We start from the raw sequence: 72,089 nt of genomic DNA, 5'->3' as shown, positions 1-72,089 counted from the left end.
AAGTGGAGAATGGTATAATAACAGGGTGTGTTACAAATGTGGTTTTGAAGGACACATTGCTGTTAACTGCCAGAGTCAGAGATTTGAGACAAGAATATGCTATGAATGTCAAATCAGAGGTCATATTGCCAGAGATAGTCCAATGAGATCAAATAAAAGATCGAGGGCTGAATCTCATAAAATGATGAATAACTCAGTCAAAATTGAAGAAAAGCTCAAAGAACAGAAAGAGAAAGAACAGAAAATGAAACTTTCACAAGGGCAGAAAGATAGACTGAGAAAGAAAAGAAAGAAAGCGAGTGAGTATCTTGAAAAGATTTTGTCCTCGGGTACAACTGGTGATTCAGATAAAAGTTCTGATGAATCGATTTGCTCAACGAAAAATGGACAGTCAAGCAAAATGAATTCATCAGATACAAATCTGAGGACAAAAGAGAGGATAAAGAAAGAAAAATTGACTAATCAAACTGATAAAAAATCAAAGAAAGTTTATTTTTCGGATAAAATCTTTATCAAAGTTTTTGAGTATAAAAGAAACTGCGAAAGATCATTCATGTCACAAGTTAATAAATTTGGAAAACCTAAATCTTGTAAGGATTGGGTTCGAATAAAGAATGACGATGAATTTGTTTCTGCAAAAATAAAAGAGCCATCTTCTGGCAATGAATTTGTTTCTTCGAAAACAAAAGAGCCACGTTTTGGCGATGAATTTGACTCATCAAAGTCAAAGGAGCCACGTCCGGGCAATGAATCTGACTTGTCAAAGTCAGAGGAGCCACAAGTTGACCTAAAAAATGAGAAGTCGGTTCTGTCAATTGATGATGTTAATTTTCCATCATTGCGGGCTGCAAATTTGAAAACACCCAAAATCGTCAGGATTGGGTGAATCTCTTTAAATGAAAAACCTGACTTGCCGGAACTCCCAGGTTGGTAATTGGGGAGTGGGAATCAGCATCTTTCTTGAGAAATTCACAGGTTGGTAACTGTGATATTTCGACTTACAAGTGGTTAATCAAGGACATTAAGTTGTACTTGTGTTAACTTTCTTACAAGAGATTGAAGAAAAGGAAAAGTGAACCTACAAGTGGTTGAAAAAAACAATGTGATGAAATAAACCCCATGTTTGTGAAATGACAAACAAAACTAATTTTACGGAAAAACCATTTTGATTAAAACAAACTTAAGTGTTTTGAAATCATAATGGGAAAATGTTTTGTTGTCAGGGGGAGTTCTGATTGTTTACGCCAAGTGGATAGAGAATTGAGGCAATTCACATCAGTTTGTCACTTTGTTTGAAAAATTTACTGCTTTGTTTTTCAAATTATCCCAGAAAATCAAAAATTGAAACATATTTTTGATTTTAGGGGGAGTAAAAATTTAGCAAAATTCGAAAATTTGTAAAATTCAAAAACATTGTAAAACTGAAAAAGAGATTGTGTAAAAAGGAAAAATGATAGTACATCAGCTAGACAGTTACAGTACGCTAAAGAAATGTAAAGCTTAAAAGCTTTAAGCAGTCTCGCTGATGATATGCCGGTAGGTTTTTACACACTCAGTAAGTTTGTTCGGGATATAAACCTAAATCATCACTTGCTTATTACGTGGGGAACATCTCTCAGATATATAGGTAACCCCTGAAATCCTGTTTGAAAGACTCTATTTCTGACATACTAGGTCTTTGTACGTGATGATATCTGGGGTATTATACCAGGACTTCTGATTTTGCGGAAGCAATAGCCTAGTCCTCGTATAATGCTCTGCACTCCTTTATTCTTAAAGCTCACCCTCAGCATAAAAATGATGAAACATTGAAAAATTCTAATCATGTGCTGTTGTAAAGAAGATCCCCAAAGGGGACCCACCTAAAGTCGAGCCATCATCTCTCTGTACGAACGGAAGTTCTAGCCTGAGCTCTCATGGCCTCGCATTTACCCCTTACAGATATCATTAGTGTGCACTCACCTGTAAGACTGAATATAGTAGTCTGGATACGGGAGTATATTCTGAGGTGGTACACGCGTATAAGTAAAAATCATAGAACACTAAATTCGTATCCTGAACAGATTGAAATTTGTGTGAAAATTTAAGAGGATCAGTATATCGACAATCTAAGCGAATTGTTTAATTCCTAATATGAAATCAAAGCTTAACGGTGCTAGTAACTTGTCAATAGCTGATATGATTCCCTAACACGCTCACAAAAATATTGTCTGTAAATAGTTCGTTATTGTTTTTCATTAAAATCAAAAACCCAAAAATATTGTGTTTTTAGCATAAATATTTGAAAAATTCAAAAAGATTTTTGACAACTGATGTTGGAAAGCTGATTTTCAAAATTCCAAGTGCTAAACATGATGAACAACAGGGTTGGGAAAGTTTTGTTTGAGAAGTGAAGTGATTTTGAAATGTTTAATTGGTTCATTAATTTGAATCAAAATATTAAAATTTACAAGTCTAAGAAGCTTATCGATGTCAAAATTGTTTATCTTACAAATGGTAGAGGATTATGCAGGTTAAAGCCAGGTTTCTGATCCTGTTGCTACAGAGAGCCAGGAGATGTTTCAGATCCTGTGAAAGCCTGAGTAGAGTTTGAGCCAGGATTCGATCTCAAGGTGATAGCTAATTCCAGACTGCGATCCCAGCTTGATGAAAGGGGGAGTCTGACGATGTTAGAGCCAGAGTTAGATCCTGGATCAGCGTTCGAGAAAGAAAATTCGCAGATGCTGAAGATCTTAATGAATCAAAAGACCTGATAAAGTTTTTGGAGAGCCAGGTTGTCATCCAGGAATAGTCAGGGTGAGATTCTAGAGAAAAGAATTGAAAGAGATTGAAACTTATTAGATCAACATCCAAGGGGGAGGTTTGCTGATGAAGACAAGAAATAGAGAGTTTGGAGGATGCTTCAATGTCAAATATTTTGGAAAGAACGAGAAGACTGATCAAGACTGAAGAGTCGACATGCTGAAGACTCGTACCGAAGACTTTGTCATCATCCAAGGGGGAGTCTGTTGGTGCATATGTCTGTTGACATCGTCTTGTATCGAGTCTTGTAATAGATTAGATAGATCAGGGCACGTTTTACGAGAAAAATGAGAAACTTATAGGATAAGGCCATTTCGCACGAAATGGAACATGTCCATTTCGTACGAAATGAAGTTGGTCATTTCGCACGAAATGATGAATCCATTTCGTACGAAATGCCATTTCGTGTGAAGCCCATTCCACGCGAAATGGTGTGCCTATAAATACCTGTCCTGTCATTTCATTTGTAGACTTCTTGATTCCGGTGCCGCGGTGCTGCTGAAGTGTCTCTAGCCTGTATAACGCTTTCAAATCAATAAACCAGACAGTTAATGTGTATATCAAGCTGATTCAACATCAATACGTTTGTTTCCACCACTCGTATTGATCGAGAACTCTTCTGAATGACTCGTTTGGTCGTGCCAACGATCCTACAATTTCAAACGACCAATAGCTTCTGCAGGGAGCCTTGTGAAAATTTCATCAACGATCATTTGAAACCCAATGTTTTCCATTTTATGATCTATATGTTCTACAATAAAAAAAATACAGCAAATAAAATATAATTGTATATGTAAATGTTTATAAATAAGAAATAAGGATGTTACTATATATAAATATACCAAAAATTTAAAAAACAAACATCATATTTGTAACTACAAAACCGATCATAATTTTGATGAACAAAGTAACTACAATGTTGTGGAAGTAAATTTTAATCAATATTCTTGATTAACTTTAGGATTCATAATTTGATTGTAAAATCTCAAGAGAATCATAAAAAATAGACATTTTTACAATTGCCAAGTGACACTAACTTACTGTTAAAGAATATGATGTGACGATGCTTCAGTTTGTGTCTTGATTTTGCGGTGAACAAATGTGTGTTTGAAAGCCTAAGAGATTGTAATGATATTGATAAACAAAAAACTTTGAAGATGATTGAGTAGATGGATGAAGGCGGTAATGATAAAAGCAGTTTCCCAACGTAAGGCAAAAATATATATTTTATATACCCAATGAAGGCGGTAATGATTAAATAGATGGTGAGACTAACTTACTGTTAAAGAATATGATGCGACGATGGTTAGGCTTTTAATGCAAAACATTTCAAAAATAAATTTTCATGGGAAAACTATAAAATTAAATATCAAGAAACCCAAAGGACAAATTTTAAACCTTAAAAAAACAGGTTATCATAATTACAATTAACCTCTTCATTTACCATAAGACGCATTTTAAACACTATAAATGATTATTTACCATATCCGCATTTCAAAACTTCAACAATTGTCTTTCAAAATTTTCACATTTGTTGACTTACGAAACATCTGTTCAGGCACAATTCAACATCCACATAATCAAAATCAAAATCAGAGACAATGAGAAGAATGCTTTCATCATCATGCTTTTATAAAGACTGCAATTACATCTAATAGCCTAACAAACTCCTTACATCTACTATTAGCCTAAGCACTGGTGTGCGTTAGGTGTGATATAATTTTTTTTAATATTTTGAGCCCATTTTACGTATTAATCAAGTTTTAAATTTATAAAACACGATATTCTACTAACACTAAACACACACTTGGGCAAGTGCACACATCGTAAGCGTAGAATAGCGTTGGTAAGATACCGAGGTCGTCCAAGGACACAAGAGCTTTTAGTACGGGTTTATCCTCAACGTCTAATCAATCTAAACTTTTGAGAAAAGGTTAGAAACATGAAAAATAAAAACTAAAAATGCAGAAATAAAATAAAATAAAAACAGATAGATAAGATGAATCACTTGGATCCGACTTGCCTTTAATGTATCCTTTGATGATTTTTGCACTTTCGGACTTTTTAAGAGATTATCTTAGTTATAGTAGTAGGCCCCTCTTTTGAAGGTGACGTTACCCTCAACCCAGTGGTTTGAGTCAGCAAGGATACAATCCCAAAGGGTTAGTGTAACAACTGTCACTAAAATCAATAATTAGGACGATAATTAGTCAATAAGAAAACCCTAATTGAGACACCCAAGTAATTCTGCATTAGCCCTAAATTTTTCAGAACAATCAGAAACAGGATCAGGGCCCCTAAAACTCAAGGGGGCAAACCCTAGTTGGACGTTTATCTAAAATAAACGTTGCTAGCATCTGATTGGCTGAAATTTTGAATCACCCAAGCTATACCCGAGCCTAGGCAGCCTATGAATTAGACTGCTTAGCTTACGGACCGCAAAGGAAATGGCTTACGGTCTGTAAGGGAGTCCCAAAAATTAGTATAAATAGCCGACCTTGGGACTTGAACAGAGAATTGAAAACAACGCACAAACTCTCTGTGTACGTCGAGATATCTCAGAATAATCACAATAAACACACACACGATCACGAGGTGCTGCCGCAATCAGGGTAATAACTCGATGGCTATTACGATTCAACATCCGATCGATTATAACTATCCAACGATTGTCTGAGTGCTGCTCAAATTGAGCTGATACTTTGTTATTCATTGTGATTTCGACTTGAATGTTTGAGTGCTGTTAGAATTCGGACTATGCTCTGTCATTCGTTGTGAATCCATTGAATTATTAAGTATTGCACTTATTAATTGTAGTGAGGGTTTAATCTCGTGAATTGACGTAACTGCTGAATTAGTTACTAACCCGTTTGTGTGTGCATTGTTAATTAAATTAGGTTAATCACAGGCAAATCAGTAAGGCTTAAACTCTGCTCGTAAAATCTGCAATGTGAGTCATTCTCTTTTTATCAACTGTTTTACAAAACTACAAATTATTTTCCAAAGTTATAATTACAGGGATTAAGTCTATGTAATCACCAAGTTACAGCCGGTATGTGGGGTTTTGTATACATTACTTATTTCCCGTCACACTTGGACAACGAGTTAGCCAAGGGGTGATCTGACCACAGTCACAGACACCATTTGGACAACGAGATAGCCAATGGGTAGTCGAGTGACAAATACTGTGGGTAGTTGGTTTGATATCAGAAACATTGTAATTCCCCTTAATACTGTAAATTATAACAAATGTGTCGTTTTAATAAATTGAATGATTCACTCAGTATTTCCCGCTGACAAAACCTTTTTCAAACATGTTTCAGGTGATCTGTTATGAGCAAGGAAAAGTGCCGTGGAGCACTCTCAGCTTAGAAAAGTGGCTCAATTTAAATAAATAAAAGAAGCATGTTTTGAAAAATAAAGATTTCCCTGAGAAATCACATTATTGTAAATTACGGGAATTTATCCCTAAATTATGAAACGGGCAGTTTAAATTATTGAAAGATCTTGTTTTAAAAGTCTTCCGTTGTCGCCTAAATTAAATACCACGGGATTTCTGTCCCGCGGCTCCTGAAACGGGTCAAACCGGGTCGGGGGCCGTGACAGAAATAAGGTGGTATCAGAGCCACTGTTTTAAGCTTACTGATTAAGCTCACTGTTCTAATTGATTTAAGCCTATTACAATTAGGAAAATTTTTATTTGTCATTATGTGAATATATGTGCATTAACTTATTAATTGTTGAAATTACAGTATGGGTAAACAAAAGATTTCTGCTATCTACCGCAAATTAGATAGTACACCTAAAAGAACAGGAACCTCTTCCTCCAAATCTCCCATCGAGTTAGAGGAAGGAATCTTTGTTCGTAAGGCAAATTATGAAAATCCACTTACACCGGAGAAAAGGAATTTGATTATTAGGAAGGGTCAAGAGAAAAAGAAACCCCAAACCAAGAGAGTGAGATTTAACCCAAAGATTCAGGAAATTAGCAATAATCCACCAGAGGAAAATAACCTAGATGAAAAATGGGCAAATCTGTATCTGCTCGCTACCGTAGCAGAAAATGCAAATCTTTAAACTCTAAATCTAGAAATAAGTACTTCCCAGTAAATAAATAAATAAATCTGAGTGTGTTCTGTTTGCTATTATGTTGTACAAATTGGTGTGCAATAAAAATGTTTATTTGTTAAACTTTGTTCCAAAGTTTTAACTTAGCATTTTTGTGCATTTTGCATATATGCTACACAGCATGAGTGAGCTATCCGAGGCGTTTCAGAACCTCAACCTCTATCCTGTGCCAATGGAAGCCTCCCACAACTTCACTGGTTACATTGCTGACATAGAGGAACCTCTGGAATTCCAAGCTCCACCGCTGGAAAAAGCAAAACCTAAAAAGAGGAGAAGATATGTAGGGTGGCGAAAAGTGCGCAGAAGGAAACCTAGGAGACTCCCTAAAATAGAAAATCCTGTAAGTGTGAGAAAGGGAAAGGAAATAGAAACCGGAGAAAGTTCCAAACCAGTAGGGACAGAAATAGGGATAGACCTAAAGAAAAAGGGAATAAAGATCGGAGAAAGCTCTAAACAGGCAGAGGAGATCACATTCCAGGACGAAATAGACCGTCTACTGGCCAATTGTGACATCATAGAGCCTGTCAACAATAATCTTTTCTCTTATCCTGCCACAGCCCAATTCCCAATAAACCTAGAACCAGTTATTCCAGACCCACTAGTACACACACGACCATTAGGTCAAATGGAAGAATGGTGGACCAACGACTGGCAATTCCAGAATATAGTCAATAGCCCCTATAGTTTTCTCCCACAGTTTGACCCAGAACCTATCCCTAATCCGCCAATGAGCTATGAAAATTTAGTTGAACTGCATCAGTTTGGTGAAGAACTGATAGGCACTGGGAATAGGATCAGGGAAATTGGGGAGCAGATTTCCTGGAAGTATGACGAAAGGGAACGTCACTACTGAACTGCCAGTAATCCAAGAATAGGGGGAGGGTTTGGAAAAGTTTGTTTGTATTATAACTAATACAGTAAAACTAACTCTGTAAAATGGGCAATAAAACAATGTAAGATAAAAGGTGTGTATTGAAGCAGGTATAATATATAAAACAAAACAGAAGTCGAGGCATCGACAATTTTGGTTATATTTGTATGTTGTAATAATCTATGTGTTATCTGTGCTGATTTTGTTACCAATGATTAGATACTAATAATCCCTATCAATATAAATTAGCAGATGGAAAACGCTAGTAATGAACCAGTTAACGAAGAGAATCAATCTGAGCAAAATCAGGAAAACCAATACATGACTAGACAAGATATTGAAAATATCGTCACTCAAGGGATAGCCAATGCTATTCCAGAAATCATGGCTGCTGCTAGGAAACCTGTTGAATCACAACAAATCATTCCTAGTAAACGTACTCATGAAGATAATTTTAGCCATAGTGTAAATGGAGGCGGCAATTGTGACACTCTAGGTTTTTCCGAACGAACACCTTGTAATATTTTGTGTATATATATGTTATTAAATGAAAACATGACTTTTTGCATAATATGTGTTGTATGTATGTATTATATATATATATATATATATATATTTATGAGTTATGCTAGTGACTCGAGACCATGACTCGCAACCACTCGGTTGCGAGTGGGCCACTCGGTCTCGAGTGGGCCGTAACCGGTTTGGGCCGAAACCCCTTAGCCTATTTTTGAACCTTGTATAAAATCCCAACTTTCCCCACTTCCCTCATTTGTTACACAAACATAAACACTCCTCTCTCTCACTAGAAACCCCAAACAACATCCCATTCTCTTCCAACTTTCAGACCAAGCTCGGATCTCACAAGGATCTCGGTCAAGGAATCTCGGACAAGATCATCATCATTCGGACACTCTACTTTCTCGGTTCCTTTCCTTTGTTTCGGCTCCTTCTTCACAACCGGTTAGTGATTATTTTTATGTGTATAGGATTTATGTGTATTGAATGAACTAGAAAGTGTTTAGTTAAAATTGTTATGCATGATTTTTAGGTTGATTTGTGAGTTTCACTATATGTGTAAACCATTATGTGTAAATACTTGATAACATGTTTAAAAATGGCTAGAAAATGGTAGTTTAAGAGTATTCATGGCCAACCAAAGTATGCATCATTGTTTTTGCAAAATGATCTTGTTAAAAGATGTGATTTTGGTTCATAAAAATGTATGATTATGTTAAGATGAAAACCCTAGAAATTGATCAACTTGTAATGAACTTGTTGAAGATGACTTGAAGGTTTAAAAAGGGCAATGTTTGATCCATGTTTACTAATGGTCAGATTAGGAAAAGTGTTAGTTGAAACCTTATTGGTTGTTTCTCGATTTGGGCCTGATTACATAGTACAATTTAGCCTGATGTATCTGAATCTGCACGTGAACAAGAAAAGGACAGCATTGCGACTCGAGACCACACGGTTGCGACTCGCAACCATAGCGTGACAACTCGAAACCACAGCGGTTGCGACTCGTAACCATAGCGTAACAACTCGAAACCACACGGTTGCGACTCGCAACCACAACGTGACAAGTCGAGACCTCCTGGTTGCGACTCGAGACCATCTGGTTGCGACTGGGCTGTCCACTTTGGTTATTGGGCCATTACGTGTGTAATATGGGCTACCTGTTGACTGGACTACGTGTTACTGTTTGCTTGTGTAAATGTTAGGGCCGGCCCAATAACCCACTGTCTATTTTTATGCATGCTACGTGTTAGTTATGTGTAGATTTTTACGTGATTGCTTGTACACCAAACCTGACCTATACCGGTAACCATGTTAGGACGTGGTGACCAGCGTGTTTGACAAAGTAACCTAACCTGCCGAGCAACCCAAGGTGAGTTCACACACTAAAAGCATGCGTCCCGCGGAGGGACACGAACAAACTACCAACTTTGGGAAAAACACTTTTGACCCATTATTCCGGGGGAAAACAGAATGGGTAATTACTATCTCCGAGGGAGATACGTTTGGATATTATTTATAAATCACAACTAGCCATGCTAAACGAAACTCTATCACTTTAAGTCCCTGCTTACAGTACCGATTAATCGCCGGGGGCGAACGGGTTATTAGTTGATAGCGCTATTAGGTTTGACAACCTCACACCGTGACCGGGGGAGATCGGGCGTGAACTAGTAGACCTTGCAACATGGTCAATGACGATAGACATTGACTAGGGGCACAACAACTTTCCGTCAACAGTTTCGGTATCTACAGTTTAGTGAGCTTACAGATGGGGTAGCTCCCCACAACGTGATTATAAATGCTTTATCTAAACAACTTAAGCTTTTGGTAAACTAAAACTGGACAACTAGTGAACTCACTCAGCATTTTTGTTGACCCCTTACTGCATGCTTTGCAGGTAACCAGTGACTGTGGAGCTGCTGCTTGGGGATGTGTAGTGTTCATCAAAACCCGTGTGTTGGGTTTACCTATCTTGAACTAAGAACTATCTTTAAACTATTTGGTTTATGCTTCCGCTGTTTTGTTAAACTAATTATCGAACTTAAACTACGATGTTGCTATCTACTTGGGATATTAAATATTTCTTCTATTAAATCAATGCTCAGTATGATTAGTGGCTGGATCCTGGTCGGTCACGCCTCCAAGCGGTGGTGTTCCGCATGTGGATTTTGGGGGTGTGACAGATTGGTATCAGAGCCATTGGTTATAGTGAACTTGGTTTTAGAAAGGGGAAAATCTTTTTGGGAAAAACAGACTATAACCTGTGACTCGCAACGACACTACACTCCAAGTGCAAGGCTCAACACTTTTGACCTCATAGCTCGGACTAGTGTTTACTTGTTTGCTTACCTTATGTTTCCTGTTTTACTATACGTACTAGTGTGCCTAATTAGATAGATACACCTCTCTCTTCTATCTCATTCTCGCTACATTACGACCTCACACTCATACTATGTTTTCTGATTATGAAGACAATGAGTGGACGTGGAAGAGGAAACATCAACATGACTCAGGCTCAATTCACTAACCTGCTTAACACGGTGGCTGCAGCTTTCGCAGCTCACCCTGGAGGTCAGCATGCACCTGCGCAACCACCCGTGTGTACTTTCAAAACTTTCATGGATTGCAAGCCTCTCCCTTTCAACGGCACTGAGGGTGCCATAGGTCTTCTGCATTGGATTGAGAAAGTTGAAGCTGTCTTTGCTGTCTGTGAGTGTCCCCCTGCGAATTGGGTGAAGTTTGCTACTGCTACGCTTGAAGGAAACGCGCTTTCCTGGTGGAAGGCGCAAATTCAGATGTTTGGATTGGAAACTGCTAATGCTACTGCGTGGGAGGATTTCAAGGACATGATTAAGGAGGAGTACTGTCACCGGGATGACATCCACAAACTTGAGAACGAGTACTATGCGCTTAAGATGGTTGGGTCAGAGATTGAAACCTACACCAAGCTGTCCAATGACTATGCTGCTCTTTGTCCAAACATGTCTCGACCTATGTATCGAAGAATCGAACTGTACGTCAAGGGTTTGGCTCCAGAAATTCGAAGCCATGTAACTTCAGCCAACCTCACTACCATTCAGCCGATCGTTCGACTTGCTCACAAACTCACTGATCAGGCCGTGGAGGAGGGCAGGTTGCCCAAAAGGATCAGTGCTACAGTCGGAACTTCTAGTGACAACAAGCGTAAGTGGGAAGGAAATCAAAGCAAGGATGCTAACCCCACTCAGGCCCCAGCACAGCAAAGGAAAACTGAAAACAACAAGGGCACTCAACAACAGGGTGGCTATCGCGGTAACCACCCCAAGTGCAACAAGTGCAATCGACATCACAGTGGGCCTTGTGGGAAAAGTCAGTGTCAGCGATGTAACAAAATGGGGCATGAGGCCAAGGACTGTAGGAGTCCACGTCCCGCGGGGCAGAACCAGCAACAACATCACGGGAATGCTAAGGGTTGTTTCCAGTGCGGAGCTGAGGGGCACTTTAAGAAGAATTGCCCTGAACTAAACCAGAACCGCAACAACAATCAGGGAGCTGGAAACAACGATCAGAACAACAACGCTGGGAATGGTGCTAGAGGAAGGGCTTTTGTGATTGGAGCTGGAGAAGCAAGGAATGACCCCAATGTCGTGGCGGGTAAGTTCCTACTCGATGATCGTTATGTTTCTGTATTATTTGATTCTGGAGCCGATGCTAGTTATGTGTCCCTACGTATTAGTAAGAAGCTTAAGCGTCCGCTTTCGTTACTAAGTTCTCATCATATCGTCGAGTTAGCTAATGGTAGAAACATCGAGGCCTCACATGTTATCAAAGGCTGCAAACTAGAATTGTCGGGTCAGACGTTTAGCATCGATCTTTTCCCTGTTATTCTTGGAAGCTTCGACGTCGTCATCGGTATGGATTGGTTATCCAAACATCGCGCTGAGATCCTCTGTCAAGAGAAAGCAGTTCGTATTCCCCGCCGTTCTGGCAAACCCCTCATTGTACAAGGTGGCAAAGGCGGAGAAATCTCCGGCGTTATCTCATTCTTGAAGGCCCAGAAGTGTTTACGAAAAGGACACACCGCTATCTTAGCACTTGTCACCAACACGCAGGAAAAGGAAAAGAGGATTGAAGATTTTCCAGTAGTGCGTGACTACCCCGAGGTATTTCCTGAGGAACTACCTGGACTCCCTCCCCACCGTCAGGTCGAATTCCAAATCGAGCTAGCTCCCGGAGCAGCGCCAATAGCTCGTGCACCTTATCGACTAGCCCCCGCAGAATTGAAGGAACTCTCTACTCAACTACAGGAACTATTGGATAAAGGGTTTATCCGTCCTAGTTCATCACCCTGGGGAGCACCGGTACTCTTTGTTAAGAAGAAGGATGGCACGTTCCGAATGTGCATTGACTATCGTGAGCTGAACAAAGTTACCATCAAGAATCGTTACCCTCTCCCGCGAATCGACGACCTATTCGATCAGTTGCAAGGATCGAGCTACTACTCTAAGATTGACCTGCGATCAGGCTATCATCAGCTAAGGGTCCGTAATGAAGACATCTCCAAAACTGCATTCAGAACTCGCTATGGTCATTATGAATTCCTTGTTATGCCCTTTGGAATGACCAACGCGCCCGCGGTATTCATGGATCTCATGAACCGAGTGTGCAAACCTTACCTCGACAAATTTGTGATCGTGTTTATAGACGACATCCTGATCTACTCGAAAAGTCAAGAAGAGCATGAACAGCACCTACGCCTTATCCTCGAACTCCTTCGCAAAGAGCAACTGTATGCCAAGTTCTCGAAATGCGACTTCTGGCTTCGAGAAGTCCATTTCCTTGGGCACGTGGTTAACAAGGATGGAATTCACGTCGACCCAGCTAAGATCGACTCTATAAAGAATTGGCCTACCCCTAAGACTCCGACCGAAGTCCGCCAATTCTTGGGACTAGCGGGATACTATCGAAGATTTATCATGGGATTCTCAAAGATCGCTCAGCCTCTCACGGCTCTTACTCAGAAGGGTATGGCTTATAAATGGGGTGAAGCTCAGGAAACCGCGTTTCAGAAACTAAAGGATAACCTCTGTAGTGCTCCTATTCTCTCGTTGCCTGAAGGCACTGACGACTTTGTGGTTTACTGCGATGCATCCATCCATGGGCTCGGTTGTGTGTTAATGCAACGCGACAAAGTTATTGCTTACGCCTCTCGACAACTTAAGACTCACGAAAGGAACTATACTACGCACGACTTGGAACTAGGAGCAGTGATCTTCGCGCTTAAGATATGGAGACATTACCTCTACGGTACCAAGTGCACCATTTACACCGATCACAGGAGTCTCGAGCATATCTTCAAGCAAAAGGAATTAAACATGCGGCAACGTCGATGGGTCGAACTCCTGAATGATTATGAATGCGCCATCAAGTACCATCCGGGCAAGGCCAATGTCGTGGCAGACGCCCTCAGCCGAAAAGACACTACGCCCAAGCGCGTGCGAGCATTACAACTTACCATCCAGTCTAATCTCCCTACCCAGATTCGAAATGCTCAGATTGAAGCTCTGAAACCGGAAAACATCAGGGCTGAGTCCCTGCGAGGATCGAGACAACGACTAGAGCAAAAAGAAGACGGCGCCTACTATGTGGCAGGGCGCATTTGGGTCCCACTCTACGGAGATCTACGAGAGCTTGTGATGGACGAAGCCCATAAGTCCCGTTATTCAGTACATCCTGGTTCAGATAAGATGTACCACGACTTAAGGACCACTTACTGGTGGCCTGGCATGAAGGCCCACATAGCAGCATACGTTAGCAAATGTTTGACCTGCGCAAGAGTCAAGACTGAGTATCAGAAACCAGCAGGCCTACTCCAGCAACCAAAAATCCCGAAGTGGAAATGGGAACAAATTTCCATGGATTTTGTTACGGGGCTACCTAGATCCCAACGCGGGAATGACACCATTTGGGTGATAGTAGATCGATTGACTAAGTCTGCACACTTTCTGGCCATTAAGGAAACAGACAAGTTTTCTACCTTGGCAGAAATCTATTTAAAGGAAGTAGTCTCGAGACACGGGGTGCCAACTTCTATTATTTCCGACCGAGACGCTCGTTTTACTTCCGAGTTGTGGCAAGCTATGCACAAATCCTTTGGCTCACGTTTGGACATGAGCACCGCTTACCACCCACAAACGGATGGGCAGTCTGAACGCACCATCCAAACCCTGGAGGACATGCTTAGAGCATGTGTGATCGATTTTGGCAAGAACTGGGAGAAGCATCTACCGCTGGTGGAATTCTCCTACAACAACAGCTACCACACTAGTATTCAGGCGGCACCTTTTGAGGCATTGTACGGTCGTAAATGCCGATCACCTCTTTGCTGGGCGGAAGTCGGTGACAGTCAAGTCACAGGCCCAGAACTGGTGGTAGATACGACGGAAAAGATTACCCAGATCAGGCAACGCATGGCGGCAGCTCGTGACCGTCAGAAAAGCTACGCTGATAAGCGTAGGAAACCGCTAGAATTCCAGGTCGGGGACCGGGTTCTACTTAAAGTTTCACCCTGGAAGGGTGTGGTTCGTTTCGGTAAACGGGGCAAGCTGAATCCGCGATATGTTGGACCATTCGAAATTACCGAGAAAATCGGTAAGGTTGCTTATAGATTGAACCTGCCTGCAGAGCTGAGTGCAGTGCACAATGTTTTTCACGTGTCTAATCTGAAGAAGTGTCTGTCAGATGAAACACTCATAATTCCCTTCAAGGAACTCACTATTGATGAACAGCTACACTTTACCGAGGAACCGATTGAGATCACGGATCGAGAGATCAAAACCCTCAAACGTAGCCAAATACCTCTCGTGCGAGTTCGTTGGAACTCACGGCGTGGCCCAGAGTTTACCTGGGAGCGGGAAGACCAGATGAAGTCCAAGTATCCCCAGTTGTTCCCAAACGAAACCCCCAGCACTGAAGCTACAACCGAATTTCGGGACGAAATTCCAAACTAACGGGGGGATGATGTGACACCCCGTTGAAACATGCTAGCTTGGCAGTGGCTGCCTTAACTTTCGGGACGAAAGTTCTTAAAACTTGGGGATAATGTGACACTCTAGGTTTTTCCGAACGAACACCTTGTAATATTTTGTGTATATATATGTTATTAAATGAAAACATGACTTTTTGCATAATATGTGTTGTATGTATGTATTATATATATATATATTTATGAGTTATGCTAGTGACTCGAGACCATGACTCGCATCCACTCGGTTGCGAGTGGGCCACTCGGTCTCGAGTGGGCCGTAACCGGTTTGGGCCGAAACCCCTTAGCCTATTTTTGAACCTTGTATAAAATCCCAACTTTCCCCACTTCCCTCATTTGTTACACAAACATAAACACTCCTCTCTCTCACTAGAAACCCCAAACAACATCCCATTCTCTTCCAACTTTCGGACCAAGCTCGGATCTCACAAGGATCTCGGTCAAGGAATCTCGGACAAGATCATCATCATTCGGACACTCTACTTTCTCGGTTCCTTTCCTTTGTTTCGGCTCCTTCTTCACAACCGGTTAGTGATTATTTTTATGTGTATAGGATTTATGTGTATTGAATGAACTAGAAAGTGTTTAGTTAAAATTGTTATGCATGATTTTTAGGTTGATTTGTGAGTTTCACTATATGTGTAAACCATTATGTGTAAATACTTGGTAACATGTTTAAAAATGGCTAGAAAATGGTAGTTTAAGAGTATTCATGGCCAACCAAAGTATGCATCATTGTTTTTGCAAAATGATCTTGTTAAAAGATGTGATTTTGGTTCATAAAAATGTATGATTATGTTAAGATGAAAACCCTAGAAATTGATGAACTTGTAATGAACTTGTTGAAGATGACTTGAAGGTTTAAAAAAGGCAATGTTTGATCCATGTTTACTAATGGTCAGATTAGGAAAAGTGTTAGTTGAAACCTTATTGGTTGTTTCTCGATTTGGGCCTGATTACATAGTACAATTTAGCCTGATGTATCTGAATCTGCACGTGAACAAGAAAAGGACAGCATTGCGACTCGAGACCACACGGTTGCGACTCGCAACCATAGCATGACAACTCGAAACCACAGCGGTTGCGACTCGTAACCATAGCGTAACAACTCGAAACCACACGGTTGCGACTCGCAACCACAACGTGACAAGTCGAGACCTCCTGGTTGCGACTCGAGACCATCTGGTTGCGACTGGGCTGTCCACTTTGGTTATTGGGCCATTACGTGTGTAATATGGGCTACCTGTTGACTGGACTACGTGTTACTGTTTGCTTGTGTAAATGTTAGGGCCGGCCCAATAACCCACTGTCTAATTTTATGCATGCTACGTGTTAGTTATGTGTAGATTTTTACGTGATTGCTTGTACACCAAACCTGACCTATACCGGTAACCATGTTAGGACGTGGTGACCAGCGTGTTTGACAAAGTAACCTAACCTGCCGAGCAACCCAAGGTGAGTTCACACACTAAAAGCATGCGTCCCGCGGAGGGACACGAACAAACTACCAACTTTGGGAAAAACACTTTTGACCCATTATTCCGGGGGAAAACAGAATGGGTAATTACTATCTCCGAGGGAGATACGTTTGGATATTATTTATAAATCACAACTAGCCATGCTAAACGAAACTCTATCACTTTAAGTCCCTGCTTACAGTACCGATTAATCGCCGGGGGCGAACGGGTTATTAGTTGATAGCGCTATTAGGTTTGACAACCTCACACCGTGACCGGGGGAGATCGGGCGTGAACTAGTAGACCTTGCAACATGGTCAATGACGATAGACATTGACTAGGGGCACAACAACTTTCCGTCAACAGTTTCGGTATCTACAGTTTAGTGAGCTTACAGATGGGGTAGCTCCCCACAACGTGATTATAAATGCTTTATCTAAACAACTTAAGCTTTTGGTAAACTAAAACTGGACAACTAGTGAACTCACTCAGCATTTTTGTTGACCCCTTACTGCATGCTTTGCAGGTAACCAGTGACTGTGGAGCTGCTGCTTGGGGATGTGTAGTGTTCGTCAAAACCCGTGTGTTGGGTTTACCTATCTTGAACTAAGAACTATCTTTAAACTATTTGGTTTATGCTTCCGCTGTTTTGTTAAACTAATTATCGAACTTAAACTACGATGTTGCTATGTACTTGGGATATTAAATATTTCTTCTATTAAATCAATGCTCAGTATGATTAGTGGCTGGATCCTGGTCGGTCACGCCTCCACGCGGTGGTGTTCCGCATGTGGATTTTGGGGGTGTGACAGCAATCATGATAATCATGATAACAATCCGCAAGAGGCCCCACTCCCTAAGAAAATGAAAGCTGCAACGCCTGGTTGCACTTACAAGGAATTTCTTGCTTGCAAACCCACAGAATTTGCAGGTAATGAAGGGGCAACTGCAACACTGCGATGGTTAGAGAAAACCGAAGCAGTAATTGCAATAAGTAAATGTGCTGAAGAAGATCAAGTGATGTATGCGTCAAACCTGTTCAAAGAAGGGGCGTTAGAATGGTGGAACACAGTGCTACAAGCAAAAGGAAGAAGAGTGGCCTATGCGATGAATTGGGACGAATTTAAGAGTCTTGTCGAAAGAAAATTCTGCCCCGAATACGAAAAGGAACAAATGGCAAACAAGTTTCTGAGTCATCGTATGATAGGCGTTGACTGTCGAGGATATACTACGACATTCTTCGAATATGCGAGAGTGGTACCTAATCTGGCTTCGCCAGAACCAGTACTCATTTCCCGTTATATTTGGGGGTTAATCGGAGAAATCCGTAACATCGTTAAAGCTGCAAGACCACGCACTATTGACGATGTTGTAGAGTTAGCCAACACCTTAACCGATGAACTGGTGCGCACAAGAGAAGAAGATCGAAAGAAGGAATTGGCTCAGAAGATTACCCAGGGATTTCGTATGGGTAATAATAACCGCTTCAAAAGAAGAGGAACAGGGCAATCCTCATCACCTCCTTTCTGCAGAAATTGCAATAAGAAACACTATGGGCAATGCAATATAATTTGCAACTTTTGCAAGGCAAGAGGACATCGTGAGGAGGATTGTAGGAAAAAAACCAGAATTTGCTATAACTGCGGAGAAACAGGGCATATCAAACCCGACTGCCCTAAGCTAGTCAAAACCGCAGATAATAAAGGCAAACAAGCTGAAGGGACAACTAAGAAAAATGCTCGCGCATTCCAGCTGACCACTCAAGAAGCCGAACTCATTCCAGACGTGATAGCGGGTACGTTCTTAGTGCATAACGTCTATGCAAAAGTATTATTTGACTCTGGTGCAAACCAAAGTTTTATTAATACTGCATTCTGCCAAGCTCTTAACCTACCTTTAACTACCCTTAGGCAGATTTTTACAGTCGAAACGGCAGATGGAAATTCTGTCAACATAGATAAGGTATTGCAAAAAGGAAAGATAGAACTGTTAGGTCATAAGTTTTCTACAAACCTGTTACCTATGAATTTAGCCGGATTCGATGTAGTATTAGGAATGGTTAGTCGCCAACCATGCTCGAATCCTGTGTGATAAGAATTCCGTAGAAATCCGTACCCCCACAGGAGAAGTAATCTTAATTACAGGAGATAGACCTCGGAAGCCATTAAAATTCATTTCAGTAATGAAATTGGCTAGTTATTCAAGGAAACAAGAAATGGTGTATATGATTTCTGTAATCATTAACACTAAAAGTAAGGAACTCCAGGACATCCCTATAGTTTCAGAATACCCAGATGTCTTTCCAGAAGAATTACCTGGGTTACCACCAGATAGGGAAGTAGAGTTTAGAATTCATCTAATTCCAGTTACTACACCAATAGCTAAGGCACCTTATCGATTAGCACCTACTGAAATGCTAGAATTGAAAAAGCAATTAGATGAATTACTAAGCAAAGGATTTATACAACCTAGTTCATCCCCTTGGGGTGCACCAGTGTTGTTTGTGAAAAAGAAAGATGGGTCGATGAGAATGTGTATCGATTATAGGGAATTGAATAAGGTTACAATCAAGAATCGATACCCACTACCTAGGATTGATGATCTTTTTGATCAATTACAAGGAGCTAAGTATTTCTCTAAAATAGATTTAAGATCCGGATACCACCAGTTGAAAGTACAAGAGGAGGACATACCTAAAACTGCTTTTAGAACTAGGTATGGTCATTATGAGTTTACAGTCATGCCCTTCGGATTAACAAATGCTCCAGCCGCATTTATGGACATGATGAATAGGATCTGTAAACCATACTTGGATAAATTTGTAATCGTATTCATTGACGATATACTCATTTATTCCAAAAGTCAGGAAGAACATTGTAAGCACCTGCATGCACTCTTAACCTTGTTAAGAAAGGAAAAGCTTTATGCCAAATTCTCGAAGTGTGAATTCTGGCTGCAGGAAGTACAATTTTTAGGTCATATGGTGAATCACGAAGGAATTCACGTAGATCCTGCTAAAATAGAAGGAGTCACCAATTGGAAGGTTCCACGAACGGCTATGGAAGTTAGAAGTTTTCTAGGATTAGCTGGATATTATAGACGATTTATTAAAGACTTCTCTAAGATAGCTGTACCTTTGACTAAGCTAACCTGTAAGGCAGTTAAGTTTGAATGGGGACCTAGACAAGAGGAAGCTTTTAGGATTCTAAAACACAAATTGACGAACGCTCCAATCTTAGCTTTACCCGAAGGAACCGAAGATTTTGAAGCATAATGTGATGCTTCAAAATTAGGATATGGATGTGTGTTGATGCAACGCAAAAAGGTAATTGCGTATGCCTCTAGACAGTTGAAAAAGCACGAAGATAATTATACAACTCATAACTTAGAGTTAGGAGCCATAATTTTTGCCCTTAAGATTTGGAGACATTATCTGTACGGAAATAAGTTTACTATCTATACAGATCATAAAAGTTTAAGGTATATATTTGGGCAAAAAGAGTTAAACATGAGGCAAAGAAGGTGGATGGAAATCCTAAGTGATTACGACTGTGATATTCAATGTCACGAAGGGAAAGCGAACGTAGTAGCAGATGCCTTAAGTCGTAAGTATCATGAAAAGCAAAAAACAAGTCCGTGCTCTTAGGTTAAATCTACAATTAGATTTAATGGAACAATTAAAGAAAATTCAGGGAACGGCAATCAAGGACGATGCCGAAGGAATGAAAGGTTACCTAAAGGAACTAGAACAAGGAAAAGATGGAATATGGAGATTCCACAAGAAGCGAATTTGGGTACCTAAACAAGGAGAATTAAGAAATAAGATTTTAGAAGAAGCACATAAATCTAGGTATACTGTACATCCAGGAAACAATAAGATGTACCAAGATTTAAGAAATAATTTCTGGTGGATAGGAATGAAAAAGGACATAGCTGAATATGTAACCAAGTGTCTTACTTGTTCGCAAGTTAAGGCCGAACACCAGAAACCTTCAGGACTACTACAACAGTTAGAAATGCCTGTATGGAAATGGGAACTCATAACAATGGACTTTGTTACTAAGTTACCCAAAACCAGAAAAGGTAATGATGCTATTTGGGTAATTGTGGATCGATTAACCAAATCAGCTCATTTTCTACCAATGAAGGAAACCTTTAGCATGGAAAGGTTAGCCAAGTTGTATGTAGATGAAGTAGTATCCTTACATGGAGTCCCACTCTCCATTGTATCGGATAGATATAGTCGTTTCACTTCCCGTTTCTGGACAAGTTTCCAGGAAGCAATGGGAACTCGACTCAATTTAAGTACTGCATATCATCCTCAAACGGACGGACAAAGTGAAAGGACGATACAAACCCTAGAAGACATGCTCCGAGCATGTGTAACTGATTTTGGTGGTAATTGGGATAGCCATTTGCCATTAATTGAATTCTCCTATAACAATAGTTATCATTCGAGCATCGAAGCTGCTCCATTCGAAGCACTGTATGGACGCAAGTGCAGAACTCCCGTATGTTGGGCAGAAATAGGAGAAAGTCAATTATCAGGTCCAGAGATTGTGCAAGAAACTACTGACAAGATATCTCAAATCAAGGAAAGACTGAAGACTGCTAGAGATCGTCAGAAGAGCTATGCAGACAATCGCCGCAAGCCGTTAGAATTCCAAGTAGGAGACAAAGTACTATTAAAAGTATCTCCTTGGAAAGGAGTAGTACGATTTGGTAAGAAAGGAAAACTGAGTCCAAGATATGTTGGACCATTCCCAGTGATCCAACGCATAGGACCAGTAGCTTATCGTTTACAACTACCAGAAGAATTAGCTGGAGTACATGATGTGTTTCATGTATCCAATCTCAAGAAATGTCTATCAGACGAATCCCTGGTAGTACCTCTTCAAGATATAGAGGTAAATGAAAAGCTGAAATTCGTAGAGAAACCCCTACAAATAGAAGATCGGAAGATTAAGTTTCTCAAACACAAACGACTAGTGCTAGTGAAAGGCAAATGGGAATCCAGGAGAGGACCAGAGTACACTTGGTAACTGGAATCAGAGATGAAGCGAAAGTACCCTCATCTGTTTCAGTAAATCTCGAGGACGAGATTTTTCTCAAGGTGGGGAGGATGTAACAACTGTCACTAAAATCAATAATTATGACGATAATTAGTCAATAAGAAAACCCTAATTGAGACACCCAAGTAATTCTGCATTAGCCCTAAAATTTTCAGAACAATCGGAAACAGGATCAGGGCCCCTAAAACTCAAGGGGGCAAACCCTAGTTGGACGTTTATCTAAAATAAACGTTGCTAGCATCTGATTGGCTGAAATTTTGAATCACCCAAGCTATACCCGAGCCTAGGCAGCCTATGAATTAGACTGCTTAGCTTACGGACCGCAAAGGAAACGGCTTACGGTCCGTAAGGGAGTCCCAAAAATTAGTATAAATAGCCGACCTTGGGACTTGAACAGAGAATTGAAAACAACGCACAAACTCTCTGTGTACGTCGAGATATCTCAGAATAATCACAATAAGCACACACACGATCACGAGGTGCTGCCGCAATCAGGGTAATAACTCGATGGCTATTACGATTCAACATCCGATCGATTATAACTATCCAACGATTGTCTGAGTGCTGCTCAAATTGAGCTGATACTTTGTTATTCATTGTGATTTCGACTTGAATGTTTGAGTGCTGTTCGAATTCGGACTATGCTCTGTCATTCGTTGTGAATCCATTGAATTATTAAGTATTGCACTTATTAATTGTTGTGAGGGTTTAATCTCGTGAATTGACGTAACTGCTGAATTAGTTACTAACCCGTTTGTGTGTGCATTGTTAATTAAATTAGGTTAATCACAGGCAAATCAGTAAGGCTTAAACTCTGCTCGTAAAATCTGCAATGTGAGTCATTCTCTTTTTATCAACTGTTTTACAAAACTACAAATTATTTTCCAAAGTTATAATTACAGGGATTAAGTCTATGTAATCACCAAGTTACAGCCGGTATGTGGGGTTTTGTATACATTACTTATTTCCCGTCACACTTGGACAATAAGTTAGCCAAGGGGTGATCTGACCACAGTCACAGACACCATTTGGACAACGAGATAGCCAATGGGTAGTTGAGTGACAAATACTGTGGGTAGTTGGTTTGATATCAGAAACATTGTAATTCCCCTTAATACTGTAAATTATAACAAATGTGTCGTTTTAATAAACTGAATGATTCACTCAGTATTTCCCGCTGACAAAACCTTTTTCAAACATGTTTCAGGTGATCTGTTGTGAGCAAGGAAAAGTGCCGTGGAGCACTCTCAGCTTATTAAAGTGGCTCAATGTAAATAAATAAAAGAAGCATGTTTTGAAAAATAAAGATTTCCCTGAGAAATCACATTATTGTAAATTACGGGAATTTATCCCTAAATTATGAAACGGGCAGTTTAAATTATTGAAAGATCCTGTTTTAAAAGTCTTCCGCTGTCGCCTAAATTAAATACCACGGGATTTCTGTCCCGCGGCTCCTGAAACGGGTCAAACCGGGTCGGGGGCCGTGACAGTTAGAATATTGAAAGATAATTAATTAAGTTATTAATGCGAAAAATGGTAGGCCCTCTTTTGAAGGTGACGTTACCCTCGGCTAAGTGGTTTGAGTCAGCAAGGATACAATCCCAAGTAGCCAGTTTAATGTATTAATAGTAGTTTACATATGAGGGGTTTAAGCCATTCGCACCCCCGCCATCCAATACCAGTGGGTATTGAAGGAGGTTCTAGTAAGCTTGAACCAAGTCCTTGCAGGATCTATACACTGAACAGGGCAAAAACCTTACTAAACCATTCCCTTAACCCCCGACCAGGTAGCCAACATATCTCTATATAGACCGCAGAGACATGAATGATGCAATCTTTTACTTTATATAGACACTAAAGTAACGCCAAGACACCACAAAAAATGATAAAGAAAATTCACCTTCAACATAAGAAACTACTTATTAAAGTCATTAATACAAAACCAAATAAAACGTGCCGAAAGATTAAAAATCTAAAGTAATACATAAAAGACTTGTCTTCACCAAGTGATGTAAGAGGCTTAACCAAACATGGTCTTTGATTGGCAAGAACTCTTACGATCAATCTTGGATCCCGAGACTACTACACACTCTAAATATGGATGATGGATGATGGTGGTGGGTGTTGGTGGTGTAGTGGTGGTGGAGTGGTGGCAAAGTGGGAAAGTAGTGGTTTGCCAAGGGATACCTTTGAAGTGAACCAAGCACCCCTATTTATAGCCTGCATAGAGCCCTGGCCACGGCCCCGTGTCCAGTGGGCACGCCCCCGTGGCCAGCCTTTTCCCTTCCTTCATTAAATGCAGTTGTCAGCAGAGGGTCCTACACGGCCCCGTGGTCAAAATCGTATCTGTACTATCAAGATTTTGCAAGATTCTGCATATTTTAGCGTTAACCACGCCCCGTGTTGAGTTGGGCATGCCCCCGTGGTGGGCGTAGAAGCTTCTACAGCTTTGTCTTTTCTGAAGGCTCCTAACCACGCACCTGTGTCCAGTGGGCACGGCCCCGTGGTCAGTCCTCTGTTATCTTGTTTTTGCTTTGGGGATGCTTCTGAGGGGTCAGACATTCACGTTTATTCCTTTTCTTTGTATTTATGTTGGTTTTGGCTGTATATTTGTTCCTTTTGCTCATTTAAGCTCATTTGGTCCTGTAAATTCAAAAGGAAGACAAAAATACACTTTTTCCAACATTAGTACTAAAAAGGGTTAGTTTTATACCTCATTTAATGTAATTTATATGTTACATTTTGCACACATCAAATACCCCCACACTTGAATCTTTGCTTGTCCTCAAGCAAAACTTCTTAATATGTGGCTTTACACACCCAAATGGAAGATGTGAAGAGAAGTTTTGGGCTTATCTTGAGTGTCGGGAATCCAAGATCTTTATTGGGTTTTATTTTTATTTTATTTACAATCCTATTCGTCATGATTTATTTAGAACATTTTATAAGAAAAATTACTTATTTGGGCATAACATGCCTCTTTAAAATTCTATTTATATACAAGTTCACATACCTCACGAGAGATCACATACATAATGGGTTAATCTTTAAATTTTGGAATATCAATACCTTAATATTTTGTGGATAACACCAAAGGTAACACTGGCTATGGACCCGTGCACTCTGGTGGTGGATGGGAACTTGCCCGAATGGCTCACTGGCTTACCGGAGGTGTGAGAGAAAGAGAGTAAGCTTTAAGAGAGAGAAAGAGAGAGAGGGGTAATTTATATTTGTTTTCATAAGTTTTTAATTGTTATATTCTTTTATTTACTAAATGACTAAACTGCCCTTATATAAATAGACTTGACCGAAAATTTTAACTTGGTTAGGGTCAAAGGACGTAAAATGTAATGAGTTTTACAAATAAAGGATTGTGATTATAATTATTGAAGTTAAAGGTCATCCATTGCAATCCGATACAAACATAAAGGACGAAAAGTGTAATTTACCCAATCATTAAAAGATACATAAAAGAGGAGTCGGAATCAAGTGATTCCTTCTTGTCTATTTGTTTTTTCTAATATTTTATTTTTGCTTTTTAGTTTATCTTTTTATAGCTCTCAAAACTTTTCATCAAAATTTGGTTAGATTAGACGTTAATGATAAGCCGGTACTAAAAGCTCTTGTGTCCTTGGACGACCTCGGTATCTTGCCATCACTATACTACGTCCGCGTTGGGTGCACTTGCCCTAACGTGTGTGCAGAGTGATAGTATTATATCGTGTTTCACAAATTTAAAACTTGTTTCGCGAGTAAAAAGAGCTAAAATATATCTAAAAATTATAACCTCACACGCACACGTCACTGGTCAACTTCAAGCTTCAGGATTGAAGAAGTTGAAACGTCTTTCACTCCAGTATCTAAAAGAAGACAGGGAGATCAATCTTCCATTTATTAGAGTTGTTCAATTTTGTGTGAAGAACAAGGTCAGAGTGGGAAGCGACTACCCAATGATCTGATGAAGACCTTCGCAAGACTTGCAGATCCCGCATATATCAAGGGGGAGTCTATAAGTGCACCTTTTGATGATACATGCTGGATTCTGCAAAGAGAATATACTTCAGGGTCTGTTGTGTAAATTGAAGAATAGTTCAAATCTTATTAGTTGTGTCCGAATATGTAAGTTGTAAAGGAGTCCGAATTTGTGATAAATTCAGACCTCTTTGTATTGTTTTGTTTATCCGAATTTAAGATTAGGGTTTGTTATATGATATTCGAATTTGATGTTATATTCGGACTAGGTTGTCAGGGCATGTTGGTCCGTATTTGTTATATATATCCGGAACTTAGTGTTCCGAATTTGGTCATTGTATAAATTCTCAATGAATGAATGCAATGATTATGACTTATGAGAATTATCTTTCTGTGCAAGCAACTTTCTAGTGAGATAAACAAAACCCTAATTACTGTGTGCTTACTGTGTGTGGATGATCTGTAAATACTTGGTGTATTCACAGATTGATTCTCATCTTTGTTCTTTTACACCTTCTGTCTCGTGACCTACGTAGCGGTACGCTTCGCGTGTTGGATTTCGCGCACCACGTGAGTCGGTTGTTGGAGAGAGAGATCCTATTCGAGTTTTCGAGGTACGTAAGCGGCCTTACAAAATGTAAGTGATGAAAGACTTATCTATAAAATTTAGGGTATGATTCAAGCAAAATGAACTGACCAACTTCATCACCCATTACATGCAAGTATTGATTATTAAAATTTATATTTGTTAGTATAAAATTGAATTAATATAATCATTTAGTTTAATATTAACTATTTATTTAATATGTTGAAGCTAGATATTACTTGAACCCCGCCATTTTATATGGGGAAACTTGAAAGATATAAAAAAGAACAGGGACATTTTGACATGACTTTATGAGGCTATTGACCGTCTTGTGCCCAATGAAGATTAGAATGATAAAGTGAGACATGACTTGAATCTATACATTGATTCAGTTGGGCGATTTGGATCTTCGGCTGTTATAAGGGGTAGATCGAAAGTTGCACCATGTAAGTATATAGATAGTTTAGTTTTCTTTTTATTAAATCACTCTAATTATTTATATAAATGATTAAATGTAGATATATGGTGGCTTACATATGGGATCGACACACCTTTATTCTAAACATTTGCTATTATTGTCCTCAATCAAACTTGCAGCGCTTCACCTTGTGAACACAATTGGAGTATATTTGACAATGTAAGTTCTTTCTATTAAATTACATTTAATTTAACTTATTTACCTCGTTAAGTATTTTTTTATTCTTTATGTTCAATTACATTCAAAGAAAAGAAATTGTCTTTTGCAACAAAAATTCAATGATCTTCTATTCATCCAATACAATACAAGGTTACAAAGGTGCTTCAAGTCATTAAAAGCCAACATATCTTTGGATCCTATTTTGTTGAGAGACGTAGAGGACAATGATGATTAGGTTACACCAACACAAGATGAGCTTCAAGATTTTGTTGATGGTTATGGTCTTCGTTGGTCGGATGCACGAGAGCCGATGGGAGGAAACGAAGAAGTTGGGCTAAGTACCAGAAGCAAAATATCGTGCTATAGAGATGATGATGATGACGACGATGTTCCAATTCAAGTGGAAGATGATCTTAATGAACAATTAGAGGTTGATTGGACTCGAAGGCATGGTTGTAGAAATCGCTAGTCGCTAGTCAGTCGGTGAGGTGGGGACTAGCGATTAATCAGGATTAACCGAGGATTAGTCGGATATAATCGGGATTAATTGTAATTAATCGAAAATTAATCGAGACTAATCGGTGATTAATCGGAGATTAATCGGTTCCTAGTCGGGATTTTTACAACCATGCTCGAAGGAAGATTTTATGGCTAATGATTATGTTTTAGTGCTTTAAGTTATGATGAACAAATAAACAATTGGATGCCTTGGTTGATCTTGATGAACACTTTTTATTTTACTATTAATATTATATAGGTTCTAGTATATATATATATACATATATATATATATATGTATATATATATATATATATGTATACATATATATATATATATATATATGTATATATATATATATATATAGAGTAGGAGTTGGGTAGAAAGTGTGTTTTTCCTAGAAAGTCTAGGAAGCAATAAGAACGCGACATGTGGTATTGAAGGATTTTAACTAAAAGGGCATTTGTGTAATTTGAATATTATTTTAATTATCGTTTATATTATTAGGATAACTAACTAATTAGAAAACTATGGAAACTAAATATCTCATTTAATTCAAATTGACAGTTTCTATTTAAATCATAAAACATCTTTTCAGCAATGATTTTTGATGCAGGATTTCTTATTTTCTTGACATTGTGTTTTACCAGCAAACAGACTAATCGGCATTGTGTTTTACCAGCAAACAGACACGTTGTGTTTTAACAGCAAGCAGATTTCTTGACGCTGTGTTTTAACAGCAAGCAGATTGCTGGAGGATTCTTGACATTGTGTTTTAACAGCAAGCATATTTCTTGAAGCTGTGTTTTAACAACAAGCAGATTTATTGACGCTGTGTTTTAACAGCAAGCAGATTTCTCGACATTGTGTTTTAACAGCAAGCAGATTTCTTGACGTTGTGTTTTAACATCAAGCAGATTTCTTGACGCTGTGTTTTAACAGCAAGTAGATTTCTCGACGCTGTGTTTTAACAGCAGCAGATTTCTTGACGTAAGAGCAGCAGATTTCTTGACGCTGTGTTTTAACAGCAGCAGATTTCTTGACGTTGTGTTTTAACAGCAGCAGATTTCTTGACGTTGTGTTTTACCATCATGCTTTTTGAATATCTTCCCTATAATGTAAAACACAACACCTTTTAAACAAAAACGTAACGACAAAGACACCGTTCAAGTTCTCGTATAACACACTTGGATAAACAGTGTTTATAGCTGAAAAAACAAAGTTATGAAATCTAGACTTGAAATATATACAAAAAACACACCTTTCCCAGTCGATTCCTTCTTTTAAGGTTTTTTTTGGGATAGATCAGAGTGTAATTCTTCTCCATTGTTTTCAGTATTCTTGAATCTTGTTGCTATAAAAGAAATCACACAAAAAAAAAAAAAACACATTGATGATGAATAATCGAGATCTAAAACACAATTATCAAGTTAAAAAGCATCTTACGCTTGTATTGGAGTCCATATTTCTTATCTACATCCATGGATTCAAGCTAATTTTGGTATGATTTAGGTTTCACAGAAGTGGGTTTTTTGGAGAGAGAGAGAGAGAGAGAGAGAATCACATGAATAATGGAGAGAGAGAGAGGGAAAACCGTAGATTAGAATGGGTGGGGGTTTGATTGACGGTACATTGACAAAATTGCCCCTAGTCTTTTAAAACAATAAATTAAATAAACTAAAAAATTACAAGATTGCCATTGACTTCATCTCAACCATTAAACGCACCCATTGGATGGCCCAGATCGCTTCCTAGACTTTCTAGGAAAAACACACTTTCCGCAGGATCCCTACTCTCTCTCTCTCTCTCTATATATATATATATATATATATATATATATATATATATGAATTACCGATATCCCACCGTGATAACTGATATCTCAAATATCGATGACCGACAGTCGATATTTTCCGCATTAACTGCATAGCTGGCAACGAACAATGAGCAGATATATTGACGAAGGCACTGGCGAAAATCAAGTTCAAGGAGAGGCGGGATCTACTTGGCGTTGAAGACCTCCCGTAGAAATTCAAGTGGTGGATGTTAGGAATTCCGAGCTCGAGCTGAACCCTGGCCTTGTGCGTGAAGGAAGGACGGGAAGTTTACCTCGGTTTATAAGTTATGAATTAAACATTATTAATTAATTAGTGGATATTATCTAAGGTTCCTAAACGTGTTAGGTTATTAAGTGTATTTAGATAAGTATTATGTAATTAATTAATTGGTGTCCTAGTTATAGTCTAACGTGTCTAGGTTAGCTACATATACCAATTCATTGGTAGGGATTGCAACAAGGTTTTGAGAGAGTTTCCTTGATTAATAAAATTGTGGGTTAATCTCGTGAATTCTTTTCTTCCTACTTGTGTTCTCTGTTTCCATTTAACGACCAACACTGGTACCAATTCCTTTTAAACTCATCAGACATCACAAACTTCAGCCCTTACCCTTGCGGCTTCCTCTACCCGCACAACTTACCCTCAACTCTTAGGCTAGTGTATGTGAAGGTGGTCCATCACTTGGTGATGGACCGCCAAGTAAGCGGCCACGTCACCGGGGGCCCATCACCTCACCTAAGATGGGCCTGGGGTGTGGGTGATGAGTCTCTCCCTTTTTTGTTAATTAATATTCAACATATATAAAGCCATTCGGTGTCGGGAAAATGTGTTGTATATTCAACATATACATTTTACGTAACTTAAAAATTAAAAACATTACATAACTTAAAAAACATTACGAAACTTAAAAGAAACACCATCACATATTTAAAATCAAATATTAACATGCTTAACCAAACAATCGTATTAATTGCCACGCCTCGAAGTGTTTGAAGTCACGACTGTACATGGTATAGCACTCGACGAGGGCGACTTGGATGGCGTCGTTTTCATTTAGCTCACCATCGTCGTTGTCCACAACGTTGACAATCATCTCAAATCTCGTACTATCAATACGAATAATCCGAAAACGTGAACAAAGTGCGTCCACGGTTCGAATGGCTTCATCCCTACGCATGCAAAATTGTTGGAAAACTCTTTTCCAAATGGGATGCATGGGTAACGGAGCCCCGTCGTCGGTCACTGTTGCGATCCACGATTCACATAAAGCAATGTCTTCTTCTACGGTCAATGGATTAACCGCCATTTTGAAGAGATTTGTGAGAGAGCAAGATGAAAGTTGATAGATTTTGAAGGTAAAAAATGAAATTAATTGTGAAGATTATATATAAGAAATTGAGAGAGTATGCATGAGTTTGTGTAAAAAATGGATATGAAAATATGTATATATAGTGATAAAATTTAATTTATTATTATTTAAAAAAAACCAGTCGAGTAATGGCTATGTTGCACAAAAGGGCTCGTTACCTTCGTGGTAAGGCGACGAAAGAGATGACAACGGCCTGAGGGACCAGGGGCGTAGCTTTGTGGGGGTGGGCGAACCCCCGAACTTTTCGCTCGTTAGTCGAGAGTATGTAGTTTTTGTATAGAAATTTTTGGATATATACGTTTTTGATCTCCCGGTTTTATGGAAATTTCTGGTATGTACGTTTTCAACCCCCTGTCAGAATTCTTAAGCTTCACCACTGCGAGGAACGGTGTAGCCGGTCCTCAATGGGCCAAGCCGACCCGGGACGGCCACCATACCCACCATCCTTACCTGTGAAGGGTGGCAACCGAGCATAGTGGCCAGAATGGTATATGTCCACGCGCCAAGAAAGAGCGTGAAAAGTAGAAACACCCATTGATTCTCGTGTAGAGAAAGCATCACCACCATTAAACTCATCGCTTCATTCACAGCCACCTTGACCACACTCACAGTATCCCTCCCTACCAACCCATTTTCATCTCTCTCACCTAGGGTTTACTCCACTGCAACAACAACAATGGCGATGATTTCTACTTACCTAAATCCATCTTCTCAACTTTCCGGCCCTAAATCCTGCACCGCCGCTTCTCCGCCCCTCTTCTCCGGTCTCCGCCGCTCCTCCGCTTCACTCTCCACCACTCAATCCTTCTTTCACTCCGTCAATTCTCACACTCTCCGTTCTTCCTCCTCTTCTAATCGAACTTCCAGAGGCATCGTCGCCATGGCTGGCTCCGGGAAGGTATAACTGTTTATCAATCCGGTTATTGTATTCTGATCATAGATCTGTTGTTTTGTTATTGATGTTACGGTTTTGCAGATTTGTTAGGAATGAAAATCATGCATTTAATTTTATTTGCAGGAGTGAAGAAGTTTAAGTAATATGATTGTTGATTTTTTTTTTTTTTGTCTGTATGATTTGGTAGTCTGAGTGAATTTATGGTGGAAAACATAAAAGCAGGTTTTTGTCTGTTGGTGATGTGTTGACTTGAAACTAGTGTTTAATCAGTTTAGGTGTTTTGTTGATAAAAAATATACTTTTGATCTGAATATTGTTCAAAACATATGCTATGTTATGGTTTTAGAATATTTATTATAGGTCAAAGTGAATATTTCTTTTTTTATTTTGGGACTTGCACATGTCTACCTTTGTACCTTGAGGTTTTTTATATAAGGAGTTGGAATTGGAATAATATGTTAAAGCTCCTTGATTTTTAATGCTGTTGAGATTTTGGGGAGCAAATTGGTAAAAATAGGTTGGGGGTTGCATACTTGCATAGGCTGATTAAGTCGAGATTTTTAAACAAATCTAATTAGTTGCATGCATAGTTGTCAATAGCGGCTATAGCGCGCTATGTAGCGAGGCGACCAATTGTCGCTATTTGGGTCATAGCGACCAATAGCTTGTATAGCGACCGTTGTTTTTTTTTTTTTTTGATGTAAATAGCAATTAGATACAGCTATAAAATAGTTGGATTTATAAGTTTTTGTTAAATATAGAGTTAATTACTGTTTTCGTCCCTGTGGTTTGTCAAAAATCACTATTTCAATCCATTAGTTTAAAAATTGCGATTTCAGTCCCTGTGGTTTTACTTTCGTAACCATTTCAGTCCCCGTGTTTCACTTTCGTAACCATTTCAATCCATAATTCTGTTAAGTACAGGGACTGAAATGGTTACGAGGTGGACCGAAATGGTTACGAAAGTGAAACCACAGGGACTAAAATCGCAATTTTTAAACTAATGGACTGAAATAGTGATTTTTGACAAACCACAGGGACGAAAACAGTAATTAACTCTTAAATATATATGTAAAATAGCATATATACCAAGGTATTTTGATATAATATAAATATAAAAATTTTCAAAATTCTTTTTCTAGTTATAAAACAGCGGTCGCTATTCGCTATGTAGCATATAGGTCCCTTATCGCTATTAACAAGTATGGTTGCATGTTGTCACCACTTGAAACTTATTTATGAATTGAATGTAGTTTGACTAATGGACAATAAGTAAGTAAAAAAGTTACATTATGAGAACACCTGGTGCAAGTGAATCTTGTTCTAATTCTGAATGTTGGTTTTTAGTGTTGTAACAAAGATGTTGTTGGAGGTTTTGAACTAGGCCTTTGAATGGTCAAATGGAAGACGAATCTTTGTTCCACGCAGCATGTTCTAGAATCTAGATTATGTTCGAGTCAGTCCTTAATTGCCTCATTCACTGTTTTCTCAATATTAGTGACTGACAAGCTTCATTTTTTCTTTTGTTACAGTTCTTTGTTGGCGGCAACTGGAAGTGTGTAAGTAATCTTGCCTTCTTATTTCCTTGATTATAGATTAGAAATCTGAAACACCACAGATGGTTTCCATCAACAAAGTTATGATTGCACATTTGCACTGAATATTTAATACCTTAATGAACATTAATTATGTAAGGCCTTTATGTCTTCTGCTTGATTTATACCTAAGTCCAGCTCACAGAATTTATGAAACCGTTCATCTTTTCTCTATAGCTTTTGTTATTCTTGTCTTGTCTAGCTGTAGTTTCTTCTAATGATTTGTTTTGTAAATTCATTCATTCTAGAATGGAACAAAAGATTCTATCAAGCAGCTAGTCTCAGACTTGAACAGTGCAACTTTGGAGCCTGATGTTGGTTAGTTTGTTCTTTCTTTATTTTTATTTTACTAAACTGGAACATAATCCATCATGTTTTTCATACCAACTACTCAAGAGGTGTATGTATAAATCTGTGAGTCTCACACTTTTTAAAACCAAGATCTTTACGAAGCCTGTTATTATGTGATCGTTTAAGTTTTGAATTTTTTGTCAAATTTGTGTAAAGATATTTGTTCTGGTGTTCTTTGTAACTTTTGGTGTTTCAGTAAATTTTTATTCATAATTCATGGACTTTCTGATCTTTAGTGTATACTGAGCAGATGTTGTTGTGGGACCCCCTTTTGTTTATATTGATCAAGTAAAGAACTCATTAACCGACCGCATTGAGATAGCTGCTCAAAATTCTTGGATTGGGAAAGGTGGAGCATTTACTGGAGAGATTAGGTATTCATCTTCAGTTAACATATTATTTTACTTGATAGATGTTATAATCATAGTTGTCAATGCTGATCGTAGTGATCGCTATAGCGCGCTATGTAGCGTATAGGTCTAGTGTCGCTATTAGGGTTGTAGCGATGGGTAGCAAGAATAGCGACACTTTTTTTTTTTGTTTTTTTAATATAAATAGCAATTAAATATAGCTATAAAATAGCTGGATTTTAGATTTCTGTTAAATGTACATGTAAAATAGCATATATATATCAAGGTATTTTGTTAAATATACATATACAAATTTTTCTAGTGTATCGCTATTTATAAAATAGTGCCCGCTATTTATCGCTATTCGCTATGTAGCATATAGGTACCTTATCGCTATTTGTCGCTATTCGCCATTAACAACTATGGTTATAATCTATAAACTATAGTCAAAACTGATGTGACATAACTTTACAATCCTTTTAATTGCAGTGCGGAGCAATTGAAAGATATTGGATGCAAATGGGTGATCCTTGGGCATTCTGAGAGGAGACACGTGATCGGGGAAGATGATCAGGTGATTTTTTTATTAAAATTTCGATTTAACTTTTGCTGATTGCATAGGTAATTAATGTAGTTCGAATATCAGTTTATAGGTAAGAAGGCTGCTTATGCGTTGGGTCAGGATCTTGGAGTAATAGCTTGCATTGGAGAACTGTTGGAAGAAAGAGAAGCAGGCAAAACCTTTGACGTTTGTTTCAAGCAGTTGAAAGCCTATGCAGGCATGCTTTCTTTGCATTTTTCTGCTTTTATATAGCACATTTCACTTGGCTTACTTTAGTTTTTTGTTTTTAGGTAGTTTTGTTTGCCTAAAGACAAATACAAACATATTTTATATCATATTCTAGGGGCGTTCATGGTCTGGTTTGGCCAAAAGTCTTGACCGAATCGCTAACTATGGTTTCGGGAAACAACAGACCAAACTGACCGGCTTGGGTGGGTGGCTGCATTGACCCTTTTTTGCAGTTTGGTGGTTTGAATCAGATCAAGATAGTTCATGAATAAAGTACAAATAAATCCATATTAAAAAAGAAAACCTAAATAATATTATCGTAAAAAAAGTTTGTGTTTATGGCTGGTTCCAAATTCCAAACCGTCGGATGATCTATTAAACCGCCAAACGCCAGAATCGGCTGGCTTGATTTAGTTTGGACGGTTTAAACGGTTTTCTTAACATTATCGATAGTATAATGCCTAGGTAAATGTAACATGCATCCTTAATTTGTGCAGATGCTGTGCCCAGTTGGGATAACATTGTAATTGCATACGAGCCTGTATGGGCTATTGGAACCGGTAAAGTGGCTTCACCTGAGCAGGCTCAGGAAGTACACGTGGCTGTTCGTGATTGGCTTGCTAAAAACGTATCACCCGAAGTTGCATCTAAGACACGTATCATCTATGGAGGTATCACTTATATTTATGTCTCTGTGTGTGTATGAAAGGTATAATGCACTTTAAAACTTACAATGAGTGATTAATTACCTTCCCAGGATCTGTAAACGCCGGCAACTCAGCTGATCTGGCAAAAAAAGAAGACATTGATGGATTTCTTGTCGGTGGTGCTTCTTTAAAGGTATAATAAACTAATATATATTTGCGGTCAAAATGGATTACAATCAAATTTGATGCTTGTAAATTTAATGCAGGGTGCTGATTTTGCAACCATCATTAATTCCGTGACTGCCAAGAAAGTTGCTGCTTGAACTTGATGATCACGTCTTGTTCGGTTTTGGATTCAGGGTAAGTATCTTAGAGTGTATCTTTTTTTTAGTTAAAGATTATGATCCTAAAAGCCGGGTGCATATCTGTGCAATATTCACAATGTGCATATTTTTGCACACAAGATTTGTAATAGATATTATAACCCCAAGTCCACAGGACTCTTGGTCATAACTCTAAACGAACAAAGAATATGAAATAAAGTTTATGTGAAGTTGCTTTTGTTTGTGGTAAAAACACTGATTAACCGAACTGAAATAACAGGAAAAATTATATACTGATGGTTCGGTTTTAATATTTTTCATAACCAACTATTATCGGTATGGTTTTGGTTACACTATCGGTATGTTTTGGTTACAAATTAAAGCCGATCAAATCCAAAATATGTATTTAATTTGTTTTAGGTTTTATATTTTTGTCATAGCCGAAATCTGTATTAAACATGGTTTGATGAAAGCCAAGCCCAAAAATGAAGTAATGGGTCACCAACGGATAACGAAACCAAACCGATTGGTAACTGTTACATTTTCAATTACATCTGTCCGAAAAGAGTACTTAGCTTGTGTTTTAGTCTTTAGATAAGCTCACTTTAGTGCCTTGTAAAACGTGCATTACAAGTTGTACATTGTACCGGATCAACTGCTTGAGTGGGAATTAATCCAATGTTAAATTAGTTAAAATCACAATTCATACTCAAAGAATATATACCCTTGATCAACCCATCTGCAAAGCAATCTCACCCTTTATGCATGTATACATACCCGTGTATATTTGATGGGGGTCGTCGAAAGAGATGGATCAACTCGATCTGAACCATAGAAGTTTGGAGTCGAAACATGAACGGAGATACCAAACCATCTCTTTGCCACCACTTCCTTTGGTTGCGTTTTCTGGCGTTGTCATCTTCTTGCTGTCTCTCTCACAATACTCCAACTTCATGTCTTGGTCAAGTGATGTAGGAATGTATCTCCAGCTGTTCCTGATTTTAATACCGGTGATTTGCGTCCTTCTCTTGTCTTCAAGCTCGATCGCCCAACGGTTGTGGGTTAGTTTCAGTTCGCGGAAGCGGAACCACACCGTAAACATGAACCCTCTTGTTTATGACCCTTACGTTGACTGAAGAAAACACGCCTTTGAAATGATATTCTGTTAGCGTTCGATATAGTTGGTACCTACACTTATCTTTGATGTACCACAAATTTCATTAAAGTAAATAAAATTCATGCAGTGTTTGTGATTGTGTTTGTTGAACAACGTAAATTACTACTATGTACATGTTTAACAACCGAGCTAAATAAAGTTCGAATCAACTTGGGTTCGAGCTCATAGTATTTAATTTGAACTAGAAGTTGAGTTCGTTTTGACTTGGACTCGCTTGTGGCTCGGTTATTTGATTTGTGTTTGTGAATGGTGATGAAATTGAATGCATTTCTTACAATAAAACCAAGTTAACAACAATCTCATATTATTCAAGTCTTAAATATCTAAGGATACAATATGAATATCCAAGAAAAATCAATGATGAAGTTTATTTGAACAAGCCATCTTTAGCTCAATCTTGACTTTATTTTTTATGAGTCGAGTAGTAAGGTTGTTCAAATTGCTCAATGCTTGAAACTCGTTCGATGCTTGATCGAAAAGTGTTTGGAATCTGTTCGTTCGATTTAAGCTCGATTGAAAAGGTGCTCGGTTCGGATCGGTTTTGTTTGTAAACGAACTAAGTACGAGCAAAGGTCCTGTCAGTTTGGTTCGACACAGTTGGCAACCCAACTCAATCTTCGATACACATAACAACCCAACCCAAGTTTTTATTAAATAAATGTAATCCATGGTTATTTTTTATTGTATATAAATTGTTATGAATTAATTTCTATTTATTGTGTGACTATCCACTTGTGTTTATTATTATATTATAACTCTCCATGTACTTAACTCCCATCTCTTTATGTACTTAACTCTCATCTTGTAAGCCTATAAATAGAGGCATATGTGATCCATATTTTACATCAATAAGAAATCCATCTTCCATTCTCTCATTCTTCTCTATACATTGCTAGTAGGTCGTTGTTTCACAACACGTTATCAGCACGAAAGTGCTAGGTCAAAGAGTCGAAAATTGTCGATAAGCATTCGCATGTAAACTATTTGTTGATTTAGATTTGACATCCGTTGATGCGATTCATATGTGGATGCTTGGTGTGTATGGCGGCTATTGAATGCTTCTTCTCGATCTACCTTCTGTGACTAAATGAGGTAGATCTCATCTCCATCTAGTAACCATCTAATCTCTATTTTTTTTATATAATCTGGTCCACAAAAAGAAAATAATAATAATAATAACAATAATAATAATAATAATAATAATAATAATAATAATAATAATAATAATAATAATAATAATAATAATAATAAACACCATGTTAAATCATCTTATTAGTAACTTTTCGGTTATTAGCTTATCATATTGAATTGATGGAGAAAGTGAGAAACTGATTGGTATCCATTGTGTGTTCATGAATTTTTTTTTATTTATTTAATAATTATTTTTTTTGTTATTACCTTTTAAGTTTTGGTTCATTATCTCTTAATTATTACATTTAATATATGTCATGAAACTTCATTCATAATTTGGTTAATAATAAACATAATTTTTATTATTGTTTATACTACCAATAATAGTATACATATTTCATTGTTTGGATCTTAAGTAATAGAAAAATTCTTGGATAAGTTGATTAAAATAAATAAAGATTGTGAACCTTAAGTAAATTATTGATTTACAGGTACAAATTCTATAATTATTATCCTTTATATATGTTAATCTTTTACTGTTCATTAAGATTTAAACCTTTTCATTGGGTTTCTGTTGAAAAACTTCAAACATTTTCATTATAAAATAACTTACAACTTATGCATGGAAATTGAGATGAAAGATGCTTTGTGTAATTTGAAAAACTTGAAAAGACAGAATATTATGTGCTATTATCTAAACCATAACTTTTATAGAAATCATGCTTATATACAAGTAATAAATGAGCGCATGTTAAGTATAACCTAAAATAAATTCATGGAGATATTTGTTTATTTTCAAGTTAGAGTGACAAAACCATGTATATGGATATTTGTGATTGGTTATATCGCGATGAGTTACTACATAATATTCATATTTCATAAATAAATACATATTTTATAAAACTGATGAACGCATGTTATATCATAAGGTTGTGTCATAAGTCATTTTTTATAGTGACATAATATAAAGTGATGCATTGTATAATCATCACATTTACATATTACCATAAACCTTTTTAATAGTGTTCTTGATATATTTTAATATTCAATCATGACAGTATGTCAAATTAATTATATGTATTTTATTATACTTGATAAGAAGACATCTTATCAATTACATATTGTATAATTTGACTTTATACAGTATATTTAATATGTTATCGCTTATGCATATAGACAATATTGAATAGAGCAATTGCATTAAAATTGTGGTTTGTTATCATTTTTATGAAAGCTTATGAGCATGCTTAGTCACAAAGTGTGAGACTCCATAAAGTTTATTATAAAGTTATGGAGCTTGTAAGATTTTAAAACCGATCAATCTAAATGACTCGGTCATATAACCACTTCTCAATTTATATCATGTGATGAGAAGATTATTTATAAGAAAAGTTTGAATAAAAAATTTCCATTCTGGAGTAGCAAGATCATTAAAGAATATATAAGTTTTAAAACAACCACATGTGAAAGTTGTATGAATCTAATCCATGAAGTGAATGTGATGATATAATGACCAGTGTAAAGGTGAAGATCATGTACACAACTAAGAAAATTGTAGTGATGTGACCATGATATGTCACACCCCGACCGCGTAAAACAACAAACCGCGGCGGAAACGTAGGGGAGTGGAGCGACAAAATTATTGTTTCACAACCATGGTAATTAAAGTTTTGGTTTTATTAGAATTAATGTTTACATTGTCTTGGAATTAACGAAAACATAACATAATTAAACTGTCTTTTAAGTCACTAAGGCTGAGTCCGCCTACGTGTAGCACAATCAACATCATACATTAGCACCTGAAACACATGTGAAAATAGGTACGTCAGCATGAAAATGCCTGTGAGATACATAGGTTTTGTTGATGACGATTCATGACTTGTAGTTAAAAGAAGTCTTTAACAAAAAGTAGTCATGAACCTTGTAAAATGTTTTCTTTTATAAAATCATGTGAAAATCGATATGAAAATCAGATGATATAAAAGAATAATGCATGGTTAAATAAATAACCAAGTAAAAGTGAGTTTGTATAAAATATGTCATTTGTAAAACAATGTCGTGTCTTTGTATAAAATGTATCATGTCTTTGTTGAAGTGGTTTAGATAACGCTACGATATGTAATATAATAAAAACACTTATATATAAGAAGTACCAGCGGCGTATCCACCATGCTTTTATCATATTATACATCGCCTCGTTATGTAAATCACTTATCAATAACCACCAAAAATGTCTTGTTTAAATCAATGTCAAAATGTTTATGTGTAAACCATGTCCAATGTCATGTGTAAACTGTGTCATGTATAATCAAATGTAATGTATGGCAAGTAAAAAGTATCTACTCAAACCATATGTATAATTGTCAAAGTGTAACCAAATGTCATGTATGGTGAATAAAAAGTATTTACTCAACCCCATATGTAAAATGTACAAAACAATGTTTTTGAATAAACCTAAGTTTAAATCAAAAGTTATGTTTTGTAGAAAACAATGCTTTATGATACAAACATCTATGCAGTAATGTTTATCGCATACATTCAAGCCTTGCGACTGTCGGATAAACCCTTAAACAAATTAAAGGTTCATCAATTATGTATATCGGATTCTGTCATTCCCTACTTCCAAACAAACCTAGGAAGTCGGGAACGGGATTTGTCATGTCCTATGGTACCATTACATACTACCGAGCGGCGTGATCAATGTTAATGAATGTATTATTGTCCTATTAAACATACCAAATGTCATACCAATGTAAGCATGCTATGTGGAAACCATGTACTAAGTATGATAAGTAAACATACATAGTAGAAATGTTCATGAAATCAATGTGCTAGCATGCTAAGTAAACATACATAGCAGAAATGTATTGTAAATCAATGTGTCCATATGCTGAGTAAACATATGTAACAAAAGAGTTTATCAAATCAAATCAATGTGCTAGCATGCTCAATCAACATACATAGCAAAACATAGTTGAAATCATGTACTATATGTGTACTAGATGAACATAGCATGTTTATGTCATAAAAAGCAAAGAAAGCATGAAAGTAACAAGTATGCACATGTATATCACCCCAAAATATTTGAAATCGGTAAAAGAGAGGAACTATGTACTCACTTAGGATTGCTTATTAGTCTTGGAATCAAAGACCAAATAAAGCTTCAAGGATCACGGAATCAAACGACACCTAATATAGGTAACTACGTTAATAATCGGATCCTAAATCGGGAGATAGGATAGAATGAGGTTCTATAAATCAAATGAGTATTGGAACTCATATGGCATGATTTAATAGACCTAACATTCTGATTAGAAAGTTATCCTAAGTGCTTTTGACCCGTTTCGACCCGTTAAGGTAGTTTAAGCTACTTTAACGCGTCGTTTGTGTAAACTAAGGTCGGATGGTTATCTATGTCCTATGTTAAGTCCTACATGCCCAATTTTGTTTAAATATGTTACTAAATCAGTTTATATGTCAAAAACTTGATCACATATGCAAAATATGAATTTATGCTCAAAAAGGGCATTTTGGTCATTTTCAATGGGCATATAAACGACTTAATGGATAACTAACCAACCTAAGTGATCAAAAGGTATAACCTCAGTAGGTTATTCCCTATGCAACTATGATCACTAAATAAGTTTGGTCGGATCCTAATGATCGACCAAACAGGTTGGGTTTGAAAGTCTAAGCGGTTGTTGAGACCGCTTAACTTAGGACCCTAAACAAGCACTAAACTAGTAGTGACGAGTTAAACATGTTAAAACATGTTTAACTAAGTTAGAAAACTGATTTGGTATCAAAACAGAGTGTTTTGATACCTAAAAGTTGTTCCGTCATAAAATGTGCATAAATATGCATTTTGACCGAAACTTGGACTCGTCACTACGCCTAGTCAACGTGGTAATCAGTAGGTATAATCGCTAAGGATTATAACCATCGTGATTACAATCATGTTGCAAAGTTCAATTGGACTTTGATTTGACCAATTGATGGTCAAAACCGAAAGTCAAACTGATGGTCAAACTATTTGGCTTTCAGCTCTAAATGGCTAAAAATAAAGACTAAGCCATGAAAGAACACTTCCAAGGCTCTATGGCTGAAAGATTAGACTAAAAGAACTCAGGTAGGTGGCTCTCAATGATGGAAATCCTCCACTTAGAATTCAAAGATGGAAATGAGCAATGAAACAAATGAAACGAAGGGGTATTTATAGTTGTGGAGGACTTGTAGGATCATTCCATGTGGATGTGTATTGCCCAAGCAATGAATCATGGCCCTACAAGTGTTAAGGACAACTATCTTTGCTTGGAGAAGTGTTAACTTGGTGCCACACAAGGAATTTGCAAGAAAAGTCCCTGAAATTCAAGCTGTTTGCTGAAAAACAACATTCTGTCGACAGGGGGGTGTAGCGCCCGCGAAAGATAGAGCCTGGGCAGTCGCGGCCCGCGAGCTCTCATGCCGAAGTTTCAAAATATGGCAGAAACAGTCCCTGCACACACTAACTTGCATTTTTGACGTATTTAACCTCCGTTAAGCCATTTTCAAGGCTCTACAAGGTCGTTAAAGTATAGGGGACTTGAAAAATGCTTGGAAATATCACGGATGTCGATTCGTTTGGTCGTACGGTCGCGTTATTCGGTTAATTATGACGAAACTCGAACGGACGCGAAAACGATCCAAATTAAGCGACGAATGGTATTTTTGGATTCCTATCACTAAAATAAAATATTTTAGTGACTACAAGAATTTTTGAATGTCCGGATGTGGTCAGAAGGTAAGATATGCGCGTAAATGCAAACTTACGTCGTTTTTGACGCTTTTAGTCCCGCACTTTCTAAAATCAAGGAAACAGATAAGTTGTCACAATTAGCTGCTGTTTACTTCAAGGAGGTGGTTTCTAGGCACGGGGTGCCAACTTCTATTATCTCTGACCGTGACCCGCATTTGATTTCGGATTTGTGGCAGTCGATGCACAAATCGTTCGGCTCGCGTCTCGACATGAGCACTACCTATCACCCACAGACGGATGGTCAAAGCGAGCGAACCATCCAGACACTTGAGGATATGTTTCGAGCATGCGTAATTGATTTTGGCAAGGGTTGGGAGAAACACTTGCCGTTGATAGAATTTTCTTACAAGAATAGTTACCATACCAGCATCCAGGCAGCACCATTCGAAGCATTGTATGGATGAAAATGTCGTTCACCTCTCTGTTGGGCTGAGGTGGGTGACAGCCAGATTACACGCCCGGAACTTGTACTTGAAACCTCCGAGAAAATTGTTCAGATCAGGAATCGTATGGCGGCAGTGCGTGATCGTTAGAAAAGCTACGCCGATAAGCGTAGAAAACCTTTGGAGTTCGCAGTTAATGATCGTGTTATGTTGAAGGTCTCACCCTGGAAGGATGTGGTGCGTTTTGGGAAACGCAGCAAGCTTAACCCACGTTATGTTGGGCCATTTAAGATTTTGGAGCGAATTGGTAAAGTGGCCTACAAGTTAGAGTTACCTGCTGAGTTGGGAAATGTTCATGATGTTTTCCACGTGTCGCAATTAAAGAAGTGTTTGTCCGATGAAACACTTGTGGTACCGTTTCAGGAGTTGAAGATTGTTGACAAGTTGCAGTTTGTCGAGGAACCTACCGAAATCATGGATCGGGAAGTCAAAGTCCGCAAGCATAGCTGAATTCCGATTGTAAGAGTTCGTTGGAACTCAAGACATGGACTGGAGTTCACATGGGAACGTGAATATCAGATGAAGCTCAAGTACCCTCATTTATTCCCAGCTGACAAGACTAAATCTGATGCAACTAGTGAATTTCGAGACGAAATTCCCATTCAATTTGGGGATGATGTGGCATCCTGACTTGACACCGTGCATTGTGGATTGCTTATCAAATTTCGGGACAAAATTTCTTTCAAGTTGGGGATGATGTGACAACCCGAGATTTCAAGATCTTTCCTTTTCGCAACACCTGTTTTACAACCTTGTCCTAGATTTCGTTGTACGTTATACCATGTGTATTATTTCAGAATGGTTTTTGTATAAGTTACTTATGTGGTAATGTAATGATTGAACATTTAATACAATCTATTATAACAAAACATTGCCCGACGAAAGATGTCTTGAGGGCCGACGAAAATGAGCAATGGGCTCGACGAAACATGTGTTTCGTCCGGGATTTTCTTTCGCCGTGAAGGGCTTTCGGCCCAAATGAAGCCCAAACATGTCCCGATTATATTTATACGTAGAGTGTCAGTTAGCAAACCCTAGACTCTTTCTAAACCTATCGACGGCAGCAAACCCTTTCGAAGCATCATCTTCTTGGTCTAATTACCCTAGCTACTGTATCAAGGTAAGTGTTTTGTTTGTTCATTGGATCTATATCCGATACGTCGGTTTGTGTTGTAATGATTATGTGTGAATACGTTGGATCGTATATGCGTAATGTTCATCGTTCATTAACCGTGTTATGTAGTTAGGGTAGTTCGATGGAGTCTTGAATGTTCTTGTGTTTCCTCTTGATTACTGTTTGATTAAAATGATGAGCAGATGTTGATTGAATAAATGTTATGACAATGATAATCATGTGAGTATGCAAATTGTTAAGGCCCATGTTGCATGATTAATTGGGAAGTGGATGATTGATCGTGGATCATGATGTAAATGTTGAGGATGATTAGGGTTCTAGAACATGTAGAACTGTAACTGATTGGATCTGTAACTGGTTGCTCGACGAAACATGTAGTTTTCGTCACATCTCATATCGACGAAACATAGGGTCTTTTGTCGACAAGCCGTCCGACGAAACATAGGGTCTTTCATCGACAAGCATCTCGACGAAAGATGATCTTTCGTCAGAAGGGTGTTTCGTGGGGTAAGTCACTGAGTTGAACAGTAGGTGCCTGTGATGTTAATGATGATAGATACTTGTGTCTGTACACGATTCATGCTACATGTCAATGATAATAAGTGACTTGTTCGATTAGTTGGTATAACAAACCCACCTGTTATGTTCTGTGTTATTTTGTTAACCACATGAGAGGTGTACTTGTATTAGAAAGGTGTATTGGTTACCTGATATATTGTGATCTTGTGCGAGATGCAATCTGTGTGAAAATAATGACTTGTTTAATTATGAAACTGATATTCATTGGTAACCACAGTAGGGTTGGTTGATTAACTTGGAAACGGGTAACTTAACAAACCGAGCAAACCAAGGTGAGTTCACTGCTCTTTTTCCAAGCATGCGTCTCGGGGAGGGACATCTGGTAATCGTTCCGGGGAGGAACGTCGGGTTATTGGGATGTTGGTTATTACACTCATTTCTATCATTAAGTCCCCTTACATATACCGATTGGTTGCCGAGGAGGCAACGGGGTTATTAGTTGATAACGCTATTAGGTTTGGCACCCTCACACCGTACCAGGGAGGACGGTCGTGAACTAATTACCTTAACCACTTGACCAATGTGTGATAGAGCATTGGGTTTTGGGCAAATAAATCTAGAGCCATCTGTGGTAATCGAGTTAATAACAACATCAAATCATTGAATTATACTTATATCCGGTAACTAAAATGTGTTAACAAACTTTGAACTCACCAGCGTCATCTGACACACTTGTCTGCATGCTTGCAGGTCGTTAGATTCTTGATTATGGACATGCTATCTGGGAGTGCTGGAGTGGTCATGGGTTGAGACTCTTGGATACTTGTTTCGTTGGTTCTGAACACTTATTTTGAAACAAGTGAATATCAATTCACATTATGCTTCCGCTGAACGTTTACTTTGGTTGTAACTTATGACTTGGATTTATATTATGAAATGAATCTAATGTTTTATTTAAATATTTATTATCATTTGTTCAATGTGATTGGTGGCTTGGATCCTGGTACGTCACACGTCCCATGGTTTTCCGTATGTGGTATTTTGGGGGTGTGACAATGGCGATCTATATTACAGTGTATCGTGGCAATCCGTATGACAAGCTTCTGCCTTTGGAACCACAAACCACATCTTTGATGATTAAAAATGTCCCAAATAGATATACGTACGTAACTCTTCATTTATGACATGTCGTATGATATCATATCATCCTTGTACCGTATCGTGTCGTATCGTAGTTGTATTTTGTATTATTTTTTTATGTTGGTGTATTCATGACGTGTGATATAATGCATTATACGTAACCAAGAAAACCAATCTAAACATTTAAAATAAACAATCACAAATACAGATAAACTGAAACTACAAATTTAATTACATAATAAGATTGTATATAGACAGGACATCGTTCAAAATACATAAACTGTCAAATTACATGAAATGTACAATGATCCTAAACCTGTGGATCCTGACCCTCCTGACTGGTACCTGAGGGCCCCGCCCCCTGATCCGCATCATGTCCAGGGCGAGGTGACAATGTCGGTATCGGCAATGGACAAGCATATTAAATTATGTCTATATCATTGAGCTAAATAATGCGTTCTGCAAAACAAAAATGAGCATTAGACAAGCATATTAAATTAATACAACAAAACATTTTTTATAAGTCTATAAGTACCTGTATTTTGCAATCTCTCAAGACGACATGCACATAACAACCCGCAACCCGTGTACAACTGGCAGCCACATGTTGATCCGAATGACAGCAACATGGTTAGTATCCGTGTTAGCTCGTTTTCTAATAGGTTAAGAGCATGGATGGAAACTTTACATAGTAGGTTGTGAAACAAAGGAATCTCACGGTGGCTGTTCATTCGCATGGTGTGACTTTCTTCCAAGCATTTCTTTATTTGCGTATATTGATTTAGTACCAAGGTGTCCACCTTTTTCAACAGCGTTTCCAGACTACATTTCGGTGTAGTGAGTTGTTTCTTTAATGCAACATGTGCGCCTTCAGCTCTATTTGTTGTAGTTTGGTAGAATGTCAGGGTTTGATTGGTCCATGCAGATACGAACAAATGGCGAGAGGTGTTTAACCAGTTATCCCGCATGTAATAAAAAAACATCTGATATTCAAATTATATATTCATTTAAATGAATGTATTAACTTAAGAGAAAACGTACGTTTACGTTGTTGATTACCCCTTTCTAAGGCGGAAGCACGAGGTGTGATCCTGAAAGGTTCTCATTGCATACGAATGGTAAACATACTACATGATCATAAAACAACTCCAAGATGCCATTGACATTAAACATTCAAAACATAAGTTAAGTTTAGTGTTTACATCACAAGATAAAATATTGTCTGAAAAGTTTACATCTTTATTTTAAAGACAAAAATAAAGGTTTTGATCCTTATATCACCACACAGAATGGGACATAACAACCAAATCCCACAAAATAGGCATATGAGTCTTGACACAACATAACCAAACACATAGGCGACATCCATGAGCAAGAGTAAGACCGCGCGAACATCCACTTTAGTTACCTGAAATACATGTAAGTTTTGGAAAAACGTCAACATAATGTTGGTGTAAATTCATGCAGTTTTGTGTAATATAGTTAAGCATTCGTTGTAGAAAACATGGTATGTAATTGTACTGAAATAAGTACTTCTGTAAATGTAAGAAAAGCGAGATCGCTAATGGTTTGCAAGGCCATTAATATGTGTAACGACATAGGAAGCATCCAAACCATAGGCATTTTTACTTGTCGATTCACGACTAGAGACACAAAAACACTCTTGGTAAAAGCGTGGCCAAGAGTGTGGCTGCCAGAAACCCATTAGATCTAACCTTTTGTTTCGCGGTCTAGGTATATAGTTTGATTAATGGTGCTTATGGCACCCTATTCGTGACATGATCTATAGTATCCTTCCTTAGTTTTGTATTCAACATATCGTGGTACATGTATTTTCCCCAAGTTTAGAAAACAAGTAAAAGTTTAAAAGTGGGGACATGAACTCACAATTTTGCGTATCCTGCGTCGTAAACTTCACCGGTTGGTTTTGTAGCGTCGTGACCTATACGTGTTCTATTAATGTTAGTCACTAGACTTGTATCACACAAGTACAAGTCACCATCTTTTGTTTATGTATATGTTCTTTGTATGTTCATTCTTTGTGAGGGTCGTGCCCTTGTTTGTCGGGTCTTGCCCATATGTTGTGTCTTTGCACTTTGAGTTTGTAATGTGTTTTTGTAAATATATATTTTACCTCTCAAATATATATTTGTTTATGCAGACTTTTCGAGGTAATAAGTTGTTAAAAATAATTTATATTTTTAACTTTTCATGTATGTTAGTTATATTATTTTCCCAAAAATAATTATAAGTATTTTGTGAAATAATATTTTCAATATTAGTTCTGTACAAGTATTTTTAGGAAAGTATACTTGTATTTTACGTAAATACTTGTGTATTTTGTATTATTCACCAAAAAATCAATACTTTGATTTTTATTACTTTCCGGAATTATATTTCTTAAAAATAATGTATTTTTAAGTCTTGTAGGAAATATATATATTTTGTCATGTCATAAAATATATATAATCATTCTGTTATTCACCCGATTTTGTATAAATTCCATTACTTGGTAATGGTTATATATATTTGTCCAAAAAATATATATATTTAAGTCCATAAGTGTCCATATATTGTCCAAGTTCAATAAAACGTTAAGGAATATATTTTTTGTGAATATATTTTCTTGTATTTGTCCATGTACTTCCTTGTGAGGAATTTTGTATACTTGTATACTAATGTGTTCTCATGTATTTGTATGTGTATTTTGATATTCACACTCCTTTGGAGTATTTAGTGTATTTTTAAGTTCCTAATACACTACTACATATAATACACATAATATACACTTAGCACAAAATTTGGTGATCACTAAATATATATATTTTTCCTAAAAATATACATACTTAATATTAATTTTAACTTGAAGAAATCGTCATTTCTTAACTTGAAATTTTACACAAAAATTAGGGAAACCTTGGTAAATATTTTTAGGTGAATTTTTAGGGAATAAATTTCACCACAACTTATATTTTTTAAGTGTCAAAATTTTTATAAAATTTTGACATAGTTTCCCCTAAAAATGGAGGTTTCCCATGTTTTCAAAACATGCGTTTATTTTCTTTTCAACACCAAAAACAATTTTCAACAATATTCACCAACAATATACACTAACTTCTTCATATGAAACATCATGGTGAACTTGATTTTTCTTGAAAATGTGTAGTCTTTTAGATCTACACTTAAGATATAATGATCTTTCCAAAGATAAGTGTTCTTTAGTATTTGAAACAAACTTTTATGAGACTTTAATTTACTAACTCACTCACACATGAGTTTTATGGTCTCAAAGTCTTGAAAATATTGTTCTAAAACTATTTTTATGTTTATTGGAAAGATCATTATGCTTAACATCATGTTTCACCATGGTTCTTTCAAGATCCATGCTTAACATCTTTAGATCTTTCATAAACAAGCTTTATGTTAAACTTTTAACAAACTTTTCATGGATTTTAGTTTCAAAAATTAGCTTTACATACACTTTATTACTTCAAGATTACAAGTTCATGCTTAAAATTTCATGTTTCAAGTTCACATAATGCTTCACATATTCATCTTCAAGTTTAACCATGGATCTTTCAAGATCCATGCTTAAACTTGTTAGATCTAAGCTTCTAATAAGCTTAACATACTTGATCTAAACATAAACACAAGATATAACATCAACAAATTCATTACATACACTAAAAATTAATATAATCACTTGTTTTCTTTATGAATATGTTAGATCTTCTTATTTTTAACTTTAAAAGTTTAGTTGTTTAGATGGTGAGACTTGTACATAACATAATCATGAACTATTATAGTGATCAAGAAGCTTACTACTAGCTCTAATGGCTAGGGAAGTGGCACAAGAATGATGAAGATGAATATGGAAGAAATCAAGTGGTTAAAAGCTCCAAAGTGTGGTCCTTCAAGTTCTAGCACCTCAAGCCTCCTTAGATAGCCTCCATACACCTTCTAGTGACCTTGGATTATGAGTTTGAAGCTTGAAAATGGTGAGTGTAAGTGGGTGTGTTTGAGCCGAGACCAAGAAGAAGAAACAAGGAAGAAGATGTTGATTTGTGAAATGTTGGACAATAGCTACTACTTAAGGTTCTGTATAAAGAAGTTTCCAACATATAATCTTCCTTTAGGATTTTTGCACATAATTAGGGGGACAAGGAGAATTAAAATAATAAAAAGGTGTGTGGGCCCTCTTGGGGCCGGTTATGGTGAAAGGGGGGGGGTAAATTGAAAATTTTTGGAAGTTGAGGGTTTAAAGTGCAAACGAGAAGGTTTAAGTTAGTTTAAGTGTGTTTAGGTGTTTTTATGATTTTTAAGGTGTTCTACCACCAATACTAGTTTAATATCATAAAAAACATTACTTCTAGTCAAATTTTTATGTTCCGGGTAGTGTCCGGTTTTTCGTTTCGTTACGGTTCGTTAAAGTGCTAAATTGCGCAGTTTCACTAAGTATGAAGCACCTTTTGTGGCAGTTTCACTTCCCGACACTTTGTAAGTTATTCTGTACAATAAAACACACATTATGTATGATATTTTAGTGTTAAAAAGCTGTTTATAGCTGATTTATGCAGAATTCTGCATTTAAAGTGAGTTTCGGGTGTCTTTTAGTGCATAGTTTAGCTTCCGGAAAGTTTATATGTTAACCCTTGTATCGACACTTGGGTTTTAATGTATTTTAAATGTTGGACCTATTCCTAGGCCCTAATTCTATTGTCTGACTGCTTTCTGCAGAAATGCTGACACAGTGTGTCTTAGCGGTGAGTTTACTAGTCTTTCTGACGCAACGCTTAAAGTAATGCATAAAGCAATATTTGAAGTATAAAACATGCATGAATTCATATGTATGGCAGGTAATCACATAATGTTGACGTTTAAGCACATAATTGCAATTAATAAATGATATTAAAATAGTATGGAAATTACCGGTTTGGTGCAAGTTGTCACAGTTGATTGAGAAGGTGTCTCTGAAGGTTGATGAGGTTATAATCATATAACTAGTCGTTAGTAGAATCACACATTATTTTCAACTGATGAGCAAAGTCCTACCAATCTGGTTGAGTAAACGAATTCTTATAGTGCTTCACAATATTTTGTAAGATGTGGAACCTACAGAGATATTTGTGTGCGGTAGGGAATATTTTTCTACACGTGTTTATATGGTCCCTGTCCATAAGAATTACACGCGGCTCCATGCACTCGTGCAGCATGGACCTGATCCTCTCCATGAGACGTACGTTACCTCATGCTCATTTGAAAGAAATGCATGCGCAACAAAGAGGGTTTGCTTTGTCGACGTCATACCCACAACTTGCAAAAATGGAAGATTGTACATGTTAGTTTTGTACGTCGCGTCAACCATAAGCACATGCGGGAATGCCCTCCACATTTCAAAGGACTTGTCGTGACAGAAAAATATATTCGGAACGACATTGGTGAAAGGTTCCGCCTGCATGTAATAGGTCATCTTTTTTTCCTGGAGGCTTTCTTCCGGTCTCTGCATGGGAGTCGTTTTTTATCGAACTTTGTGACCCTGATCTTTTGGCGAGGGTTGTGTATGTCTTTCGGAACACATTTGGTTTCAGGGTTCTGTTCGGTTACGGCCTTCTAGATTGTATGGGGTTGTATGTCTTGATCTATGAGCTCCTGCACCAGTCTAAACTCATTAGGAGTAAGTCTCCTTGCATACGCGTAACCCTCCAGATGTTCAGCAGGGTCGTGGTTGTGGGTCTCGTTAAAATTTTTGTGTAGATAATCTATCCGCCAAGCTCGACGATGTTGGTCGAGACGACCTATCACCATAAAAGGGCATGCACATTTTTTGCTGCCGGTTTTCCTAACCGTGGCCTTACTCTCATGCCTTATTCCTCGGGGTATTCAGCTGTTGTATTCTATTATGTTACTTTTACATGTGACCAATTATACATATAATACAATACAAAGTTGTTGATCTCGTAGATCATCTCCTAAAAGCTACATGTATATGATAAAACTGAAGTAGCATACAAAGTAGTAACTTACAAGTTTTTTAAAGTGCCACCGGCTTGCAAAAAAAAAAAAAAAAAAAAAAAACCGATAGGCTTTCCACGGTTTCACTTTGTTTTTCCTTTGGGAGATAACACATTTGAGTGCGAATATGATCTGAGTCTCTATAGTACCCGAGTACAACTTAATAGCCACATACAATAAGTGATACCATATCTTTCCCAGACAAAACTTAATTTGAAGTTTTAAGTTAAATTGAGAGATTTGTTACTCTAGAAAGCTTGAGTAACATTAGCAAATACATAGGGCATTAGGGTACCAATATTTTAAAAAGATAAACAAATTAAAATGAAAAGCGAGATAGTAATGTGACTATCATACACGTACATAAAGTGGACAATATATAAGAATAAATATAACATACATAAACTAATAATGAAACGCAAGCATTGGACACAATAGACTGTCTACAGAAAGCTGATGTTTAGATATATCGAAAAATGCAAGATAAACATATATATGCCATCAAATGTAACTAATGACGTGACTGGCGTTCTTGCTGAACGTAATTGTTTTGATGTTCATGGTATTTTGTTATTCAAATGTTATTTTGTAGGTTCCCTTTTAGGGTGCCAAAAATCCCCTCATCGGGACGACAACAAGGATGTGAACAGTGAACTTATTCCGAGAAGGAGGGTGGGGTCAAAGCCGAAATGGGGATGTGATACAGTTCCTCATCCCCAAACCTCATTTCTTTCCCTAGTCTACTTCATAGTTGTCAAATGCACACAAGGTGCATGCGCATCTTAAGTGCCTCAAACACATTCAAGCATAAAAAAATGCCTTGAATTAGCCAAAAACATGTTTGATTATGAACCAGCCAAAAATGGCCTGGCCAGCCTTGTGGTTCCTTCTCTTGACTTCACTCCCCTTTATAGCTATCTCCCTGTTGGATTAAAACTGAACTATAACACTCAAGAAATGACACAAGTGATCTAAAGTGAAAGAAAACAGAAATGATTTTCGAATTGAAAGAGAAGAAAAGTAAAATGCTGGTGCCTTTTATTCAATGTCATACCATGCCTTAAATAGGCTAACTTCCAACGTAAACAAATTACTCAATCAAAGATACCTTAAGACTCTCCCTAAACCCGGACAAAACAAAGACCCAAACAACCTAACTGAATACTGATTCAAACTCACGTGCATTCATGGACTCACATACTCTAGTTGGGCTATGACCCATTATTTGACCCATTAAACAAAACACTACTAACCCATTATTTGACCAACATAGGGAAAACACTTCTGACCCAAATAAAGCCCACAACCCATGTCCAGATTATCCAACAATCACCCCCATAATCTTGACATCGACTCGTTTCTTCAAAGCAATGTCGGTTCATCTTCGTCTCGAATCAAATTCGCTTCTTCTTCTTTTGTTTCCTTCTTAGGACACTCGCTCGCATAATGTCTGTATTCTTGACAATTATAGCATTTGATGTTTCGCTTGTCTCTATACCAACCTTGATCCATTCGGTCTTCATTGCTTTGGAACCGACCACCTCGACCTCTACCATAACCGCGACCTCTACCTTGACCACGACCACGTCCTTGTCCGGGTTGATCAAAATCACCCCGCCTAGTTCTTTCCTCCCAATCTTCCTTTGTAAGCAATAATTGGCCTTGATCAATTTCTTCGTCATCATGGGATTTAAACCTTTCTTCGTACGTCTTCAATCGCTCAACCGCCTCTTCAAACGGCATCGTATCAACATCCGAGTACTGCTCAATAGACGCCACGATCTGCATATATTTCTTAGGAACGGAATATAACAACTTTCTTACCATAGTTGCGTCTTCAAGAGTTGATCCTAAGTTCTTGAACTTCGCTTCAATCCCGCTTATCTTTCCCGCATACTCGTCTAGTGTCTCACTCTCCTTCATTTTCAGCTTTTCCAAATCGCTTCTTAAATTGATAGCCGAGCTTTCTGAACTCTATCAGCCCCTAGATAACGAACCTTTATTGAATCCCACACGTCCTTTGCATACTTGTGTTTTGCGATCAGAAGCAAAACATCCTCTGGTAAAGACTGAAAAATTATGGCTTTAGTTGTGTAATTTTTCTTGTCTTCCACAGTAGCTCCAGTGACCGGATCTATAGCCTCCCAAAGACTGTTCGCCCGTAGGATTGTTTCGACCAAAATCGCCCACGAAGTGTAATTTGTATCCGTTAATTTCGGGCATTGTAAAGCAACATTACTTTGGTGATTTGCTGGTACAATTGCATTAGTTGGACTCTTATCTCCCATTGCTTCTTTCTTCAAACCTAGCAAACAAATAGAAAAGCAATATAGAACAAATGTTGTTTTCCTTTTTTTTTCGTACAGTACCTCACCACCAGTCAAACACCCTCAATTTTTCAATCACACAAAATTCTTTTTTTTTCTTTGATCACACAGATCTTCATCAATTCACACAGAATTATTTTTCGGATCACACAGATCTCGTTAATATTCTCACACAGATACTTGAATCACACAGGTTCTTTGTTTTTTCTTTGATCGATTCACACAACACCACTAAGGTTCGATCAACTACACACAATAGGTTCTCTTTTGCAGTTCACACAGAACTCTGATTCGCACACCGCTTGTCTTCTGATTCCCTCTCTAGACAACACCACAAAGTTGTCTTCTTCACATGAACTTGGCTCACACAGTGCCTTGTTCGACTCTCTCTACGGTTCACGAAGAACCCTCCACGATCCCTGGTACGAGCCGAAGCTCTGATACCAAATGGTGGATTAAAACTGAACTATAACACTCAAGAAATAACACAAGTGATCTGAAGTGAAAGAAAGCAGAAATGATTTTCGAATAGAAAGAGAAGAAAAGTAAAATGCTAGTGCCTTTTATTCAATGTCATACCATGCCTTAAATAGGCTAACTTCCAACGTACACAAATGACTGAATCAAAGATACCTTAAGACTCTCCCTAATACCCGGACAAAACAAAGACCCAAACAACCTAACTGAATACTGATTCAAACTCACGTGCATTCATGGACTCGCATACTCTAGTTGGGCTATGACCCATTATTTGACCCATTAAACAAAACACTACTAACCCATTATTTGACCAACATAGGGAAAACACTTCTGACCCAAATAAAGCCCACAACCCATGTCAAGATTATCCAACACTCCCTTGCCATTTTTCTTCAGATGAAGCAATGTGTGATCAAAACAAAACTGAAAAAAAAAACTTTCTTTTGGCATACTTTTTCAAAGAAAACTATATAGGATCTTTTATTATATCTGTAAATTAATATTAAATTATTAATATTCTATGCGTATTACATTCTTTTTGTTTTTTATTGTGCCTCTCTTTCTCGGGAGTGCACTTTCATTGCGCCTACCGCCCCCATTGCATCTTGTGTGTGCCTTGAGCCTGTAACTACTAGAGATATGCTTGGTACCATACCTGACGACGGGGGTAGCCCAAAGACAAATAAAACCATTAATATGCAAAGAGCTTAAAAGGTTGAAAGGTTCATCGGATGAAAAGCTGCATAATGAGTGAATCGAGGAACAGTAACTAGTCATGTCCACCAACTCATCTCACCAACTCACGCTCACCAACTCACAAAGTCAGAGCAGGTCTGTACAGGCACACCCTATTAACCAGGGGTCCAAAGCCTTGAACCCCAAAAGGGGAAACCCTCCATAAGCAAACAGGTCTCACTAGTATAGTCCATACCATTTCGAGAAGTGTCTTCCACTATAAGAAGACAGCTCAATAACACTTCAAGGACATTCCGAAAAGCAGAGAGATTCCTTAATCTCTTGTCATTTGAAGAGTTCTTGTCACTTCCAAATAACTCTTCATCAGATTCATCTCATTCATTCTATTTGCTTTCTTTTCTTGATCCGAGTCAATCTTGGAGAAAGAACTTCAAAGCAAATAACTCAAATATACTAGTGAACCTCCTTCCACGTTTTGCAAACGTGGAGGGACCCCGCGACCTGCGTTAGGCAAAATCAAACCTTTCAGCCCTTTTGCCTGACCAGTCCAGCTACCATCCTTGGTCCCGTGTTTGTTGCATCAACAAGTTGGCGCCCACCGTGGGGCTACGCCGCTGTTTCTCCTCAAAAGAGACCTGGTACGTGTAGCTCCTTCCATTCCAAACCACTATGTCAGAAAGTGGATCTCCGGGAGAGGTTAACCAGATCCCTAACACCTCTACCCCGGGAAGTGGTCAAGCTCACACAACAATAACAACGCCTTTTTCAACTCCGGGGAGTACACCCGAGTTCCTCACCTTTAACACACCAACCCCATCCAGATCTGGAGCTCCGTCTCCCAACGTTGGTGTGTCTGACACTCCGACACGCGTTGAACTTACCCCCGAGGGGGTCGCTCATAACTTCCTTGAGCTGAGATCACTTCTTAACCAACATGTGAACAGAGAAAGGGAAAAGGGTGTAAGGATTCGTCTAGATTACGACGAGCCTGAGCCAACGTTATCTCCTGGACCACCTCTACCACCCTTCGTTACAAGAAGTGAAGCCGGTCCTAGCAACCCTTCAAACCTGCACCCTTATCTGTCCACTATGACGAACCCCACTGTTCATCCCATTCTCTCTTCCCAACCAACTGTTAGTGGTACCCCTCTGGGACACGAGTTAACACTCGACCAACTCCTACAATCCCCGGTGACCAGTTGTCCCACTTCTCTGAATACCACATGGGAGCAAGCCCTGTCCGTGCTCCCTTTAGCACGAAGTGCTGTTGCCAGCACCCCTCTTGGGGTAAATTGCTCGGTTGGTCCTGGAAGCCTTCAAGGTTTCAATTTCGTGCCCAATATGATGTCTCAGATGATGGCCCACTTCCCTTGGCAGCACTTCATCAATCAAGTGCTGGCCACCCAGGGAAACCAAGGCAATAATAACAACGGAGGCACGAGACCTGAAGAGGACTTGGCTAAACCTTACAAGCCAAGCAACCTTTCATGCTTTTCAAGACAGATAGCTGATTATGACTTCCAGTCAAAAATCAAAATGCCTGCCCACATCAAAACGTATGATGGGACCGAAGACCCCGAAGATCATCTTCAAATCTTTACTGGTGCTGCTCGAATAGAAAAATGGTCGAATGCTGAATGTTGCCTAATGTTCATGCAAACCCTCATTGGGTCCGCTAGAATTTGGTTCAACGACCTACCTGCTCAAAGCATTCGAAGCTTTGATGATCTCAGCAGAGGCTTCCTGGCAAACTTCTCCCAACAAAGGAGATACGTTAAAGACGCGACTGTAATCTTCCAAATAAAACAACGAGATGATGAAAGCCTACGAGCATTCATTGAACGGTACAAGAAAGAAGGGCTAACCTACGTGGGGGCTGATGAGAAAATGAGGGTTGCCGGTTTTATGAACGCCATAACCTCCAAGTATCTCACACGAGATTTCAACAAATCTCTACCCAAAACCTTGGAAGAAGCCCTTGAAAGAGCTGAGGCTCACATCCGAGGAGAAGATACTGTTGATATCAAGGAACAAAGGAAAAGGGGTTCCGGTTGGCGAAGCAGCAGCCCAGCCAGAAAGGGAGGAAACTTTAATTCTTACGACAGACGCTCAACGGGTTCAGACCCTCGAAGGGTTGAAGGGCGAAACCCTCCAAGCAGGGATAAGAGTATGAGTTTCACTCCTCTCACCAAAACCCCTCAAGAAATCCTGGCAACGGAAGAGGTCAAGCAAAACTTCAGACCTCCCAGGCCTCTTCCCAAAAGTCGGAAAAACGAGAACTCCACTCAGTTCTGTGAATTCCATGAAGAAAAGGGACATCACACCAACGATTGCTTCCAGCTGAAAAAGAGAATTGAAGAAGCTGTCAAGTCAGGGGAACTTGCCCATTTGGTCAAGGGAGTTCGAGACAAGATGGCCGAAAACAAAGGGAAGGAAGTAAACATGGTATGTTCTGACGAAAAGATCCCTTACAAGAAGCGACGGTTGGAGGATTGGGAACTTCAGTGTGTTTGCTTCCCCCCAACAAGGAAGGACCCGCTCCCTGGTCCCCTTGTGGTTGAAGCCATCGTGGGTACCTTACAAACATGCAAAGCATACATAGACACGGGAGCAGCCACTGAAATCATGTTCGAGAAGTTTTTCAATCAACTAAGCAATGAGGAGCGTTCAAGGCTTCAACCCTCCGGGACCTCCATAAAGGGTATCGCTGACATAACCCTGAAGCCTTTGGGGCAAATAACCCTTGATGTTTGTCTTAAAGAGGGATCAAAGGAAAGAACCCGATCACTAACATTCGTGGTTATCAACATCCCTTCCAACTACGACGTAATCATAGGGAGGCCCGGACAATGTGCATTTTACATGGCTGTGTCTGTTGGCCATGGCACTGTCAAGTTTCCAACCGAGAGAGGGATTGCAACCCTTCAACCCTCTCAGGAAGCTTACCTGATCGAAGGAGAAAGTTCTAATGACGAGAAAGACAAGCAGGGGTTAGTCATCAACCCTAAGTACCCCGAACAGCGGATAAGGGTCAATCCCAACCTCTCTCAAGATACTCTTTCATATCTTGAAAAGCTGCTAAAACATCACAGTGATGTGTTCGCCTGGTCTCCCGAAGACATGACCGGGATCCCTCGAAGCATTGCTGAACATGAGCTAAGAATACCACCGAATGTCAAGCCAGTGGTTCAAAAGAAAAGAAGTTTGGCACCTGAAAGAAGCCTGGCAGCTTGCCAAGAGGTTGAAAAGCTTGTATCAGCTGGCATCCTCCGAGAGGTTAAGTATCAATCATGGATTGCTAATCCTGTCATGGTCCGAAAACCCGACAACTCTTGGAGAATGTGTATAGATTTCAAGGATCTTAACAAAGCTTGTCCTAAAGATTGCTACCCGCTCCCAGAAATTGACCTTAAGGTTGATTCCCTCACGGGATACCCGTTCAAATGCTTCCTTGATGCATACAAAGGCTATCACCAGATCCTCATGAAAGAAGAGGATGAAGAAAAAACGGCTTTCCACACAGACAAGGGCATTTTCTGTTACCAAAAAATGCCTTTTGGTCTCAAGAACGCAGGAGCCACTTACCAACGACTCGTCGATAAAGCCTTCGAAAGCCAAATTGGAAGAAACATGGAAGCGTATGTCGATGACCTGGTAATCAAAAGCAAAACGGAGTACCAGATGCTTGATGACATCCAAGAAACCTTCAAGAATCTTAGAAAGATCAACATGAAGCTTAACCCGGAAAAATGTTCGTTCGGATTTGATGAAGGAAAATTCCTGGGTCATATTGTTGGAAAACAAAGCATCAAGGCCAACCCCAACAAAGTAAAAGCTGTTCTTGAAGCTAAACCACCAAGAACCAAGAAGGAGGTTGAAAGCTTGAATGGGAAGCTTGCAGCCTTGAAGCGTTTTACCTCAAAACTGGCCGAAAGGTCCCTACCGTTCTACAAAACGCTCAAGAATTGTTCAGATAAGAAAGATTTCAGATGGACCGAGGAGGCTGAGAAAGCTTTCAATCAAATGAAGCAGCACCTTGCTTCACTGCCAGATATTGCAGCACCTGAAACCGGGGAGCTCATATCGGTGTACCTCTCAGTTGCCGACGAAGCCATCAGTGCAGTCCTCACCATTGAAAGGGACAAGGCTCAGGTACCCGTCTATTTTTTCAGCAAAACTTTAAAACTAGCTGAAACCAAATATCCTCCCCTTGAAAAACTAGCCCTAGCCTTGGTCCAAACAGCCAGAAGGCTTAGAAGATACTTTCAAGCACATCCTATACAAGTGGTCACTGACCAACCTGTCAAGAACGTGCTTGAAAAGCCTGAAAACTCAGGAAGATTGGCAAAATGGGCAGTGGAACTAGGTGAACATAACATCACCTATGTCCCACGAAAAGCAATCAAAGCTCAAGTTTTGGCTGACTTCCTAGTAGAAGTCCCAAGCCAAAAGACTGAAGAAGTAAACACCACAACCACTGAACCCTCCAACCCTGAAGCCTGGAAACTGTTCACCGACGGGGCTTCAAGCGTTGAAGGGTCAGGAGCTGGTGTAATCCTAATCAACCCTGAGGGGCTAGAATTCACATATGCTCTTCGTTTCAACTTTCAGACCACTAATAACGAGGCTGAATACGAAGCACTGATCGCTGGCCTCCGGCTAGCCAAAGAAATGAAAGTCAAAAAGCTTGAAGTGTTCACTGATTCGCTACTAGTATCAAGCCAAGTCAATGACAGCTATGTCGCCAAGGAGCCCAACATGAGAAGGTACAAAGAAAAATCAAAGGAATTAATGAACACCTTCCAGGCATGCAACATCAAACAGATTCCAAGATCCCAAAACAAAAAGGCTGACGCCTTAAGCAAGTTAGCGTCCCTCACATTCGCCCACCTCACAAAAAAGGTGTTGGTTGAAGTGTTGAAGGCTCGTTCAATTGACGAATTAGAAGTACAAGATGTGGTCACCGAGGAAGATCCAAATTGGATGACTCCCATAAAGAAATTCCTTCAAAACAACGAACTACCAAGTGATCAAATAGAAGCTGAAAGGGTAAAGATCAAAGCAAGACAATATGTGTTGCAAGGAGAAATCCTCTATAAAAAAGGATACCTTGCACCATTGCTAAGGTGTGTGGGCCCTGAACAAAGCAAGTATTTGGTTAAAGAAGTGCATGAAGGAATATGTGGAGCTCATTTCGGAGCTAGGTCGGTGGTTGCAAAACTCATGAACTTGGGATACTTCTGGCCTTCAATGCATCGGGATACCGTCGAGCAATTGAAGAAATGCGATGCCTGCCAAATCCACTCCCCAATACCAAAAAGTCCAAAACATGACTTGGTCCCCATAACTTCAGCATGGCCATTCCATAAATGGGGAATGGACATAGTTGGACCATTCCCTCCAAGCAAAGGGGGAGTAAAATTCCTGTTGGTAGCAATTGATTACTTCAGCAAATGGCCAGAGGTCAAACCCCTTGCCAAAATCACAGGAAAGCAAATCATAGACTTTGTATGGGAGAACATCATATGCCGCTATGGGCTGCCAGGGGTAATTGTGACCGATAATGGGAAACAATTCGCTGAGAAACCCTTCAGCCTTTGGTGCAAAGAGTACAGGATCAACCAAATCTTCAGCTCAGTGGCTTACCCGCAATCAAACGGTCAGGTTGAAAGGACCAACAGAAGCATAGTGGAAGGCATCAAGACAAGATTGGGGAGATATGAAAGTAATTGGCTGGAAGAATTGCCTAGCGTTTTATGGGCAATCAGAACAACAGAAAAAGCAAGTCACAGAAAAACACCTTATAGCTTGGTATTCGGATCCGAAGCCGTAATCCCCGCTGAAATAGGAGTTGTAACCCAACGAATTGTCAACATGGATCCCGAGGTAAACACACAAGAGACCATGTTGAACTTACAACTCTTAGAAGAGGCCCGGGATCAAGCAGCAATACAAGAGGCCAAATACAAGCAAAAGATGGAAGCATATTACAACAAAAAGGTCAAGAACGAACGATTCAAGCCAGGAGACCTAGTTCTCAGAAACAATGAGGCCAGCAAAAAGGAAAACCAAGGAAAATTAGGCCCAAAATGGGAGGGGCCATACACCATCCTCGAAGCACACAAGGGTGGATCCTACAAGCTGGGAGATCTAGAAGGCAAAAGGCTCCCAAGGCACTGGAACGGAAAAACTTTAAGAAAATTCTATGTTTAGAAAGTTTGGTTTGTGGCAAAACAAAAACCTTTTGTAAAAGCAAATGTTGCTTGAATGAATGAAGTTACTTTATCAAACTTGTCTTTCTATCCTAATATCAGGTTGAGAACCTAGCAAAAAACTCCATGGCAAGGGCCATGTAAGGGGATGAGCTCCCAGGCCATATCGCTCAATAGGTTCAAGGGTTGAATGGACCTATATAAGGGGTGAGTTCCTAAATCAATACAACTCCATGAGACTTATCAAAGAAAAACCATAGTGTCTCATAGACAGGTTTGAACAGCCTACACCAATCGTTCCTTAAGTCTAAAAAATGTACCCAATAATCAGACTTACGAAACCAAACAAATCACAACGAAATAAAAGAAAAGGATAGATACTACGTCTTGATGATAAACACTAAGGCAAAGTGACTGCAGCACTGAACCCTTTAAAGTGTAAAAAACATAAAGACAAAGTAAACAAAGACAAGGCAAGAAAATAAAAACAAACAAGCCTATCAACCAAACATACAAACCAAATCAGAAGCTACCCAAAGATCAACCAACAGGTACCGAGCTTGAAAGGTTAAAGGCTTCAACCCACCAGCAACTGTACAAAAAGCCTGAAGGGTTGAAACCCCACAAAACAAAACCAAGCAAATGGAACCAACAAAAACATCAACGACAAACATCATGTCATAAGTTAGAAAGGCCATAAAAGACCTTCATAAGACAGTTAAAGCAAGCCCTAGTGACTTGCAAATAAAACTAATGTTCAACAGCCATATAGGCCCAACCAACCAACCATGGGAACCTTAAGGGTCCCCAAAACCTAAACATTGTTTAAAACATTACAAAACATAAAATGTTTGCTAAGAAAGCTACGAATAAATGTCAGTTATCAGAGGGCTTGGAACCTTCACCCTTAGACTTTTTAGCTTTCTTTGTCTTCTTCACCTTCACAACTTCTTCACCACCAACTGCAGAGGTTTCCAAACCAGCATCTTTCGAGGTTTCAGGCAGACTCGAAAGGGTATCATCACTGTCCCCGGAGTAAGACCTCTTCTTTGACAAGGAACCCAAAACCTCAGCACAAACCTTCTCATTTAACCCCTCAGGCTTCAACCCCTGTAAAACAGACAAAGGCTTACCAAAACAAGAGGATACCTCATGAATAAAGGGGTAGGTTAGCCTCTCCATCTGCTCAACAGAAGCCTTGAAGACATCAGAAGCCTCAGGGCGAAACATGGGTGATTTCTCCAAAGGTTGCCCAGATTCATGAAGTTTATAGCCAGCAGTAAGGCCTTGATGCTTCCCCAGGTTCAGCAGCTTTGTGTAAACATCACCAAGGGCAGAGTTAAATTCCTTAGAGTGCAAAAGATAAGTCACAATCTGCTGAAACCCATGCTCGATCAACCACTGATTATCCGCAGTCACCTGACCAACGGAAGCCTTCAACCCCTCCTTTTCTTCACGAAAAGCCTTCTGCTGGACAGATAAGGCCTCTCGGTCAGCCTTCAATTTCAACAAATTTGCTTCAAAACTTTTCCTCAGGTCACCCATCTCAATGGCATGCATCTTCTTCAGATCCTCAATCTCCTTCTTCCAAGCTGCCTCCTTCTCTGCAAACCCAGCCACTTCCTTCTTCATCGATGCAAGGGAGGATTTCATTTTGTCTTTCTTTTTAGAAAAATCCTCATACTCCCGCATCCTTTGGCGAAAGCGTGTAATCCCTTGGGGAAGCATGGCTGCAAGGTTGCAAGTAGTTAAAACCATGCGAGATAACATAGTGTCATCATCCATCTCAGCAATAGCTTCACGAACGGAAGGAGGAGCAAGATGACTAAGAGCATCTTCACAAACAGCAGCATCCTTAAAAGTGTCATCATTCTTAACCAACCAAGTAGGCACATAAGTGCCCTCAGGGTTCAACCCTTCAACGTCTCTGCTCGACGATTCTTGAACAGGCGTAGCAACACCCTTCTTCCCTCGAACCTTCTTACCACGCACAACTAATTCCTTCTCCTTCTCAACCTCCACCTCAGCCTGATCCTCAGAAGCCTCGATATCATCACTCAAATCCACTGGCTCAGTGGAAGTGGATTGAGGAGCAGCTTTCAGTAAACGACGAGATAACTGGCGAGTTGAAGGCTTGGGAACATTGGACTTGGTAAAACCCTTCGCATTTGCAACACTGACATAACCTGAACCCTCAAACCTCTGCTCAGAGGTCCTCACAACAACATTTTCACCCGGAACAGTCGGAGCATCTTCAAAAACCACATCGGACATATCGTCACTCTTGATGAAGTCCAAAGCAGACATAACTGCCAAAAAACAAATAAAGAAAATAAGTCACAAACAAAGTAAGATGAAAAGGTATAAGGGAAAAAATGCATACCAAGGCCATTTCTCATCAACACCGGATCCCGATCAACTTTTGCCCAAATATTACTAACCCCTAAAAGCACTAACAAATGTTCGGGAAAAGGGCGAACCCTCGAAGGGCACCCCCGAATGGCTGAAAGAAAGGCATCATTCAATTCAGACTCGGAAGGCTCCGGATCGTTGAGAACAGCATCCGGATGCCTCCACACCATTTTGAAAGGAATAATGGATTCAGAAACCCAGAAAAACGTATTCTTCCACGATCCAAGGGTTGTAACCATGGATGAAACAAGACAAGTATCAACCTTTGTGTTCTCAAAAGTAAACCAATCACCATTTTTGGCTAACCGGAAGAACCTCCGAAAGAGCAACAATGAAGGATCATAACCTAAAGCACGACACAGCACTTCAAAGTGCAAAACCCTAGCCATTCCTTTCGGATGTACTTGCCCAAAAGACACTCGATAATATTCAAGCAAATTTAGAACAAAAAACGAAAAAGGGTAACGAAGATTAGACCACTCAAAATGCCGACAATACAAAGCAATAAAACCAGGAATCGGTTTGTCAACGGAAGCATCGCAAGTAGGGGCGGTCGGATTAAACTGTTTATCGATACCATATTCAAGGCAAAACAGGTCTACCTCCCCTTGTGTCAACCGAGAAAATGACCTCGCTAAATCCTTAAGGGCACCCATGATCGAAAAAAGTAAAAGTGAAAACGGAGAAGAAAACTAACCTGAGGGAGGAAAAACTGTGAATGATTGAAGGGAAAATGATGAAGTTTTGTAATTGTAAAAATGAATATAAGAGTAAAGTAAGGGTATTAAAGATAAAAATAAAAATCTCTGCCAATCCGCCGCCTGACACATGTCCAATCAACTGTCAAATCGATTAAATTTCAAAATTCAAAAAAGTAACCGCCTCAAACCCTTCAAGCCTCCAAACAACGAACCTTTGAAGCCTTTAAAAGACATGCATAAAAGTCAGAAGTCTTTGAGCCTAATACCCCAAAAACCTCTGACTTGGGGGGCTGACGACGGGGGTAGCCCAAAGACAAATAAAACCATTAATATGCAAAGAGCTTAAAAGGTTGAAAGGTTCATCGGATGAAAAGCTGCATAATGAGTGAATCGAGGAACAGTAACTAGTCATGTCCACCAACTCATCTCACCAACTCACGCTCACCAACTCACAAAGTCAGAGCAGGTCTGTACAGGCACACCCTATTAACCAGGGGTCCAAAGCCTTGAACCCCAAAAGGGGAAACCCTCCATAAGCAAACAGGTCTCACTAGTATAGTCCATACCATTTCGAGAAGTGTCTTCCACTATAAGAAGACAGCTCAATAACACTTCAAGGACATTCCGAAAAGCAGAGAGATTCCTTAATCTCTTGTCATTTGAAGAGTTCTTGTCACTTCCAAATAACTCTTCATCAGATTCATCTCATTCATTCTATTTGCTTTCTTTTCTTGATCCGAGTCAATCTTGGAGAAAGAACTTCAAAGCAAATAACTCAAATATACTAGTGAACCTCCTTCCACGTTTTGCAAACGTGGAGGGACCCCGCGACCTGCGTTAGGCAAAATCAAACCTTTCAGCCCTTTTGCCTGACCAGTCCAGCTACCATCCTTGGTCCCGTGTTTGTTGCATCAACAATACCAGTAATACTAGTACTGAACCAATACCCATTTTTACAAGAACTTGGTACCGGGGATAACGTACCAAAAATGTTGGTACCAGTTTTTCAGTTTGATACTGATTTAGTACGGAATTTGCATTACCAGTTTTCACTGCAAAAGCAGGTGCTGTCCCAGTCTAACCGTATTTTGTACAAAATTCTTAGATCGTGGGGTATGGTGAGGCTTGGGTTAGGTCATTTGTTGACACGTGGAATGGGAGCCCTCCACCGCCTGGTGACGTGTCCGCGGGGTATGGCGGGGTGTGGGTTGGACTTGAGTTGGGTGCACCGGTGGCAAAATATTAAAAAAAAAAAACAAAAAATTTATAAAAAATCACACAACATTTATAAAAAAAAACCTACAACTTCATTAAAATTTAAAATTACATAATCCTAAAAATTACATAATTTCTAAAAATTACAAAATAACAAACCTAGAGCGTTAAATAAATTTCAAAAAGATCGATCTTGTCGAACGCCTTTCGCTCCTTGCTTCGAAACTCTATGTTCGCCACCGCCACCTGGTCCTCGTGGCTTAACTCGCCGCTCGGAACCGCTTCGTAGTAAGTCTTGAAACGGTTAAGCTTGGGCCGTAGCTCGCGCCATTTATGTTGGCACGCGTTGAGGTTGTGCCGGTCGTTACCGACGTTATGTCGGTAGGCCGCGAATGCTTCCGTCCAATATTTTGTTTGGCCCGGTGGCCGCCCCTTCATAGGGGGGGGGGGGGAACAGTGGGTTAGCCGGTGGGGTTGGGTTCGTGGGATGGGGGACCAGTGGGTTAGCGGTTTCGAGAACAGTGGGTAGCCGGTGGGGTTGGGTTCGTGGGATGGGGGGGACTAGTGGGTTGGGGTTACAATATATAGGGGGTGGTTGGGTGACCGGGTGGCAGTTTGGTGTCCCAACGGTTTGAATTTTAAATTCAAATTTTGAATGTCCGCTATGACATGGCGGGTGAGTGAATGGGAGGCAGCCAGCTAGCATGGCCATACCGCCCCACGCCCGGCTTGAAAGCCAAGCCCCAAGGGTCACGCCCCAACCCAAGCCCACCCGGGATGGTGGCTTGAGCGTTTTCCCCCAACCCACGCCCCAACCCAAGCCCCATACCCGATGGCCTTATTACCAGTTTTTATACTTGTTGACAGCACATATATGTTTTTATACTTCATGTTGTTACATTTTAATGGTATGTAAATTAATATTTACACTGTATGTAGCTTAAACAATCAATTTGTTTTTTTTTTTCAAGAATTGGTTTCCCATGTTTAGGTTCCAAGGAAAAATGATTAGTAACGGGTGGGGGTGGTCATTACTCATCACTCACAATACCCAATCAAGTTCTGCCATGCATCAACCATTTTTCCATCACTCACAATCTTTTTTAGTGGCAATGGTCATCACTCACACAACACCCAACAATAAACCCTCACACCCCTTCACATCCAATTATCACCAAATAAGCCATAACGCGTGAATTTTATCACGGTTACCATCCATCACGCATCAAATTTTGTAGGTGGCGGTGGTTTATTTGTTTCTTTCACGCGTGGAACAAAACTATCACGGGGAAAACCTTACCACCCCGCCTCCCCTTTAAGAACATCATAAAAGTATATGTGAGTCTTCACTTCTATTAATAAATCAGAAGATGCATCTTCTCTGCCAAGAAATTCTGATACTAAAATTCACTTTTGGCATGATAACCATTATATCGTTTCCAAATTCTCACCCAATAATTATATACTTGACATTTGACCCAACAACCTTGTTCTAAAAACAAAACCAAATGACCACATGTCATTTAAACTTTAAACATATATGTGTTGTCAACAATTAATCACATATTCATTATAAAATCACCAAAAGATACAAAAAAAATAGTTCCATTCTTTTGACAACTTTGGGCCTCATTCTTTGACAAAAAAATCAACATATTCATTATGGTTGGGAAATGATTCATATCAAACAACAAACACTTCAAAATGTTTCAGGCACAAATCATACCAAACCTGAGTATTCCTACAAACCACATAAAAAAATAAGCTTTATACAAACAAACTTACTAAGGTAACTTGAATGCAGGCCTTCTCCATTTAAGCTCCTTCATTTCTTTTTCGACTTCAATGCTAATTTCACATCAATTTCTTCCCTAAACAAGATAATTTGGGAGATATTAACTTAACCTATTATACAATCAAGATTTCCAACCACTCAATAAATCAGGTATATGTCTTATCACAAACTACAAACATGTCAAATGGGTCGAATTGGTTGAAGGTAAGCCAAATCATTCTATTAAAAAAATATCTGCTATCTAAAATTAGTATCTCTTTAGTTTTATATAAGAAACTAATTTCTTATAAAAAGAGAGTGGTCAAACAAATGCTTTGGGTCACACTTCAATCAGAACAAAATTACCCATTTAAGATAGCCACTAGTTTTTTTACCTGCCGCGCGTTGCGGCAGCGCTGTACGTAAAATGATAACGTATAGACTACAATCCACCAGATTTGGTTTCGAACTAAATTTACATAGAAACGTATAATAACTCAAATTTATATCGTCGAATCAAAACATATTAAATTTACGTCAAAACATAGTCCACTTAAAATGTACGTAAAAGAAAACATTTTTATCATTGACCCAACTCATCTTCAAAAAAAAACTACGTTAAAGCGTATACGAACTCGAATTTACACAGACACATCCATAAAAAAAAACGTAACAAATGAGAATCATGGTAAAACTTTAGAAACGTGAAGGGGGTGAGAAAGTGACATTTACAAAGTTAGAGGGTTACCTTTTACATAATAGCAAAGTTAGAGGGTAGAATGGGTTGCATGACAAAAGTATAAGTGTTAAAGAGAAGTTAGAAAATGTAGAGGTTTTTTTTTGTGAAGTTAGAAAGTAAGGGGTCATATTGTCAATTGTTAAGGCTGGGACTATCCGGACACCTTCTCCGCCTAATTTCACACTTTTTGTGCCCTAGACGGCTCGTATAGCTCTATACGAGGCGTATATGCACTGAATTCAAAGGGGGTCTCAGAGGGTGTCAGGCACGATGTTTAAGGAACCCTATACGAAGGGTACAGCCCTATACGAGGCGACTATGCTTGGTTTTTTTTTTTGGCTGAAATGAGGGGTGTTTTGGTGGGTTTTGGTATGGTTTTTTGGATAGTTTTAAAAATGTGTTTATTTGTTGAAAATTTTTATGGTTTTAAAAAAAGTTTTGTTTTTTACACTATAAAAAGTTTTTGTTTTTTTAAAAATCAACTATTTTAAAAATCGGCTCTTTAAATATATTATATCGATTAAATATTATATTGTTTTTAACATTTTACTTTTTTAAATATTATTCTTTCGATTAACATTTTATCTCTTTCAAATATTGTTTCCGTATTATATTCAGGGGATATATTATTTCCGTATTATATTCAAAACATATTTTGTTTCCGTGTTATATAAATTTAAGACAACAATCATTAAGTAACCGAATAACTGAAAACAAACATAAATATGACATATATAAGATAACTTTTTACATCCATAACAAAAATATATAAGATAAGTTTGTACATCCATAATAAAAATAAAAACAACAACAGGTCTACGCATCCAAATCCGAATCCGAATCCTGATTCTGCGGCTGCTGCTGCGGTTGCTGCTGATGTGGTGCTCGAACCGGTGGAAGCGGTATCTGGGGTAATCCCTCTCTCTCGTCTATCCTGCTCCGCCCGTACCAGCCAACCTACCAAATCGTTGAGCCTGTCAAGCTCGGCTCGTACATCCGGATGTAGCGCAGCTTCGGGGGCATGACCTGGAATAATGTGTCGTGGAAACTGAGGTGCCCCGGCAGGTGGCGGTGGCTATGGCACCGCTGCACCGTCTACATCCTCCGGAGGGTCACCCACGGGCACTACATCAGCAGGATCTGCAGGAGGATGAACCGGCTCGAAATGCTCTGGTAGGGCCTCCTCTGTCCATACGCCCCCCTCGCGGTTTTTAAACCGCGGGCCAACGGCGAACCTCTTGATTACCTTCATCCCCCACAGCGTCTGAAAACCCATCCGCGTCGGCATGACTGCCGGCGTCCGTAGATGTGGGTCCTGGTGTGGTACGAGGCCCAATGAACGGGCAATGACGGTCACGTACGCCCCGCCATACAAAAATCCGCGCTCCTGCCGGTGATGGGCGGAGGCGTAGTACTGGGCTAGACCGTGTGCTAGCGCGCACGGCCTCCTATACAACAAACAATAAAGGAAAAAAAGATCTGTTGTCGTACACCACTCACGGCTGTAGCCGCGCGCTGAAATAGAAGTAGCGAGCAAATGGTGCAGATACCTGCAGATAGTGTTAGCGAAATACAAAAACAGAGATTAATAAAACAGTGCATATAATCACAATAATTGCCATAATAAACGTACATACCTGTACAGTGGGTCCCTAACAAACGACACCCTCCCCTTCGACTTGTCGTGCTCCCAATGATCCGCCCCCGCAATCACCTGCCAAAACCCTACAAGAGTGGGTTTTTCAACCACCACTAGCCCCGCTGTGTAAATCTCAGTCTCGATCTTCCCTTGCATGTATAAACCACAATGCACCGCAAACTCTGCTAGCGTCATCGAACTCATAACGCCAGCAAGCCTGAAAGAAACCTCAGGCGGAGGGGGAGCACCTGGGTGCGGAAGCGGCACTAGGACCCCGGGAGGGTGAAATGTGAATGACGAAAGGAACTCGACCAGCAGCTCCCTGTAGCTCGGCGTGTGCGCCAAATCAAAAAGACGATGCCACGGCGAATCGACAGGTATAAACCGACGCACTCTCGGCGTCTCAGCAATCCCGTCGATCGCATCCCAGTCGATCGCTGCATGCGATCCAATGTACATCCTCCTAAGCTTCTGGCAATAACGGGCGGCGTCGGTGCCGTCGGGAAACTCTAGATATGGATGCCCCTGCAGCGTATCCACAGGCGGTCGCCGTCTCCGTCGTGGACCCTGCTGAACCGGCTCTACGTGAATGTCATCGCCCGGAATCAGATCGTCCTCCATAATCAATCTGCAAATAAATACCGTATACGTATAAAAACAATAATAAATAAATAAATAAGTAAATAATTAATTAATTAATTAATAATAATAATAACATTAATAATAATAATATTTAATAACAATAATAATAATGTTTATAATAATAATAATAATTAATAATAATAATAATAATAATATAATAATTAATAAATAATAAAAATAATAATAATAATAATAATAATAATATAATAAATAATAATAATATATTAATTAATTAAAAATAATAATAATAACAATATAATTAATAAATAATAATAATAATAATAATAATAATAACAATAATAATAACAATAATAATAATAATAATATAATAATTAATAAATAATAATAATAATAATAACAATAATAATAATAATAATAATATTTATAATATAATAATTAATAAACAATAATAATAATAATAACAATAATAATAATAATAACAATAATAACAATAATAATAATAACAATAATAATAATAATAATAACAATAATAATAATAACAATAATAATAATAATAACAATAATAACAATAATAATAATAACAATAATAACAATAATAATAATAATAATAAAAAGAATAATAATAACAATAATAATAACATTACAAAAAAAAAAAATCAGAGCCTCGTATAGCCCTCGTATAGGGCTATACTCGGCGTCCTGTTCTACTGGTTCATCTTCAACATTTTAGTCAAACCCCCAAAACCCAACAAAAATCAAATTTCAGGGCAAACCTACGGTCTAAAGGCAAAAACGAGGCAAAAATACTTAACTACGGGATGAAATACGTACCGGTGATGCTTCAAATCTTCAAAAATACTGTCGAAATACGTACGAGGAGTATAGCTCTGTCTTTTCCGTATGTGTGTGTGTTTGTTGTTTGGGGTGTAATCAATGTCGTCTAGGCCCCCAGACTTATACGAAACATAGACGACTCGTATAGAGCTATACGAGACGTCTATACTTTTTGTTAAATGACTATTTTGCCCCTGTATAGCCCCCAGTATAGGTATTTTTCAGGGGCAAAATGGTAATTAACCAAACCAAAAAGATATTTCTGGAGTGGTTAATTACCATTTTGCCGCTGAATAATGCCTATACTGGGGGGCTATACAGGGGCAAAATGGTCATTTAATAAATTTTTTTTAATAATTAAAAAAGGAAAAGGTGTTA

General features: G+C 38.7%; 1 protein-coding gene and 1 long non-coding RNA gene across 2 annotated transcripts; one reads left to right on the top strand and one right to left on the bottom strand.

Moving 5' to 3' along the window:
- Positions 1-28,584: 28,584 nt before the first annotated feature.
- On the bottom strand, positions 28,585-29,134 carry LOC110926508. Its single transcript, XR_002585273.2, has 3 exons — positions 29,016-29,134; positions 28,831-28,923; positions 28,585-28,680 (listed from the first exon to the last, which is right to left on the bottom strand). It is a non-coding gene; the product is annotated as an uncharacterized LOC110926508 (long non-coding RNA).
- A 2,182-nt stretch (positions 29,135-31,316) lies between these two features.
- LOC110923331 (triosephosphate isomerase, chloroplastic) lies at positions 31,317-35,970 on the top strand. The gene is made up of 9 exons (XM_022167456.2): positions 31,317-31,674; positions 33,204-33,230; positions 33,515-33,584; positions 33,868-33,991; positions 34,457-34,541; positions 34,614-34,746; positions 35,255-35,428; positions 35,515-35,597; positions 35,671-35,970. The coding sequence occupies exons 1-9, from the start codon at positions 31,453-31,455 to the stop codon at positions 35,725-35,727; spliced, it is 975 nt and encodes a 324-aa protein (XP_022023148.1). The 5' UTR covers positions 31,317-31,452; the 3' UTR covers positions 35,728-35,970.
- Positions 35,971-72,089: the final 36,119 nt, after the last annotated feature.

This window comes from Helianthus annuus, chromosome 17 (assembly GCF_002127325.2).
Source record: "Helianthus annuus cultivar XRQ/B chromosome 17, HanXRQr2.0-SUNRISE, whole genome shotgun sequence".
Classification (NCBI taxonomy): domain Eukaryota; kingdom Viridiplantae; phylum Streptophyta; class Magnoliopsida; order Asterales; family Asteraceae; genus Helianthus; species Helianthus annuus.
Note: the sequence above shows the minus strand (reverse complement) of the source record. Positions and strands in the feature narration are given on the sequence as shown.

What these genes read in the sequence shown, in the direction of transcription:
- LOC110923331 (XM_022167456.2), top strand. Translation starts at nt 31,453, where the DNA reads ATGGCGATGATTTCTACTTACCTAAATCCATCTTCTCAACTTTCCGGC. An exon ending in GCATTTACTGGAGAGATTAG is followed by an intron (nt 33,992 to 34,456) that starts GTATTCATCTTC and finishes TTTTAATTGCAG; the next exon opens with TGCGGAGCAATTGAAAGATA. An exon ending in TCGGTGGTGCTTCTTTAAAG is followed by an intron (nt 35,598 to 35,670) that starts GTATAATAAACT and finishes AATTTAATGCAG; the next exon opens with GGTGCTGATTTTGCAACCAT.